Source organism: Pinus tabuliformis, chromosome 1_2 (assembly GCF_031772625.1).
Source record: "Pinus tabuliformis cultivar Carrire ecotype Pingquan chromosome 1_2, CPIR1, whole genome shotgun sequence".
In the NCBI taxonomy this organism is placed as follows: domain Eukaryota; kingdom Viridiplantae; phylum Streptophyta; class Pinopsida; order Pinales; family Pinaceae; genus Pinus; species Pinus tabuliformis.
The window spans coordinates 1224498882-1224570970 of record NC_142298.1 but is presented as its reverse complement, the minus strand read 5'-3'; positions in this window follow the sequence as shown (position 1 = coordinate 1224570970).

The window sequence follows — 72089 nt, the reverse complement described above, 5'->3', positions numbered from 1 at the left end:
CTGAATCATAGTATAAGCTTACAAAATGATGATGGCTGGTACTATCATAAATGAAGGGGTTTCCATGAGTATCATTTCCTCAACTTCTTGGAAAGCACTTGGTTCAGCATCGCTTCTACCTGAGATTCGAAATCTGTCAGGCTTCAACAAAGAAACCAGTTGACTGTTAGGGATCCTTCCAAATTTTCCTATAACTTTGAGAAGGAAAACTGCTTATCTAAACGTGATGGTAGTCCAAGGGCCATTAGATTACAATCTACTCCTTGGGCATGATTACATTTATAACATGGTAGCTATTGTTTCCTCACTCTTTCGAGTGATGTGTTTCTCGCATGAAGGCAAAGTGATCCAACTCGTAGACCAACTTTCATTCCACAGTTCAAACAGAGCTACTAGTCAAATGCCATCCCTAACTAGTCTTTTTTCACAAGGAATGTCTCATCAATCTCCAGTCTGTCCACCTGATGAGTATAGTGATTCGGTGAATGTGACTAAACCCAGGAGGCATATGCCCTGGTCTTCTTCGGCAGGAAAACCCTAGATATAAGGTAGGTTTTCGCATAGGATATGACTAGTGTGATACACCCATTTGTTTCAGAAAATGGGATTAGACTGGAATAAGATTCCCTCGTCAAAAGGTTCTGTGATTGGAACTTACACCATTCACCTTTGTCTATTTCGATGGACAGAGACAAGGAAGTGTTTTGTTTGAAATGCAGATGGAACAACCTTGCTAATGCAAGAACTTCTGTATGGTAACCTGGAAACTCTACTTCTCTTTATACCTAGGGGCATGCAAACCTTTTGCATACAAGTGAAAAGCGACCTTTTATTTTTGTAGTTTGTAAGCTTATTTTCTTAGTTTATAGGCTCTCAACCCTTTAACCTCGTAGGTAGGTCGTTCCTAGCTTGCATAAAAAAGGCTATGGAGCAAAGTTGCACATGGGGCAAGCTCCCTAAAAAATGAACCTACTGATGAGAGACATCCTTATTATACTACTAGCACGAGCAAGTTTACGTGAAGTTCAAGCTCCTTAAAAAATAAACCTAGCAATGAGCATATGTTCCCACAGAGTTTAAGCTCATTAAAAAATGAACCCACCTTTCGGTAAATAACCTTTGTGATCGCATTACTATTAGCTTTTGAGCCTTGGTCGTGTTCTTACCATCACTTCCACTTTTTAGCCGATCATACGCCTCCACTTGATTGTCTACCCCTTTTGAGGAATAGCTACGATGAGTGATTCTGTTAGCCACCTTCTTTACACTGTTGTGATTTAAAATTTCCAAACCATACCTGGATATAGCTGCTACCCGAAAATATTACTCGTTCCTCATAAACGAGTCTCCTTTAAGCTCTTTTCATCTGACTCATAAAATATGAAAATATTGCCAAGAAATTGGCCTCTCCAGCTCGTTAAAGTGATTGGAAGTGCCATCCCTCATCTAGATTTTAATCTTTTTGGACCTGAGGGATCATTACACAAAAAGATCAAGTGTTTGTCTTGTTCTGCTCGTTAAAACTATCGCAAAGTCATCCCTTTCATATTATTTTATACTTTTTGAGACTTAAGAGATTATACTACAAAAAAGGACTACTGGAGTTGCCTTTCCGTCTCTTTTTAGACTCTCTAAAATTGAAAAGGACCGAGTTATCTTTGTCGTTAAACTCGTTAAAACAATAGCGACAAACGTGTCCATTACGGACAAGAGCAAGTTTCACTGTCCCTAGGCTTGCTAAAACATAGCAATAAGTTTGCTCGAAGGGAAAATTATAGAACAAGCATATGTTATCCTCCTCAAGCTTGACAGAAATAAATAGGTACTGGTCAGCAATGACTGGGGAAAAATTGGGAAGAAAACTTGAAGAACTTCATTGGTAGTAGGTCACTCTTGAACTTGACACTTTCACTCCATCACCATGATTGAGTTGGGTTGGGTTACTCCGTTCACTAGTCATATCACCATTGGTCCTCCATACCATCCATTTTTGGGGTTAACAGTACCAATCCATTTTAGTGTCGCCGATATGTTCAAGAGAAGTCGCTCAGAGAATTCACCAACCCAGCTAAAATCTCATCCATTGCAATACCTTCACGCTTCATTCTTTCATGACCACCACCCTGAACCTTGTATGATCAGATCATTTTCACCTACACAAAATCATTTGCTCAATTTCGTGTTGTAGATGTGGGATTCATTAAGGCCCTCCTACGACAGGTCACTTCTTGTTAACATCAACTCATTATCCAAGAAGTTGACTTAGGAACAACCCTTTTAGTACTTTGAAGCTTGCATGCCTCAATGGAAATTTTCTCACTTCTGGTGACAGGTTTACATCAATGGCCTTCGACCAAAAGATTTTGCTTGACGTTTGACATCGACTCATGTATTCACACCACATGAATTGTACTGTAGTACCTCGAGGGTCATTATCATTATAGGTGATTCCTATCGCACCTGTTAACAACTTACATCATTGGCTGGTAATCAGGCGATGTCTTTCCATGTTTGACACCAAAACATATTTTCACATGGATCGACTTGTACTCCGGGCAAAGATTGAACGAGTTTAAAGACCCGAGATCTAGTTTCATCCATTTGGGCTGCGATATATTCAGGAAAACAAAGACATCAAATGTACATTATAGCTGCACAGATAATCATCCAAGCCAACGGATGATGGCCCTACCAGAATCATCAGTCTATCACATAGACAGTTGTCTGTCATATGTACATGAAAATGAATTTATAAAGATGAGCATGGGAATGCCCACCTCAGCTAGATCATGAAAATATTATGAAGATAATGTATTGTATTGTATCTTATTACAAGTCACCTTCCATTTTGAAAAACCTCAGATCCTCATGATAAAGCATTTCACCTAACATGAGAAGATTTACGACCTCATGCTTCAGGGGGCAAATGTTATAGACATATTTGGGCATTGCAACCCCAATCTCATATGTTCATAAACCAAGGGCTTCTAAGCCCCTAAGAGTGTTGTTTCATACCCTAAAGGAACAAGGTCAGCTGATTACATCATCTCCCAGAAGTTCTCCCTAAAAAACTACTCATAACTGGTCAAAATTGGACCATATAGACTGCTCAGTGCTAAGGCTATGATGCATCTCACCTGATACATGCAAAAAGTGAGATGCATACTAAAAATCCCTTCTGTAGGATGTGATGAGCGAGAGCAGACAAATGGCAGAGGCAATTTGCTAGGTGGAAACCTAGAGAATTTTCTAGAAACTGCTCATTTGACACTTGCCTCTTTTAATTTGCCTAGGGATGAGTAAGAGATCATGAAATCTCCAAGTGGAACCAAGAACTATCAGAGAAATGACACTAATCAAAATCCCAGAAGCTGACTCACCCACCTGCAAATATCTATATATGGACCCCTCATCCTAGAGATCTTGAGGTTGGAATTTTGTATTTTGTAAGGAAGTGTTGTTGGTTTCTCTGTGAAACATTGTGTTGTTGGGTGATCTAGCTTTTCATGAGGTGAAGAGGGCTTTCATGTTGGGAGGATGGCACTGGATTAGATAGCTTGGTTGTAATCCTCTCTTCTACTACTTCTATCAATAAAGCTATTTAAGTTTTCCCCCATATACTTGTATATGTATGAATCTTGTATTTGTGTATGCATTTGTATGGCTAATATACATATGATCTTATATTGTTTATGGTTATAGATCTCTATGCTTTGATGATATTTTGCTACTTTGACTCTACGAGTGTTCTTTGAAGTGAAACAAGTGAGGAAGGAGTGGTGAAAGCTTTGTCAAGGGAGAGAGGAAACAAGCAAGGAGCCAAGCGAAAGACTGAGGTTGGTACTCTCTGCTTCTCTCTCATCTATCTCTCATAAAAGAAAATACAAATGACTTTAAATTGTTTTTTTCTAAGATAGCTACCCGTCTTAGTGGGACTAGCATCTCTAAATTGGCACTAGTTTTCCCGATAACACCTCATGCAATAAGATAATTAATATGCAACTGAGTTAGAGAATAGGAAGGATATGTTTCTTCCTTGTAGACCCGGAACCATTTTTTTCTTGTAATTACTGCGAAGACTCAACTTTCCTGATGTTTTAATAATTCATAATTACATCGATACACATCAGGAGGATACGAAATGATAGGGATTCTATAGCGATATCAAATCCAAGTAGGACCCTCACTTAGGACAAGATTACCATAACGGGCGAGTCTAGTTGTAGCTACAGTGAAGTTCCTATAGCCAAAAGGTTCTCGATTTCAGACACAGTTGGGATAGGTTGTGCATCTTTTCTTTCTAGCCAAGAGAGCTTCTTCTCTAATGTCTTCAAAGTATACCAAACGTGACTTGATAATGTCTATGTGGATGGGGCCCATGGTGGAAACAACTCCTTCTTTTTCCATAAATCTCTGATTTTGTACCCAGAGTTGTAGGGGTAGTGTAGGTTCACTTCTTACCGAAAGGTCCAGTCCACTTTCTCCTCTTTGGAGAGTATCATGATCCTTAGCCCATTTGAGATGGTTTTTAGTGAAGGAGAGGAAAGCCTGGAACTAGACATCCCCGAGTAAGGGGCTCGGATTGGCATCCCTATCATCTTCCAAGAAAAACTTGTGCAAATATAATTCACATAAGAAACGTCTTACATCCTTAGTCCATGTTTGATAGAATTTAACGAAACCAAGAGTAGATTTAAACTCAAAGGGTTGACCAGCTCGTATGGCCTTAAATTTTAACAGTGAATATTGTTTGAGAAGAAAAGTTGCATATTGTGTAGCAGGAAACCTACAAGCTAGTGCATTTGAATAAACAGAACAAATAGTTTGAATTTGTTCCACAACTTTATGATATTGTCCTTGTAGTTCCTCCACTTTCTTTTGTTCTTCTCTAAGGCTAGCATAGGTTTCATCCTCTATTGTGGTCAAATCATTAAATTTTTTCAATAACTCCTGATTAATATGTTAATATAATAGCCTCTACTAACAATAGGGTATAGATAAGTACATCCTTAGTCTGAATAGTCTTACTACTAGTTGCTATTAACTCTATTTGAATGGCTACTTTTGCTATTACCACAAGAACATGGGGGTTTGTTTGAACAAATACTTTCGATGTTGACATAGGGAAACAAAGATTTGTTTTCAGATTTGTCTGAGTGGCTATTTCTATCAATTCAACAGAAGAATGAGAATTTGTTTGAGTGGTTGTTTCTATCAATTCAACAACATAGTAGAAATCAGTTTGAGTGGTTGTTTCTATCAATTCAACAACAGAGAAGAAATATGTTTGAGTTTCTATGGAACTAGTACAGATATCCTCAGTCTGAGTCCCTACTGGACAGGGGATGATGTTTTCCATTTGTGTCCTAGTGGAATTAAGAGAATTCCCCCTCGAGGTTCCAATTAATTTCGTTTCCATTTCTTTCCTATGAATTTTCTTAGAGTCCCTTAGCCATTTTCTAAGCTTCTTAATTTTTCATTTCAACTTCTTGTTTTCTTTATCCATCATTTTTAACCTATCATAATCTCCCCTCTTTACTCTTACAGTAGGTTTCTTTACTCGGAAAGAAGGGCCAGGAATAACATTCTCAAAAGTAGGGGCAGTTTCAAAATTGTCAGGCTCATGTTTGAGTAAGATTGTGTCTCCTGAATTGCCTTCTGACTCATCAACATTATCAGAGTTTTATTCAAGTGGGGTTGTATCTCCCGAATCAACTCTAGGCTCCTCAACACTATCATGGTTTTTCTCATGTGAGGCTATATCCCTTGAATTAGCCTCAGGCTCTTGGTTTTTAGCTACAGAAAAATCACACCCTTCTTATTCTTCAAATTCTTTGTCATTTTCAGAGGAGGGTAATGTCTCTGTATGGTGAGAACAATGAGGATAAGTGGAAGGAATAGGAGTATGTAAATTCTCAAATTGGCTTAACTCCTCAAAGAGAGTTCTCAGATTTTCTAAGACTTGAGCTGCCTCTTCCTCATAATCTCAGGGAAAGAAAATTTGTTGGTTATCAAGGGATCGATGGGATGGTCCCACCTATTCTATGGCTAAAATAATGCTTATTTGCTGGTTAATTCTCTCATACCATTGTCATTTAACAAGAATAGGTGTTGAAACAGGGGCTTTCCTTTTTCCTCCCCTTTTTGGGCCTTGTATCTCCATGGGTTGACATTCTTCCTGAGGCTGGGTGTTTTTAGGAATTCCTTCCAGGGGTAGTGCATTAGAGCTTATAAAATTGTCCCAGTTTAATTGTAACTGAGTTAATTCCTTGATGACCACTAATTTAATTAGACCATGATGACTGATTGTGGCCTATGGGTTCCTAGATTTCCTTACTCTACGAGCAACTTCATGCAATAGAATATTTAGTAAAAATGGTAAATTAATTACTATTTTTTGTTTTAATGCGGCTAACAATTTAAGGTGCCAATTTCTTACCACATTATGATGATCATCGCATGTGATATATTTCTGAATGAATTTTTCTAGTTCATTCCATGGTTCGCTTAGGGATGTAGGATAGCTGCCTTTTCATTTCCGCATTAACTCCTCGCTAAGATCTTTGAACAATTTTACAACTTCATGAAATACTGTGTGCTTTTCGACCAAGTTTATGCCTTATCTAGGGAGACCTATAACCTCTACCAAAATGGCTTTAGTTACTGCTATGGTCCTACCTTTGAAAATTGTTCTTTCATTCTATAAATTCTGCAGTGATTCTAGAGCAATGTCATCGTTAGACCCTCGTAGCCAAGTAAGATATTATGCCCATCCTACATGTTCTAGGATATCTTGGGCTTGCATGGTAAGCTATAATAGTGTAGGCCCACTACAAATAGACGTGCTACCCATATCTTCTATTCCCAAGGACAATCTGCAAACCTGCATGCACTATTTAATTCCACAAATCTCGTAATGCAGCAACATAAACTTCATGTAGGAGTACAAAGAATAGAAACTAAGTACATATTCTTGGTAATTAATATCCTATCATATTGACTATGGTGGTTTTTCATTAATCATGTGCCTTCATGTCATAATAATGTATGATTGTCCCCCTTTAATGAAAAAAGGGTGACCATGACCCATGAAGCATGTGGAGGGGAAAGAGAGCATGCAACATCATTATTACAGCCAAAAGTGGTTAGAATAGTCAAGTAGATATAATTGAATGCAATAAATGCATAGTCCTTCAATTGGTCAGAGAGGATCATGAGAAATAAAGCGTATGAAATTTACATCATGGAAAGAGATTTACTTTTTGCAGTATGTGCGATGAAAGCTGATGAGCCATTGTTTTAAATTTATGACTGCTGACGTCGAATTATTAGATAATGCTGACGGGTTCATGTAATATACATATGCCACTCATACTAGTTATTAAAGAGGTAATCACAAATAAAAGGTGTTTTCTCCCTTTTTATTTAGTAAAGAAGAACTAAGGATATAATAAAATTTGGCAACTTCAAAGTATACTTTGATACCATAGGCAGAGCCACTGCTATGAGTAAGTGTCTATAACCTCGACAAGGTTTCCTTTTAACCCACAAATGAGCTAGTATCCCAAACTTAAAAATGAGTTCCCTTTTAAAAAGGATATTGTTGGAGTGATAACAAGATAGTAACAATGTCACTCATGGGATCATAACAAAGTAAACAGACTACCTCGTGATGTGACCTCCTGTCCTTGGACATTTTAGTGTCATAAGGGCATTAACCTAGTGTGGTAGCCATAATGTAAATGTCACTTATGTTACTTTCCTATGATCATGGTAAGCTGGCTCGTGATGAGACCCCCTATCCCTTTTCTTAGCTTAATTTGTTATTGTTGTGTTTATTCTCTTTTTTTTTGTTTAGAAGATAGGGGAGGCTCATCAACTTCTTAAGAGTCTGGGATGGTGTAAAAAGTAAAAACAATGGCAAGGATAAATATGCCTTAGATTCTCCATCATATTATTGAGGAAATCACCATTTGAATGTGAAATAAAAGAAAAAATAGTATGGTGGGGATAGATCATGAACAGCTTATAATGTATCTGAAAAATAGACATAAGCAGGAGTATTCATAGATAGAGCATGTAAGATTTCTTAAAAAGTCTTTACCAATGGCTAAGAATCATGATGATTTATAGATTACTACTTTTAAAGATTTAGATCAAACTCATAACCAAAAGGAATAACCACCATGGAATGATAATAATGAGAATAATAATCATTAGTGGTGATGGATCAACAATTTGTTCTTTGTCGTTAAAGGGGACACCAAGTGTTTCATTCATAGAGGGGACAACAACTTCTCTTTGGAAAATGGAACAACAACTATTTCTTCGAGAAGGGAACAACATATATTTTTGCAAGAAGAGAATAACAACTATTTCCTTGGAAATGGAACAACAAATGTTTCTTCAAGAAGGGAACAATTGTTGTTTCTTTGAAAAGGGAACGGCAATTGTTTTGTTGGAAAGGGAACAACAAATGTTTATTTTAGAAGGTAACAACAATGGTTTCATTGGAAACGGAACAACAACCATTTCTTCGAGAAGGGAACAACAACTGTTTCTTTGAAAAGGGAATAGAAATTGTTTCTTCAAGAAGGGAACAAAAACCGTTTCCTTGAAAATGGCACAACAAATGCTTTTTTAGAAAGGGAACATCAATTGTTTCTTTGAGAAGGGAACAACAATTGTTTCTATGGAAAGGGAACAACAATTGTTTCTTCAAGAAGGAACAACAATTGTTTCCTTGGAAAGGGGAAAACAATTGTTTCTTAGAGAAAGTAACAACAATTTTTTCCTTGGAAAGGGGACAACAAGTGTGATTTTAAGGAAAATCAATTGATTATAAACAATGTTTGTATAGAAATTCCAGTATACTAAATAAGAAAAAAAAAGAATAAAATTTATCAACCATTTTCAAAAGAAAATATGTACATTATTTACAATATGAGAAGAAAACAATTTTTCATGCAAAGGAACATTTCAGGTTACCATCCCTTGTAGCTATGATTTGGAGAGTAGGATCATTACTTACCTACTGATAGAAAGGTTCCTTTGTGAGTGGATGGTGATAAAGTCACAACCGGTGTCCATTCACTAGAAAGGGAGCACCAAACTCGTCGATGGTGATTAATGTTATGGTGCCATTGTTATGCACTTCTTGAATCTCATAAGGCTCGAGCCACCTTGTCTGTAATTTCCCTTGGAATTTCTGAAATTTGGAATCATAGAGGAGTGCCCAGTCACCTTTCTGAAATGATTTCCTCTTAATAAGCCTATCATTCCACTTGGCCCTTTGCTATTGAATAATTATTGTACATTGTAGGGAAAGAAAGCATGCTTCATCTAGCTCGTTTAATTGCTGAAGTCATTGTGTTTGGGCTTCTGTAAGATCCAGTCCAGCCTCCTAGGCTGTCCTAAGAGTCTTTAGTTCAAACTCTATTGGGAATATTAGTTATCTTCCAAAAACAAGTTGGTAGGGGGAATATCCATTACTATTGAGCCATGTTGTGCGATAGGCCGACAAGGCTTCTAGAGGTTTAGCAGCCCAATTCCATTGATTTGACGAGACTGTCTTAGTCAAGATTGCTTCTATGACTTTGTTGGTGGTCTATACCTATCCATTTTTTTTATGAATGATACAGAGAGGTAACTCGATGTTTGACGTGATGATTTCACAGGGTGGATAAAATTTGATGTCCTGTAAATTGCACTCCCCCATCGGTTATCACCTCCCTTGGTAAGTCGTATCATATGAACAGTTCAAAAAGGAAATTAATCACTATTTATTCTGTGACCCATGGCAAGGCTACTATTTCTACCCATTTAGTTACATAGTTCATGGCAACCAGTATATAAAACTTTTGATTTGATGGCAGATTAAAGGGTCCAACAAAGTCAAGTACCCATATTTCAAAGGGTTCCACCAACCACTGCGGTTGCAGTGGCATTTCATTAGCCTGGCCAGGACATCCCATCCTTTGGAAACTATCACAGGCTTGAACATATTTCTCAGCATCTTTGAATATGGTGGGCCAATTATAGCCCATTCAAAGGATCTTATGTCTAGCTCTGTGCTCTGTGAAATGTTCACCACAAGGCTCATTGTGACATGCTTTCAGGATGTCGTAGAATTCATCTTCTTGAATGCATATTTGAATCTGTAGATTGGATCCAGTGTGGAAAACATACCCACAAATCCATGAAAATCGAACACTACGTTGGACCATCAAATTCCTTTCCTTGGGCGACAGATGGGTAGGTAATTTCCTGACTGCTAGATAATTTCCTACATCCACATACCAAAGTGCCTTAATTGTTACAATGAATAGGTGCTCGTCTAGAAACTGATCGTCTACTAATAATGAATCATTCATCTTAGGTACCCAAGATAGGGAGTCTACAACATGATTTTATTTTCCTGGCTAGTCCTTTATGGTGATGTCAAACTCCTACAATAGAAACAACCATCGAGTTACTTGCCCATTAGTGATTGGTTTGTTGGCCAAGTACCTGATGACAGAGTGGTCAGTATACAAAAAGTCTAGATAGCATGTTATATAATGTCTAAACTTATTGATACCATGTACAATAGCTAGAAACTAGTTTTATGGTACTGTGTAATTTAACTTAGTATGGGTAAGGCTTTTCTAATGTAATAGATAGCATAGGGCTTCTTGTCCTCTTCTTCTCCAAATATAGTTCCTATAGTTGTGTCTTATGCATCTGTAGAGATATGGTAAGGTAAATCCCAATTTGGTCCTTGTAATACTGGTGCAGTTGAAATCAACCTCTTCAGATCTTTGTCAAACCAATTAAATTAAACATTACCCGTTAAGACATACAAATATGCAACAATTTTTAAAATGTTTTCAATAAATTTGCAGTAGTAGCCTACATATCCAATGAAACTATGTACCTCACTTTGGGTGCTAGGTGTGGGCAGTGCAATAATTACCTCTATTTTCGTCGGATCTACCTGTATTCCTACCGCAAAGATGTAGTGTCCCAAAAGCACACCTTCAGTCATCATCATGTGACACTTTACGTTGCTCACTCATAACTTGGTGACAATGCATTGTTCAAGTACCTTCTCTAAATTTCACAAGCCCTACTCAAAATCACTTCCATATGGGGTAAAATCGTCCATATAAATTTCAAGTCCTTCGTTGATCACATCAGAAAAAATGCTCAATATTTCCCTCTGAAATGTGGCCGGGGCATTGGATAAAATAAAGGGTAAAACTCTGTATGCAAATGTACCCCAAGGGGAGGGAAACATGGTTTTTTCCTGGTCTTCAGGGGTGATCTAGATCTAATTATAGCTACTAAATCCATCAAGGAAGGAAAAACATGTTTCCATGGTAAGGTGTCGAGAACTTGATAATTGAACGGAAGAGGGAAATTGTCCTTCTAGGTGTCTTTGTTCAGTTCCCTATAGTCCACCCAAATTTTCCATTTTCCATTTTCTTGGGAATGACTACCAACGGGGAGACCCAATGTCTATCTGAGATAGGATAAATAAAATTTACATCCATCAACTTTTGTAATTCCACTTTCACAATATCTCTAAGGTGAGGATTCAACCTTCTTTGGGGCTACCGAATGGTGTGAGCATCCTTCTCGATGTAGATATGATGGGTACATAGTTGGGGATCTATACCTTTCATGTCTGAGTATTCCCAGGAAAATATTTTTTATATTTCCAAAGTACTTGAATACGCCTTTGTTGTTGATGATTGTCGAGGTTATCATTAGTGTTAAGTGTTTTACCTGGTTCAATATCAATTGGCCTACTATTATAAACAACAACCATGGGTATACGTTGATTGTCTGCGTCCGGATCTCCCTATGCTTCATTATCAAGAATGGATTTTAATACTTGGAATGTTGGATTATTCATGAAAATTGGCCTATTAATGAAGTTGTTAATCACATCATCCTCTATCTGATTCTTAAATTCAAGATCTTCTTCCAATGTGAGAGGAGAGCATATGTTTTCTTCGAGGTATCTAGGTGGGTGTAACTGAGTATTTACAAAAGGTAGACTTGGTTTATCTGCAGGATACAAAACAAGATTCTTCACAGCATTTCCTTGTGTAATATTCATGCTCCCTGCATGACATCCTATATAAGCATCTGTTGTGGCTAACTAAGGTCGACCCAATATCAAAGGATGTCCATCTAGCCTACTTCTTGGGTTGGTGACTAGAATGTCCACAAGATATTCCCAGGAATTGACAAGAACAATTACATCTTATAAGGTTCCTTTAGGTCTAACTATTGATATGTCGGCAAGTTCTAATAAGGTTGAGGTGGGTTCCAAAGCTATAATTCCCAAAACCGTGTAGGTTTCAGTAGTCAAAATATTAATGGCTACTCCAAGGTCTACTAGTGTGTTTGGAAAGGTGTAGCCTTGTATCTGAATGGTTACTACAGTATTCCTTGGATCTTCATATTTAATCGGTGCTTGTTTATCTAGAAGCAGGTCAGATAAAGTTCCTACCACATGCACTATTGTTGGGTTTTTCAATTTTCTCCCAGGCTTCTTCCCACATAATTCCTTAATTGTTTTTACATAGATCAGGATGTCTTGTATGGCTTGGGGGAGTGGAATCTCTACACAAAAATTTTTCAAATCTCCTAAGATATCAAAATGAGTATAGACAACAGGTTTAACTATTGCTAGTGTTGGGTCCCTATAATATTAGTGATTACCCCATTACTATTGTAGTTATACCCATTATTTATATTGTTGTGCCCCTATTACCCCTATGTTGTTATTTCTGTGCCCCATAGAATCCCTCTTTTGTTATTTTTGTGGCTTTATATTATTATTTTTAGGTCGGCTGGATTATATTGTGACTCCTTAGACTCCTATATATAGAAAGGAGGTTTTGTCATTTGTATCATCCAAGAATTGTTCATTTATGTAATGTAAAGGAGGTTGCCCCCTCGAAGAGGCTGAATTCTAAGGCGTTGATCTATCTCTTCTATCTTTTCTTGAGCTGGTTTCATAACATTTGGTTTCAGAGCTTTAGATTCTAGGGTTTCGCTACTCCAAACAGGTCATCGTGGAATTTTTGCTATAACTATTTTTCTGTGACGTTTAAAAAGTCGTAAAACAAACCCATTTGAGAATAAATCGCTCTGAACCTTGGCTCCAAATGTCAGATATTTTCGCACGATATTTGCGGAGATATGATCTGAGGAAGTTGGTCTTTTTGCAGACTCCTGAATTACATTCAAAACAGGTGACCTAGGGAAAATCGTCATAACTTTCTCTCTGGGGATCGGATTGAAATTTAGTAAGAAGGTACAGAAAGAGGACGGACTGTAGTTTCTTGTATGCATGTTTTAGATCCAAAGGTTGAAACAGTGACTCGCGGCACGTCGTACAAGTTCGCTCTACTGAATTAGCCTAAAAGCAAGTCACTGTGGGAGATTTCACATAACTCTTCCTTGGAGAATCCAATTTGGGTCAGACTTGTGGCATTGGAAAGAGGACGCAGAAGGCTACTACAAGTTGAAATTTCAGAACCGGATGATCTGAAATTACAGAGATACATCAGATTCAATATCAGACTTATAGAAAGTGAAAAAATGTGTGTATTTTTTTTTTTTTTAATTTTTGCTTAAGCTTGGTTTGAAGGAATTCAAAGGGCATAGTAAAGAATTATTATCAGTAATTGATGCCCCGAAGAAAGAAAATTCAAACACCTAGTAAGCAACCTGAAAGATCTAGCATGACTTATGAAGAAGAGGAAGAAATGCAACATGATATAGCGAAATTACGAGACCAAGTGCAACAAGTGTCACTTGCACAAAAAGGAACAGAAGCTAAGATGGATTGTTTAAAGAAAGGCGTAGAAGCTAAGATGGATGATTTGAAGACATAATTGAAGACAGAAATGGAGGAATTGAAGAAGTTACTACAAGAAAGGGTCACTAATGGTGAAAGGGTAGTAAAGGAAACTCATGATGAGACCAAAGAAAGGTTAATCATGATTCCATAGACTCTAATGTTGGATCGAAGACCCACCACATTCCAAAAATCGATATGAGGAAGTTTGATGGCAAGGATCCTGCAACATGGATATTATAGATGGAGCAATTATTCGATCTCAATAATGTGCAAAACACACAAAAGGTACGTATGGAAACTTTATATTTGGAACCAAATCAGTTTGTATGGTATCAATGGCTTTTCTCTCGTAAAATATTTATCACTTGGGCAATTTTTACGGAAGAATTGGTAGCACATTATGAGGATACAAAATGCAACACTTTTTTTAGCCAATTGATAAGTCTCAAACAAAAGGGTTCAATAATGGAGCACATTGAGGAGTTCCAAAAATTGAACATAAGGGTAAAAGATATTCCAGAGGAGCATAGGATTGATGTGTTCATAGGGTCTTTAAAGGATAATATCCAACATGATGTTCGCCTTTGGGAACCTGATTCATTAGAGAAGACATTCAGGTTAGCAAGAAAAATGGAAAGCAAAATTATGGCAACCAGGAAGCATACCACTCACAACTATAAAGAAGGAAGTGTTGTTGCCCATAGTCTTCCACAACCTATAAGGTTGACACCACAACAATTGGAAGAAAAAAGAGCAAAAGGGCTTTGTTACAGTTGTTATAGCAAATACACTAAAGGCCATAAGTGTGCTGAGAAGAAATTATTCTACATAGATTGTGAAGAGGAAGAAGAAAGGGAGCAAGAAAGGTCAAAAGAAGAGGATATACTCCAGGAACAAAGCCTAGATGAAGAAAAAATAAATCCAACCATATCTTGTAATGCATTAGCAGGAATTACCACTCCTCAAATGATCAAGATAAAAGGACAAATCAAGAAGAAAAAGGTAATAGTTTTGATTGATTCAGGAAGCACCCACAATTTTATTCATTGTAAGGTAGCAAAAGAATTGAATTTCTTCCTATACCCAACAACAGAGTGTCAAGTAATGATTGCAAATGGAGGAACAATAAATTGCTTTGGAAAGTGCCATAATATCAAGCTATCCATGGGAGAATATGTATTGACTAGCCCAATGGTTTCCATTCCAATGGGAGGTGATAATGTTGTATTAGGAGTCCAATGGCTACAATCCTTGGGTACAATAGCTTTTAATTTTCAAGAACTTTTCATTAGATTTTCTACGGAAGGAAAGGAAGTGGAATTAAGGGGTATTTCATGGAAACCAGGAAAGATAATCAGCTCTAATGGTATGACAAAGCTTCTAAAAAAGGAGCAAAGAGGTGTAATTGCACAATTATGTTCGCTAGATGTTTCCACAATGGAATCATCTATTTCTCCAGATCTCCAAAAGACCTGGACAATCATTCCAGGTATTTGAGACTCCCAAAGGTCTCCCACCTATGCGTGATCATGATCATGCTATTCATCTGATTGCAGGAAGTGTTCCTCCAAACATCAGGCCGTACAGATATCCCTATGTCCAAAAAAGTGAAATTGAACGTATGGTTGCAGAAATGTTAGAGGCTGGTATAATTCAACCAAGTCAAAGTTCTTTCTCTGCTCCACAAGAAGGATGGATCATGGCGCATGTGTCTGGATTATAGGGAACTCAACAAGCTCAATATTAAAGATAAGTTCCCCATTCCTGTCATTGATGAATTACTGGATGAATTGCGTGGATCAATTTACTTCACCAAGTTGGATCTTCGTTCGGGATATCATCAAATCAGAATGAAGATTGAAGACATTCCAAAAACGTCATTTAGAACTCATGAGGGTCATTATGAATTTTTGGTCATGCCTTTTGGCCTTACCAATGCACCTTCAACATTTCAAGGTTTAATGAATTCAATTTTCAAACCATTCCTTAGAAAATTTGTATTAGTATTTTTTGATGATATACTAATCTACAGCAAGTCTTGGAAGGATCATGTTGAAGATGTTGACAAGGTGCTACAACTATTGGAGGAGAAACAATTATTTGCAAAAAGACCCAAATGTTTCTTTGGAGTCCAGGAGGTGGAATATTTGGGTCATATTGTATTTCATGAAGGAGTTAAGGTAGACCCTAGCAAAATTAAAGCCATTAAGGAATGGAAAATCCCCACATCCATAAGGCATTTGTGAGGATTTCTTGGGTTGACAGGGTATTATCGCAAATTTGTTAAGAATTATGGGAGAATAGCTGCACCTCTAACAACATTATTGAAGAAAGATGCATTTTCATGGACTCCGGAAGCAACAAAGGCCTTTGAACATCTTAAAGAGGCAATGTGCCAAGCACCAGTCTTAGCTACACTGAACTTCACAAAAACCTTTATTGTGGAATGTGATGCTTCAGGAAATGGAATTGGGTGCTGTTCTAATGCAAGATGAAAGACCCATTGCTTTTGAAAGTCGTCCAATCAAGGGAAAGTTTTTAAGCAAAGCTATTTATGAGAAGGAAATGTTGGCAATACTCCATGCACTTAAGAAATGGCGACCCTACCTAATGGGAAGACACTTCAAGGTAAAAACAGATCATGATAGCCTTAAATACTTTTTAGAACAAGGATTATCCTCTGAAGAGCAACAAAAGTGGGTCACAAATATGTTCGGTTATGACTTTGAAATCATCTACAAAAAAGGGAAGCAAAATGTGGTGGCAGATGCACTCTCAAGAAAGGATGAGGATGTGGAAGCATTGTTGTGCACCATTTCTATTATCCAACCAGATTGGATAAACGAGGCAAGGGAGGAATGGAAGAATGATGAAGAAGTGTGGGCACTTATTCGAAATCTACAACAAGATTCCAGTACATCTGATACATTTAGCTAGAAAAATGATTCGTTATGGTACAAAGATCGCTTATACCTTTTTAAGAATTCCCAGCTAAAACCAGAGATTCTTATGGAATTGCACACTTCTCCCTCAGGAGGGCACTCAGGATTTTTAAAAACTTACCACAGGGTTAAGAAGGAATTTTTTTGGGATGGCCTTAAATCAAATATTCAAAAGTTTGTGGCGGAATGTTTGGTTTGCCAACAAAATAAAGCTGAAACAATTAAGACACCGAGTCTATTACAACCTTTATCCATTCCAAGCCAACGTTGGGAGGAGGTTTCAATGGATTTTATCACAGGTTTACCCAAGTCTGAGGGAAAGAGTGTAATCATGGTGGTCGTTGATATACTTACCAAGTATGCACACTTTTGTGCATTATCACATCCATTTAAAGCTAGTACAATTTCTACTGCATTTATGGAAACAATTCAAAATCTACATGGAAACCCGAAGATTATTGTAAGTGACAGAGATCCCATTTTCACTGGAAATTTTTGGACAGAATTATTTTCTTATCTTGGTACTCAGTTAGCTCATAGCTCATCTTATCACCCTCAATCTGATGGGCAAACTGAGATAGTAAAAAAATGTTTGGAAGGATATCTCCGTTACTTTGTATCTGATAAACAGACACAATGGGTCAAATGGTTGCCTCTGGCTGAATGGTGGTATAACACTTCCTTCCATACAGCAACAAAAATGACCCCATTTATGGCACTTTATGGGTATCAACCATCAGCCATCACATCATATTTAAGAGAAAATTCTAAGGTTCAGGCAGTGGAACATCACATTGAACATCAACAACAAGTCCTCCAACTCTTAAAGGATAACCTTGTGTTGGCACAAAATAGAATGAAACAACAGGCAAATCAACATCGCAGTGAAAGAAGTTTTGATGTAGGTGATTGGGTATTCCTATGGCTACAACCATATAAGCAAATGTCCTTAAAGCAAGCTAAGAAGGATAATAAATTATCACCAAAATATTATGGTCTGTACAAGGTGTTGCAGAAGATTGGTACTATGGCATACAAATTGGAGCTTCCTGCAGCTTCTCGATTGCACCAAGTTTTCCATGTTTCATGTTTAAATAAGGTTATAGGCGACAAGCTCCCAGTTCAAACAATATTGCCAGAACTTGACGAGGAAGGAAAAATTATATTGGAACCGGAAGCAGTCACAGAAACAAGAACTCGACAGCTACGAAATCGATCAATTTCAGAGTATCTTATCAAGTGGAAGAACTTATCCGCTGAAGATTCCACATGGGAGGATGAGAATTTTATGCAGAAGTATCCAAAACTACTCAAGGATTGAGGACAACACTTTTTTGAAGGAGAGGGCATGTTGGGTCCCTATAATATTAGTGAATACCCCATTACTATTGTAGTTATACCCCTTATTTATATTGTTGTGCCCCTATTACCCCCATGTTGTTATTTCTGTGCCCCATAGAATCCCTCTTTTGTTATTTTTGTGGCTTTATATTATTATTGTTAGGTCGGCTGGATTATATTGTGACTCCTTAGACTCCTATATATAGAAAGAAGGTTTTGTCATTTGTATCATCCAAGAATTGTTCATTTATGTAATGTAAAGGAGGTTGCCCCCTCGAAGAGGTTGAATTATAAGGCGTTGATCTATCTCTTCTATCTTTTCTTGAGCTGGTTTCATAACAGCTAGTCTCTCGATGAATGGGGGAGAATAAATTATAATTTTATCAGAATTTTGTTGCTCAACTATTTCTTCTCCCTATTTTATTTCTGTAGCAATCACAATCGAAGGATTTATTGTGGGTTATTTTTCATTTTCAGTTTCTTTATTTTCTTCTATGTAAATAATGTGCCCTAACCTTAGCCGAAGCTCATTGCATTCTATTGGTTCTGTTTCATTATCCGAATTCTCAAGGATTTGTACGTATTGGACTGGTCTATTATTATTAGGATCTAGATTTGGTTGAGCTGACAGTTGGGGGTGTACTGAAATATGAGAGTTCTGAAATGGACTAGGCAATGTGGGCTGAGGTTTGGAACCCGTTCCCATGGGTGAATTGTTCATTCCCACAGGGCACTACTAGTTTTGAGGCTAATTCAAGTTCTGCGAAGTGGAAGCATCCCATTGTGAAGGGTAACAACTACAAGTTGAATTTTCCCAAAAGGGGTCAGAGCATTGTGAATCTGGCTAGCCAGCTCCTAGGAAGGGTTGGTTTAGCCAGGGTGACATGGAATACTGTTGGGATTTTTAGGAAGAGAAAGGTGGTTGACCTTTCCATGTTGTTCTAGGATTTTTTTGTTGATGATATTGTGTAGGAAAGAACAAAGACTGGTCTTGTGGCATACTTGAGGGTTGTGCTTTCCATTGTCAACTTTGTGCCATTAGGTATGTCGGATTTGTTCCTTCTTTAGCTTATTTGAGCATTACTTTTAACCTGGGAAGTGATGGAAGATGATCCATGGCATGGTCCTTGGTGCATATAAATCACATCTGAATCATGTCGAAAGGACATTCTCTTTGACTATGCTTCTTTCAACAGCATGGGCAGAATATGGCTAGCACTTTTTCTGCCTCGTCTTGTCTTTATCTGGCATGTAAGATGTATAAATATGTAGTTAGCATGCCTAAGATATCTGTCTTGAAATCTTCCAATAGGTTGTCGATTTCTATTCTTGTCATGCCTCCACTAGGAGGTCTTCTTCCTCTAGTCATGGAGTCTTGGCTTCCTAGCCCGATGTGTGTGCCACCCTGTGAAAACCTGATACATAATGATAAAAAAATTTCATAGTATTCTTGAGAAATTTCACCTTTTCCCATCAAATTTAATGTTTCTACCCATTCGTTTCTCATCCCCTTTATTAAAATAGCTTTCAAGACTACTTTTCATAATGTGGAGTGGGGGGATCTCTACAAATTGTACTGAAATAGTTCGATGTATTCCTCTAAAGTTTCATTATCCTTCATAGATATTTTGAAGATTTCATATTTTAACCCCCTAGTCCTACATTAGTCTTGGTATTTAGTGAAAAAAGTAGTTTTCATGTCATGCAACGAGTTAATCGTACTTCCACTGAAACCCATAAACCATCGCAAAGTTTCTCCCTTTAAGGTGGATGCGAACAAATTCAATTTTTGAGGATAAGTGGTGTAATCATAACATCTACATAGGACATAAAACTAAAATAAAAAGTCTCTAGATCCTCTTAGGTCATCCAGTGAAAGGTTGGGATATTTTGTAAAGGAATAACTTTCATCAGGGCATTGGCTACTGGGTCGACAGTGAGATATTCCAACATCGAGGTTTGACCTTGAGGTGGTTGATTCACCATTTGGTCGAATATGTTCTAATAATCTTCAGGGATTTCCTGGTCAGGGGGTGTTATCTGAGTGGATGGAGTACTCACAATTTGAAGGGGCTTTACTGCGCTACTCAAATATGGGATATTATGTACTTATTTTTCATCCAGGATCATAGGAGATCCTAATTCAGATGGTTGTGGTTCTGCCTTAGCAGCTCCATTGGTTTCTCCCTCTAATTCTCTCAACTTACACAATTTTCCCTCTTGTGAAGGACCAGAGTATTGATTATTTGTACTTTGGAAGCTTTTCTCAGACCCTTCAGTCTTGCTATGGATCTTGACGTAAGCTATAGTTGGTGATTCTGTTGCTTTAGGGATCAAACTAGATCCCTTTCGAGATGTTGTCTGGGGTCCTACTTATGCCTGAGATTCAGTTCTATGAATGATATCATCTATAAAGGTTTCTCTCCAAGAGTCGTCGATCCTTGGGATTTGGTGGTTTTTGGTAGCGATTTTTGATCTATTGGTATCTTTTTTCTCCTAGTCATTCATTCCTGCACAACCTCTATGTATCTTCTGAGAGCAGGCACTAGAAAAATATTTTTGCTTGATGTGCACATAGGTTCTTACCTCCCATTTTCAACACCCAATTCTCTTGAGAGACAAAAATTAACTATTATCTTGACAACCTCCCCGACAACGACGCGAAAATGTTGGTGCACTAAGATGACTTTATAAATAAACCTTAATCCTACATTAATATGTCAAACTAGGATTTGTCTGTCTATTTCAAGGTTGTAAGCATTGTCTGTGTGATAAAAATCAGAGAGTGAAATGCATGTAATTAATCCTAACTAATCGTTGCAGAAATAAAAAATCACTTAACAACTCTTTAATTCTTAGAAATGAAGAATAAGAATTATTCTATAATTCGAAATCAGAAAGATAAATCACTTGCAAACTATTTCAAACCAAGATCTTAATCCAATGTCCTAATACAAGAGAGGAAATCAACCTGAATAATAAAATCCATGTGCATTAAAAGAGACTATTCAAATCATACTTAATTACGAAGAATATTCAAAGCAAGAAATAATTACAGAAAGCATATATTTAAGAAGGAACAACAATCATATACAACTTAATTTTTGTAAATAAACACGAGATTAACTGAGCTATATGATCTACTCTAATTCAACCTAGAGAAGAAATAGCAATGTAAATCTCGACAGTAAAATGTAAAAAGCATAATACAAGGAGCAATGGATATTCCAACGATCTGGCCCAAAGCCTCCAGAAGAAAATTTCTATCGAAACTCAATACATGGATTTAATGGAAGCTTCCGTGTCTTTCATTAACTGTCAAAAGAATTACATAATCACTTCGACTCCTTAAAGTTCAACCTTCATTCGCAGTCTTGCTGGAATTTTACAAATTACAAAGTTACAAGTTACTTTTCATTCTGATTTACTAGAATTATATATTCTATGAACAACTTAGCAACATCAAAGGTTATCCTGAGGATCAGAATATCCTTAGGATTGCTCAGTTGAACAATCAAATTTCCACATCAATCTTGTATTTTCCCTCTTCGTTTAGCATGGTTTGCACAACTGTAATCAATGACTTCTCCCTTTATTGGTGTTGTCATCTTATCCGAAAGGAACAACAGTTGTCCAATCCATGCCACCTACACATAAATGAGCAGAAACTTAGGTTTTTCATACCAAAAACATGCGATTTTTCCAAAACTACTTCCTATTTTCTTTTCACAGTCTTTCTTTGAGAATGTGCTCAAGATGAGAGTAAATTCATGGAAAACTATATGATTAATTAGGAAAATGAGGAGGAAAAACATACCTTTTCATGACCCAATAGTCACCATGACGTCATCCCTTACATCATTCTACATATCTCAAATCGCAAATCTTTCAAGGCTGTTGGTATTGTATTGCTTTGTTATTGTGAGATGTGATATAGCTGGACCCAACAGGGTTATACAATGAAATTCATAAATTCCAACATCCGCACAATCACAAAAGTCACAAACCTTAATCCATTCCTCTATGAATTTCGATTACAATTTGGTATTATTCGAATTTTCATCTATTTTAAATAGGGATTCTCCTTTCTTAAAATATGACAATAATTCAACACCCGATCTAAAAGCGATTGTGATTTTGCAATAAAACCATAAAAGTCCGACTTGTCTTACCACAGACCTCACTTTGCATGACTCTCCATGATGGTTGTGTACGTAATTTATTACGACTCTAAGTTTTCCTAATTTCCTACAAAAGTGATTTGTTTCAAGTAAAACTCGCATATCATTTTCATTTATTTCCAGCTTATTGATTTTTGTTTTTCTTGTTCAGGTTGATGACAAAAGAGGACGGTTGTGATGATAAGCGGTAATTCAGTTCAAACAAATAGACAAACATCTAGATAATCCAATGGAGCAAACAAAGTTGATGAAGACAACAAATCACTTACAGAACATTGCTACCAGAAAATTGTTTTCGTTTAAGTGTATTAAATGGATCTATTTAAATGCCCTCATCACTCTACACAATGGATTCAGTTGTTTTCTTTTATTTAAGTTTACTTGTTGTATGAAATAACGGTCTTGAATTTTATGAAGAAAGGCCACAAAGCTTGCACTAATGTACTTTCTTGTTTTTTCTCAATAGAACAACTAGAACATTGTTTAGGAATTTTCTTAAATAATTTTGAGAAGATGTACTTCTGTACTCCCAAAATCATCTTCATGAGAAGGAATAAACTATTGCTATTTCTTTTATGAGCTGAGCAATGTGCATCTAGTATTTTTATCTTTGTGCCTTTTTTTTATTCATAAATAAATAGTGAAATTATCTTTTCGGATTTCTTATTACATGGTATTTATACTCTTCTCTGCAATTCACGAATTTTTTATGGCACTATTGTATAAAGGATTTTGAGTTGTAGGATATAAGATAAAACTCAGATGTGAGGGATTATTGGGGATTTTTCTTTCGCACTCTGGATTATGTTTTGATGGGCAGAGTTTGTATTATTAAAGCTCCAGTTTTAAAAGAAGAATTTCATGCATTGTAAAAGACTATTAGAGACCAGAGCCAGAGAAATGCATTTTAATAAATTGGTATTTTTAATACTATTGTTTTTTAAAATAGTTTAATTTTATGATCGTAGGAATGTGTCATTTTATTCATATTTGTGCACTATTGTCACTATGAGTAATCTGTCCCAATCATATGTTATTATTTATCTCTGCTCTTATGTGTTGAATTTTGATTTCTGTGTAACTATTTACTTAGAAATTTGTCTTTTAATACCGATTTAACAAATAATGATATGTTGTGTACTATTTCTTCATATTCTTGTTTAATCATTTGAATTATTGATTTAACAATCAATATCATTTTGTGAACTACTTCCTAGATGTTATTGGTTGATTATTTCTGTTAAGATGTCTCTAAATATATTATGTTTTGGTATTCATAATGTTAGTTAAATTAACTATTTCATTATCTTGATATTCATTATAAGTCAAACATATTTAAATCCCAAATCAATTAAATATCTTTCTCTCGATTGAGTTAGATCTATATCTCCCTAATTGACATAGGATTAGGATTTAGTTCCTTTTTCTTGAATTTTAGAATTAGTTTTCATTTAGATTAATTATACATTTATAGAACTCCTCTTTTTAGGAAAAACTTTATATTGGTGTGGTTGTTCCACAAAAACAACTTAAGGATCATTCTTCTTGCATGATCATATGGAAGAATTGATTTGATGGCCCTAGCTATTAGCAATTGCAAACACACTTAAAATTGATAGTGGTTGGGATAAGGTAACTTGACCTAGTTAAACCATTCAGAGCCACTATTCCAAATGGAAAAGGATCTTCTTCAAGGTTCGGACCCAGTGGTTTTCCCCAATGTTGTTGTAATGATTTTCGAGGCCTCAACATTTTTGGCGCTAGAAGGAAGGCCTTGAATTAGTTATTTGTTTAAATTTTGTTATATCATTTTTAACTAATCATGGCTCCCATATGCATTCCTACACTTGGTCATGCATTCAGTTCACCTAAGCCTACACGAGGCATGCCCAAGAAGCATATCGAGTCCTTGTCACAGTTAAAGTTTGATGGTGAGAGTAATATTTTTGCATTAAATCATATTTATGATTTTTTTAATATATGTAAATCTTTTAATATAATCATTGATAATGAGATGTGAAAGATTTTCACTCTCACATTCAGAGGACAGACCCGCAAATGGTTCTTGGTGCTTCCCAAGAAGTCGATTCATTCATGGAAACATTTTTTCCTGGTATTTCTCAAAGCAGATCAAAATTACAGTTATAATAGTTTGTGTTTAGATTTAGATAATATTTACATGTATGATAATGAATCTTTACATGATTCTTATAATAGATTTTGGTCATTTTGTTACAGATTTCATTTAGATGATTTTCCTTCATTTGAAGATTTAATTGAACATTTCACTTCTCCTGTTTCTTCCCATACTGAAAATAATGAATCAATTAATGAAGAACAAAACACATATAATTCATTAACTAGTCTTGAATCACTAAACAATTTTATGGAACCGGAACCTAAAACTGTAATTCAATCACAATGTTCTTCTTAGAAAATTTCAATTCTCATTTTCATTTTGAAGATGTAATTGAAACAAATTTTAATAATGTATGTGATCAATCAGTAGGTCCAATAAAATCCAATCTACAAGACATGAAAAATGAACATATAAGTTTATCTTCTTTGAAGGCAACTTTAGAAAATTCAGAACGTGTAACCACAATCAAGAAATAATTTCATTAAACCTAGATTATAATATGACAAGTTCTATAAATGATTCATTTCAGTCATCATTATATTCTGGAATGCATTATTTGCTTTATCCTGATGTATTTTCAAATCAGACTATAGTTAATGATGATCATGCTCATATTTCAATTGATAAGTTTCTTGGTTCTTGTTTTAAAAATTCTACATCTAGCAATCATTTGAATGATAATCCTTTAATTGCAAAATCTTCTTCTTTTTTATTTTCTGATTTTGTTATTTTCGACCAGTCATTTTATTTTCATAAAAAGAAGGTAATTTATGATGATTATCATGAGGATGATGACAAAGAATCACATCTTGTACAAAATGCACCAATCTTGAAAACTATTTTATCTTGTAAAGATTCACATGCTTTAATTTTGTCTCCTGAACACAAACTTATTTTTAAGAGTTTTGATAAATTAATCATGCAAGGTTCTAATGTATTTCATTTTGATTCTCTTTTAAAAATTCACATTTTTAAATTTTCTAGGGAATGTCCTTTTAGTGGTAATTCTTTGACTGAAATCCATGATAGGTTCTAGAATTGATTTGTAAAATTATTTTGTAATTTTAGCTTTCATAAAAATTTAATTTTTTTTCCATCCTTTTATCTTCTTTTATTTTCTTTTTGCAAACATGTTAAATCTCTAAATATGGAATATCATCGATATTTATTAAAAGAAAATGATGAATTGGTTTCTTATAATCCTGAATATAAAAAACTATTGCAATTTAATTCAACATTCAAAAATTCATTCCAATCATTTTATCATCTGTCAAATTTAAATCTTGAGAGTATTTTTCCTTCACAACATGATTTTCCATCATCTCCTTTGGAAATTTTATAACGGCCCAAAATAAACATGTAATTAATCAAGTAATTTATATTCAACACACAATTATCAATTAATTAATATCAAGTTAAAAACTATGAGTAGAACACTTACCTGTACCTGTGATTTCGGTTGACGTCTGCTAACTGCAACAAGGTTTTGGGGACGACTCTCCACCCAACCGTAGGCTCAATTGCTCAAGGTCTTGCTACAACTTGCCACCCCAGAGTTCTCAATCAACGTACTACTGCCAGTGAATCCTCTGTCTTAGAACACTATTCTCCCAAGAAAATGAATGATAGAATCTTAGAATGATGGAATGCCTCCCATCTTCCTCACCATCTAATAAATAGAGCAAACATTGGAATGGGAACCACATGCACACACTCCATGTGTCTACATGCAACTTTATTGCTTTCTTGTTTTACTTCTATTTATTTTTATTTAGAGCTTTAGTATGGTTATTTATTATTTATTACTATATATATATATATATATATATATATATATATATATCATTCATTGTTTGTTATTTATTTTCTTGTATTTTTTTAATATTATTATTTATATATTATTTATTATTAAGGGAGGGACATTACATATTTTCCTGCTTTAAGGAACTTCATCCCGAAGTTAATTTGAATTATTATTATTATTATTATTTATTATTTTTATTATTTATTACTTCATGTTCGCCTGACACCCTCTGCTGAACTAGTATAACTAGCAGGCATCGAAAGTTTCACAACACCTAGAAAATCTCAAGGAATCTCTGTCCTTTTTCCCACTTTCGAAACTAGGCATAAGCCTCCCTGGCCTGTATCCTAGTCCAAAGCTGGCCCTAAGGCTCACGCCTGACTCAGACCTCATCTACCCCAAGGCAGGAATCCAATACGGTACTCAATGACTCTAGGCATCTTGCAAGGCTGGCATACTCCCTCCATAACTACTAAGGCGTACAACCCCAGGCATCGAATTCCTTACACCCCCACCAGACTTCGGCATCCCAATCCAATAACAGGCACCTAGCCTAGAACATCAGGCATTTGGCCTCCTCAAGATGGTCACATAGCCATTCAAGAGCTATCCATCAAGAGCTACACAAGACAAAGGAATCACTAGCATATGTAGTGTTGATTGAGTTTGTCCGCAGCCCATATGGTGTTACTTATTCTCCTTCATGCATATGGGCTCACACGAGATCATCAAATAAACCGACCCTCTCGGCCCATTTGTGGAGTCCTGTGAATCATCACACCTCAACATGAAACCAATGCATTAGCCATACCATCATCGTATCATAGAAAATAATCCACATGCAAACTCTTGCATGTCATCATGAGAACATTCATCATTGTTAATCGCAACATTATGAATAATAACAAATTGCATGTTCATACATGTCATAACTTTGTATGCAACTATCACATGCTTCACCTTATGAAATACCCTCATAAGTTATAACATCAACATATTTTCATCAAGACATATCATGACTTCACATAATAAATGAATCACATGTCAATAAACCTCATATTATAGCATCATAATTCCTATGCTACATTATGCATATCATATCCATCATGAGTATTTAACATTAAATACCTATCATCACTTAGTAAATGAATATGTCAATATACCTTGACCTAACATCATAATGCCTATGCATATCATCATCATTCTAAGGATACATCATCACTATTGTAACAACTATATAAATATGAAGCACATGTGCATGATTACCCTTATACCATCATATCATCAATATGAGAAACATCTCAATACTTATCAAATATAGAATAATACTCTATAAGCATTTTTTATCATGATTCATCAGAAAAAATCATTTTCATTTACTTTACAGACATTCAACTATGAACTAAGATTATTCAACATCCATCTAGGATCTATGTTATCTCATCAGGGTTATTAGTGTTATGATTTCATCAAGATACCAATTACTTTTCAATAATCATTTCTACTTATTTCAACTAGGAAGTTGACCATTTACACCATAGGTATAATCATCTAAATAAATTGTTAAATTTCACATGAGCCTCATCATGTTGAGTCTTAATCTCTCGTTATACAATCTTCTATCTCAAAATTAAAATCTCTTGGTTTTACATCCATTTACCCTTTGGCTTACCGATTCCAATACTACTATATGCAATTGCATATAAACACTAGGTCATCATGATTTAATTTTATACCATGCTTAATTTACTTGCATGAGGGTTTGTTGATCAATGTTGACTTATACCTACATCACTTAACAGTTATCATTTTCATCCACAAAAATATTTTCTTATCTCTTCAAGTTCCTATCTCAATACCACTTGATTGCTTTATCGTAAATTCACCCTTCATCAAGTTGGACAAAAGACTCTTTCTCATTAAATAGTATCATTATTTTAGATTTTGAAATAGTTGGAAACACTACTACCATCATTGTCCATGAAAAAATTAAATGTGTGGTGTTATGTGGAAACAACCTCTTTTAACGCTATGGGAACAAAACTTCTTCACATTTTTGAACTATGTAGATCATCACTATGACCATTACCAATCATGTTTCTCGGTCCACTCATCAATACCCTTAAAAGAACTTTCTTCTTGATAGAACATCCCTTCATTTTCTCCTACCCGATATTCATTGATATATTTTTATTTTTCTCCTAGTCTTAATTTCCTAATATTCTATGTCTACTAGCTTCAAAAATGGCAACTTCTTCACTTCATTCTATTTTATTAAATTGACTTTAATTTCTCACCTCCAGTCATTGTGGTTTCTTTTCCTCCTCTCTTAAAAACATAGCACTGATATACTTTGGAAATGTTGTTACTATTTCCCAACTTGGGTAATACTTGATAAATAAATTCATTAAGATGGCTACCAAATGTAATCCGCTTATCATTTCCTGTTTTAAGACATCAACATAATAAAATTTCTTGGTCATACATCTTGTTATCCATAATTCATTCATATAGTTAGTCATCTATGGAAAACTTTACAATGTGGCTCTCCCATTAGAGGGAAAACTATTATAGATGTTGTCATGCACACAACTTATCTTCTCCAATCATTCTATTTTATCATACCTTCCAGGTTCCTTAAAAATGACCTTCATTATTACCATGATTATTCAACTTCATTAGTTGATTGCCAATATTTTCTTCTTTATGTGCATCATCCTTAGATAGACCTTATAGTGATATCTTTACAGTACCAAATTATGATTATACCAAACTCTTCCATTATGTTCTTAAAATAGGTTGCCTCTTCTTACTGATTTCTTACCCTTATTTTGACACTTCCTCTCAACCACCATAAGTATCTATCTAGCCCCAAGTTGGCCATAATCACATGATCTATCATTAGTTATCATCATTAGAAAATTTGCAAGTTTTTCCTTTCCATTTCTCCTTAGACAACTTTATCCAATATATGCAATTAACCTTGAATCACGAAACCTCATGTAACATTATACTCAACATCATAACAGTTAATTAAACTAAACTAAAATCATAGTGTATGATTTAGATGTATCATAAAGTTTAAACAATAAAACATGATTTAGATGCTCCATAAAAAAGTATTTGTCTTAGCTAAGTAAGCACTCCTAATTAGTTCACCACATCTTAATCATCAAGGATTTGTTGTCATCGTTAGAAGATCATATTCAGAGAGTTGTGTTCTTGCAATAATAGACCAGAGAAATGCCAAGCAAACTGCTATCGCTAAAGGACAATGAGAACAACAATCCCAAATAAATAGTGAATGATCAGCATTCAAGGAATGTTATCTCTGTGTTTTTAGATCAGATTGAAACCATAAAATAATGACAATGTTTTAGAACAATATCTCATAATGCCAATAGTGTCCTTTCTCTTACTTAAAAATTTGAGATAAGCAAAGATCTTTTAGTAAAACAAAACTTGGAAAATGGTAAATGAGATGTCAACTTAGATTCACCAATAATGTCTGAATGAAATAGGACCAAGCAACAATCCTTTGGAGAATACAAATTAAAAGATATTGTCAGGCTGCTTCACTCAAACACATTTATAGCCAAGTTGTTGAATGACAGGATAACAAAAAAAAACTTCTTCCAATGATGAATCAACGAATCACAACAATACTATATACCTTTGTTGAGGATTTCACTTTGTCATATGACAGTTAGAAACCAGTGAATCTTTTGATAGTATCCAAGCACAACAGAGACTACTAACAGCGATTTGAAAATCCAGTTCAACCATAAACTAGACTTGGATAACAAGAAAGACACGGCTATGCAACTCAACTATGAAATGCATGTAGATTTTTTATTGTGCAAGCGTGGAAATGCAGTTAGTGAGGAGATCCAAAGGTTTTCCTTAACAAAAACTGAACCAATAAGAAAATGTCAATTTTATATCAATCTGCTGTCCAAAAACCAATGAATATCTTACCAAATATGCATCAGAACTTCACTGTACCATTGCCAATCAAGCTGTAGCTTGTCTTCCAATATATTTCAGCCCAGAAAATACCAATATCAAATGCAAATAGAGAAAATCCAATGCATACTAACAGACAAGAATACTTATGCTAGGCCATAAGAATTCCACTCAGCCCAGATATGAAGATTAGGCCGAGAAAAATTTACTGAAATACATTAAAGACAGATTTGAAAATGATACCTTAAAATCCAGATATGAAGATTAGGCCGAGAAAATTTTACTGAAATACATTAAGGCCAGATTTGAAAATGACACCTTAAAACCCCTATGGTCATGCTCAACTTTATTTAAAAGCTAGATTTAAATTTTATTAAATTTTAAGGGGTACTTTTGCTAGAATTCAGGATCAAAACTTCAAGATTTTTTATTTTTATTTTTTTTCGGTGATACCCTTTTCAGTCGTGTTGCACTAGAGAACAATGTTGCTAGATGCGTTTTTAGCCTTCAAAGAGAAAGGTTCCAAAAAGACTTTATTTATGCCTTCAATTTCCAATACCTTTATCATTTGTGAGAAGAATAGACCATCGCAATCTGGTCACTATTCTAAAGGTCTCTGTCCTGGGCCCTGGCATTGCAAATACATATAGAAGTTATGGAATAGGAATGAGGTTTAAGGGCATAGTTTAAAGGCCCAACATGGAAATTTTAACAAAAATAAATAAAAAATTGGTTCTCTCCCAATCCCACTTGAGGCAAGACTTACAAATCGCTTACTTCATCTCCGTTTCAGAGATTTTCCCAAATCAATTTGGTAACACTTCTGGTCAATTCATGTCAGTGGGATACTATTGCAAGAGGTGCGTTGTAATCATTGCTAGGATGTGATGAGGACCTGAGGTAAATCTCAATGGACAATTCTGGAGAGAACCGAGCTAGTTTTAATAATTTTTCTTTAGACCAGAAAGCAAGTTATGAAACCATGGCAGTTAATTACAAAACATGTCATGACTAGAGTCAAATAACAACTTCTTATAAGAGGAAAAATGAGAAAAGTTTATATAGAAATATGGGCCAAATGCCAGAAATAGGTATATTACCAAAATCAGTGCAACATATAGCATTTTTGCAAGACAAGGTCAAGCAACAGAAACACAGGCATTTCTCTACCTAATAGTGGCATTATAAAAATGAAGCTATAAATTTATGATTATTAAAACCTCACAAACAACAATATGAATATAATTTGATTCATAACATCGATACATTGCATGTTTTGGGTTACTTTTAATTCTTTTATGAATTATCAATTAATTAATATCAAGTTCAAAACTATGAGTAGAACACTTACCTGTACCTGTGATTTTAGTTGACGTCTGCTAACTACAACAAGGTTTTGGGGGTGACTCTCCACCCAACAGTAGGCTCAATTGTGCAAAGTCTTGCTACAACTGGCCACCCCCGATCCCTCAATCAACGTACTACTGCTAGTGAATCCTCTATCTTAGAACACTATTCTCCCAAGAGAATGAATGGTAGAATCTTGGAATGATGGAATGCCTCCCATCTTCCTCACCATCTAATAAATAGATCAAACATTGGAAGGGGAACCACATGCACACACTCCATGTGTCTACATGCAACAATATTGCTTTCTTGTTTTATTCCTATTTATTTTTATTTAGAGCTTTAGTATGGTTATTTATTATATATATATATATATATATATATATATATATATATATATATATATATATATATATATATATATATTCATTGTTTATTATTTATTTTCTTGTATTTTTTTAATATTATTTATTATGTATTATTATGTATTATTATTTTATTATTTATTATTTATTATTTTTATTATTATTATGTATTATTAATGGAGGGACATTACAAATTTTTCATTCTCTAACAAATATACATCCATTAGTTTATGATCCCATTAATATTTTTTAGAGCATGCTTTCCAAAAAAAAATGGTTTACTAACAGGTTAATTGTAAATAAACTTATTTTTGTACATAAATTTACATTAGATGTAAAAAATAGATTTTGTTTCATTTTGATTGTTTTTGTTATCTTGTTACTAACGTTTGACTTTTACATACATGTAGGCAATAAAATGAGATAATGGTTACATTGGAAGTATGATTATATATAATTATGTTTCCTTTATTAAGTTAGAATTAGGAGTAGATTAGTTTAGATTAGATTCAATAAATAACGATTTTGAGTTAATCAAATTGCATTGGAGAAAGTCATATCTTTCCAGTAATATTAAATGAAATTATTCAATGGTAAGTCTCTTATACTCACTTTCATTCACTTTGCTTTTTGGATTTAGTTTTGTTTTATTTTGTTCTATTGATATATAACTCTCTTTTGCAGCTCTTCACAAACAGTTTTACACCTTTAGCAGATCAAAACTTCGAGCTAAAAGAAGCAGTAACGATTTTTCATCGAATCAGCCAAAATGGGGAATTTATAAATCTTAATATTTTTCTTCAAAAGCATTACTCTAATTATAAAATGGTTAAAACACTTTTTACAAGTTCTACTTTTGAAAAAGATAAATAAATAGTGAATTTCCTCATTCAAACTGAATTATCACTAAATGCTTTTAACTTTGCAAATTCAATTTATCTAGATTTCAACATAAGAAGAAACGTTTTCTTCAATCTTTTCCTCTCTTGTTAAGAAATTTGCATAAACAATTTTGTAAAGTTTTCCTTTTAGATTTGGTTTTGAGTGATTTTGTCATCATACTTGTGAATGGTTATATCTTGAGAATTCAATTATCATATGACATACTCTTGGCCTTTCATCAACATCTCTTGAAAACCATTTTATGATTTTTCAATTTGAAAGTAGGAATTTTATAAGAAGTGGTTACCAAAATTGTAAAAACTAGATAAAAATTATATAACTATCAAAATTTTCTGTTAAGTTGTCAAATATTTAAAAAATGTTAAAAAATTATATCCTTTTACTCTAGTTTCAGTAAAAAAAGGTTATCCTTAAAAAGTAAAGACCGTCTTATGACTAAAACATTTTCAAATCAAATTTGTCATCTAAAGCTCTTAAGGAGCCAATGATCCTCCCCATCCATTAAAAATGGATTTTTTAGGAGTATAATTCTAAAATATAAAAATATAAGAGGTCTCATCATGAACATACTTACCATGTTCATAGGGAACCAATTAAATCGACATTACCACACTAAACACCAAATCAGGGTAATGGCTTACAATTTTTAATTGTAAGACAAGGGGCCTCATCAAGAGCTAACTTCTTCAGTTTGATTGTTACCAGTGAATAGTATTATCGTTATATATATATATATATATATATATATATATATATATATATATATATATATATATATATATATATATATATATATATATATATATATATATATATATATTGCACTATTAAAGGGATGGGATATTGGATTGTTGTTGGTTAAAAGGTAACCCTGTCGGGTCTATGAATGCCTGCCGGTAGCAGTGGATCTACTTGTGATGAACGAGCACATTATAAGCTAAATAGTAAAATTCCCCCTACTTTATTTTTATAACTGAATAATGACTGATACAAGTAAATAGTAGTTTTAAATTCACAAAACGTTTTTATCAAAAATGGAAATTTAAATAGTTTTAGAGTCAGAATAATTTTATTTATTTAAATATTTGAAAAAGTAGTTTCCACTTCTTACATTATTTTTGTTGAAAATGGAAACAAGAAATGCTAACAATAGAAGTGCTAAGAATAGCACTACTAAAAATAGCAGTTTGGGTACCAGTGCTGGATTGGGAAACAGGGAATGAAAAATGGAAGTGCTAAAAATAGCATTCTATTTTTATCAGTTTAGGATGGATTCCTATTTTAGTCAGTCCCTAGACTAAAAATAGGAAGTAAAATTTGAATTTGAACTTAACAACTGTTTGAAAATAAATAAATTAATTCTCCATGAGCTAATTAGTTGTGAAAAATCAAACATGAAGTCTATGGGAGGACATGCAACAATTTCTCTATTAATTGAGGAATTTATCCATCAGTTAAAGAGATAAGGATGAGTTCTAATTTGAGTTGCAATTAGTTGGCTCAGTTAACTGATTCAAGTCCAGTTAGATTGATTTAAACAGTTTGTTTAAATTAATGTGAGTTCAGTTAGTTAATGCATGCTTGCATATAACTGAAGATTCTTTCATGAATAACTCATGCATGTCAGTTCAGATAGAGACGGAGTTGAGATAAAAGAAGGGATAGTGTACTATTAGTTGGATGAAATTTTTTCCTATAATGGAAGCTCATCCATGGATGAGGATTTATCTCCTTCAGGACTGCATAGTTGGATCAGAGGTTAGTGAGTTCGTGAAGAGGCCAATTCACACAAGTGGCTGCACTAGACCCCAATCTAAATTGTGCAAAGAAATAGGAGGCTTGGAGGGCAGACCAGAGGATAGATAGATGCCTTTGACTATATATGAGCAGCAGAGGTATTGTAGAGAGAGCAAGATAGTTTTTGAGCTGATTCTTTTTGTAATACTGGCTATATTTCCACTTGTATGATAATACAGAGTCGGGGTTTTAGGCTGAGGCTTTCCCCTAGTTCTATCTTCTGTGTTATGTGTGATTGATTTCTCCATATCAGTTATATGTGTTCTTATTTATGTTGCTCATGTTCGATTAAGATTCCACTAAATTAGTTTTAGAAGTAGATCAAGTATTTTACTTTAGCATATTGCATTATTAGGTAATCTACAGTGGGAATTTCTACATGGTATCAGAGCGAGGTTTTGTAGAAAAATTTCTACATGGTATCGGAGCAAAGATGATCAAGGAAGAACAATATACAAGAAGGAGAAATTTTAAGTTTGTGATTCCTGAATATAGAAATCGAGTTTTTATCACATCTCTATTTCACCTATGGTGTTGAATGGTTTGATACTAGAATATTCCCTTGATGGCAGTTCGAATTATATAGCCTGGAAGGATCGCATGGAAACAGTACTAGAGGATAACGATCTAAAGGACTTCATTGATCAAAAAGTCTCCTAGCTGACTGGTGCTGCTGAATTGGCTGAATGGAAGAAATGTGTGGCTAGAGCAAGGAGAATCCTTCTGGAGGGAGATCAAGATCACATAGTCTCAAGTCTCCATGGGAAGGAGACACAATTTTCAATGTGGAAAACATTGAAAGATCTATATCAGAATAACAGTGACTAGAGTAAGATGGCATTGAAAGACAGGCTTCGAAAAGGGCAACATGATCTCTACATATCTAAACAAGCTCACCACATGCACGAATGAGCTTGGAAGTGTAGGGATTGTGATAGCTGATGATGACATGGTGAGTCTTGCACTCTTCGGTCTTCCTAAGAGCTGGCATAGCTACCATGACTTGGTTAATGGAAGAGAGAAACTGCCAGATTGGGAACGACACTGGTCGGATTTGATGCAGGAGGAGATAAGAAGAAGCAATAGAGATGGTTATTCATCCATGGAGGATGAAGAAAATTGTGCCTTAGTGAGTAAGGTGAAGAAGGGGAAGGAGAAGGTTTCTCATTCTAAATCTAGTTCTTCCCATGGTGGGAAGAAGTTTGACAAATTGAAAGTGCGATGCTTTCGTTGTCATAAGGTGGGCTATTTTGCTACAAATTGTCCACTGAGGAAATCCAAGAAGGGATCCGTGGAAGGATCAGAAGGTGAGGCATTGGCCTCACAGTTCGAGTTGGATTTCACATTGTTCACATGCATGGTTTCATCCATGGTGGGAAGTGGTTGGTTTCTTGACAGTGGAGCTTCTTTCCACATGATCGACGACAAGATTTTTTTTAGTACTTTGGAGGAGAAAGATCTCCAAATACTCATAGTGATGGGTAATGATGAAAATTATAGTTTCTCAGGTGTAGGCATGATTATTTTTCAAAGGGAGCATGGAGCTCACCTTACCTTGACCGATGTCAAGTATGTACCAGGACTGAAGAGAAACTTGGTATCGATCACGATGCTGGAAGACAGAGGCTATGATGTAGTATTTAGTAAGGGAAAGGTTTTCCTTAGGCACATCATCACTAGATAGGTGAAGCAGATCAGTTCACTAGTCAAGAACCTGTATGCTCTTAAGGTTCAAGATGCATGAAAAGCCTTGAAGAGCAAGGAAACTGATGGAGACTTGGTGGTTGAGAGGGAGAGTACATTACCTCTCAACATGTAGTGCCAGAAGAAGTCTAAGACGATTGTGGAGGAGCCACAATTGGTGAAGCAGCTTTAGGAGGTTGTGGAGCAGCCACAACTAGAGAAGCTGAGAGAAGATCAAGTAGAGACATCTACTCATGCAAAGACCTACAGTAGGTGGAAACCTCGAGCTAGGTGGGCAAAGGAATCACATGCAGACATACCTCCACGTAGGAGGTGGGGTGATGTGGAGTGATCGTCCCAAGGAGGAGGGGAAGGATCCTTAAGGTACCCAACCTCTTTGATTCGACTTTTCTACAGGAGCCCCGACGAAGAGTAATAGGACTAACTAATTGGGTAGAGAAAGATACGGATGGAGCGGCAGAGAGAGCTACAGTGTAGGAGTCCCAGGACTATGTAGAGCTAGCAGGCTGCAAAAATGCGAGAGGCACATGAGTGTTGTATTAGTGCAGGATGGCACAAAGAGGTGTGCAATAGTGCGAGATGCATGGAGTGTTGCAGTAGCTCAGAGATCAGAAATTGAGCACTTGTCAGCAGCAGGTAGAGCTTCAGCATCAGAGTATGTTTCTAGCCCAATAAAGAGGTCAGTTGGGAGTTTTTTTGTTTCGAGAGTTGCTGGAGCAACCACACTTGGTAGGAGTGTTGCATGCAAAACATTCCATAGGTACAGGATCAGTTTCGAGTTGAAGCCTTTCTTGTTGAGAGGGAGTGTTGAAAATGGCAACAAGAAATGCTAAAAATAGAAGTGCTAAAAATAAAACTCTTAAAAATAGCAATTTGGGTACCAGTGCTGGATTGGGCAACAGTGAATGAAAAATGAAAGTGATTGTTGCACAGTAATTTGTCACTGCCTTTCTTTTAGTCTCCCTGCTGTGTCATGGGTCCAAAATCATGCATGCTCTTGACCCCCTGATTGCCAATGACCCACTTTGCCAAAGTTTCCTGTATCAGCGCGACTGTGTAAAAAATAAACGCGCTTATGAGCACACCCAAATAGAAAGGGCGCGATGTCATCGCGGAAGTACATGTGATTCCCGCGATGATCGAATTTCACAAGGAAGCGCGGCAATTGCTTGTTTTACCGTGCTGATTTGACTTCCTTCGTATGGAGAAGTGATGACAGCGCTCAAATTCAGTTGTAGACCCGCGCTGATCCAGTTTGGGCGAGTTTGTTCTAACAGTCGGCCTTCCAGATGATTCTAGGCCTGGTTGTTGGTCTTGGTTATGTCGCCCTCCCTTCTCTGGCATACCTGTTTCGTCATTTGAGCCACCTTCCATGGAGATAAGCTCATCTTACCACCATTCATGGAGACTCCTTCTCCTATTTAAGCCTCCACCATTACTATCAGCTACTAGTCTTAGAACTCTTGGTGTTGGGAGTGCCGTTGATGGTGTTGTGAGCCTAATAGATAGCTGGTGTGCTGAGTGTGGGTTTACTATAGAGCTTGAGGAAGGTTGTAAAGTGTTTTTGATCTTGTGTGAGGCTTGTGAGTGAGAGAGGCTTTGTGTTGGGAGATCAATCTTCAAGGGTGAATGCTAAAGGAGCTTGCTGGTTGGACCCTCTTGAGAAGGCTTGTGACGTCAAGACCTGGGTTGTAAGCTTACTCTATTTTACATTTAATACAATCAATGGTTTTCTCCTATATATTATATGCGATGTATTGGATAGCTCATGATTTCTTGACCTTGTGAGTAAATAGTTCTTTGTTATTATCCGGTTATGTGCTTTGTTGTATTTCCTTGCCTTGTTTCAGGTTGATTACTCATTTGGAGAAGGAAACTGAAGCTGAAATGACGTAAAGGATCTTCACCGACCATCGGTTGAGGTAGGCCTCTAATTCGAACTATTTAAGGAGAATTGTTGTTGATTTGTCTTGTTTGTGACTAGACCCACTCTACGACTAGAGGGGTTGCCTTTGTTCGCAGAGGGAACACTTTCCGGTTTCACAAATTGGCGACTCTGTTGGGGAGTAACTTGTTGTTTGCTTTGTAAACTTTGGACGGAGCCTGAAGTGTGGCCAGATAGCCTTCGAAACGCTCTTGCTTTGCATCAGCGAAGTAGATCAAAGCCTCTTCAGTCCATCTTCGGTTTGGTTTACAAACTGAACAGCTTGGAGCTGGCCTTCATCCTTTTTGCCCATTTTTTCGTTGAGTTTTGTTTTTGGTCTCTTTTTAAAGTTTTGGGGGATAGTTCTCTGTTCCTTAGGTTCTTGGTTTGTTCTGGGGGATGTCTGATTTGTTTAAAAAGTTGATTGTCTTGTTTGGGAGTTTTTGGCTCGATTGTGGGTGTTTTTGAACATCATCGTGTTTTTTAATTAAACAGTCGCGCTGTCATCGGGCAGACCCTTTTGTTAGTTGTTGTTCATTGCGTCTTTCCGCTTAACGGTCGTGCCGGTTCTGTGTTTTCAATCATCGCGCAATAGGTGTGTACTTCCGCGCTAACATTGCATTGTTGCTACGCATAGTTCCTTATCAGCACTTTGTTGCTGAGTATCACTCGCGCTGATTCCTGTAGGGTTGATTTTTTGCAATTCTACCTCCTGGACTTGTTGGTCTTGCTATCCCTTGCTGTTCTCACTTGGTTTATGACTTGCTTCACACTGTCAAAAGGTTGAAGCGCTTTCTTGTGAGTTTCATTGGACGAACCTCGCTCGTTTGATTTTGTGACCTAGTTTCGTTGTTCCAAGTCTCTTGGGTCAGCTTTGCTTGGTTGCTTGCTCACTCAGATTTGTTTGTTGCTTGCTGTTGGTTCGGTTGAAGCCTTCCTCTTGGCTTGCTCTTGGTTGATTATTTAGCGATCGTTGTTGAACCAATCTTTACATTGTTTCTATTTTCCTTCGCTACCCGGACATAGATTACAACTGTTTGGGGTCAACCGGTTTCCCACTTTTTGTTTGTTCTCATCTCTCAAAAATTCATTTAGTACATTGTGTCATTGAAAACGAAATCGAACAAATATCTTTTGGATTCAATAGTTAATGGAAAAAGAGCTTTTCATTGATTTGTATTCTCAAAATAAAAAGTTTCATTTATTCGCCATTAGCTGCATTAGGGTGTTCGATTGATTGTGTTCATTTTGTTTGATTTAATTCTTAACCCTCTTGTAGTTAGTATTCATTGAACGAAGTGGTATTCTTTGGCATATAGATTGCATCTAGGCAATTGTGAGAGATCACATATGGTAGGCCCTGAAACCGAAACTTAATTGAAGATCAACCATAAAACGAACTGAATAAACCTAAAAATGCATTGGAACTTAACGCAAATATCTAGAGGTCTAGGCTAGAGACGTGTTCCGACGTCTTTAAACATAGTCACTGTTGTTTCACATTACGGTTGGGTGATTCCTCCTTTTGTGACTCGATAGTGGTCTAACACGGATTGTGCTCCCACGTACCGTCGTGTATATGGGGAGACCCCACTAGGTTCTCATCCTTGATCCCTAGGAATCCGTGTCTGCCGCCTTACAAGCCGTAACACACCGAACACAACATTCGGGAAGATTGACTGCAGTACGGGAAGTCCTTGGTTCTCATATGATTGCCAAGGTGTATAAGCAGTTTTACGGATTGTCTGGTAAACCCTTTGCCTAGAGTCTCCAGAGTAGTCACTTTTGGCCCTTTTCGGACTCCTTAAAAGAAAAGGTTCACTTGACCAGTTTGTCACTTCGGGCTCATAAAACATTCGAAGGTGACTAGAGTCACCTTTTGGTCCTTTTCTTGACTCTTAAAACATGAAAAGGTCAAGTTTAGTTCCTGTGTCCTAAAAGTTATTCGGCCACGTTCACATATACCCGGTTAGATCTCGTCGACGTTAGCTTGAGTAGGTTTCGTTTTTGTTCCCGATGGCAACTTTTCCGGGGTTCACCAACCCAATTTCCCCGCCTGATGGGAATCCTGGTCATTTACCTCCCCTCAGGAATGTTGGTGCTCCGTATATGGCGACGTTGTCCCTACCAGGGTTAACTGTTGGGTTGCCTGTCTGGTTGTTTTCAACCTCTTTGGTCCCTACCGTATCGGTTGTTAGTTCATCAGTCCCTCCACCTAAACAACATTATGTTGATCCTAAGGTGGATCTCTCCCCTTCGACGCCTACTTCTACGTCTACCTCTTCTACTTCGCTTGGTGAAAGTCTCGACTCGAGTACCCAGGTGGCTAAGAAGAAGAAGAAGTATTCTAAGGGAGAGGATAAAAGTCCATTTACCGCCCCAAGTACTCCTTTGAGTCCCCCTGAAGTCGGGCCACCTTCTGCTCCTCCGTGGAAGGTTAAGTTTCCTTGTCGATTATGCAAGGAGGACCATCTTCTTCACGATTGTCCTGGCATTCCCAGGATCCTAGACGTATGGTCTCATGACCCGGCTCGTCCCTCATCATCTCACGATGATGCTGCCTTATCAGTTGGAAAAGGTTAGGGAAAAGGGAAGATTCGATTCCCCTGCCGACTTTGTGAAGGCCATCATTCCCTTCACCTGTGTCCGCTCATGGGCAAAGCCTCTAGTGTTTTGGAAAGTCTCACAGTTCCCTCACCCCAACTCCCCGTTGGATATCAACGTCTTTCTGCAGCTGCAGATCATCCGCCTCCTGACCAAGAGATTAATTCACATTCTTCTCTTGTCCAGGCCCCTCTTCCCGAACCTGGCTGTGCCCCGCCTGTTCCAGACCAGTCATTGGTCGGAAAGGGTGTCGACTCGCATTCACCACCCATCGATCACCCTGTTTCGAAAAAGCATCATTCTCATGTTCTTCTCGTCTCCTCAGATTCTCCTGCGTCCAGAAATGACTCTCCAGTCGCTCCAGAGAACTCTGCTTCGGTTCTGTTCGAGCAAGAGGGTGATCATATGACTCCCCCCCCAAGTAGTTTCGTCATTTCCTTTGATTGGAGTCGTTTGACTACCTCCCCCCTTCCATCCCACGTGCCTTTCTGGGTCACCGTACATACCTATACTACGACGCTCCCCGGCACTGTGTTGGATGAAGGCGCCTTGGTTAGTCTTATGCCTGCCAAAACTTGGCAAGCTTTGGGTTCCCCACCGCTTGTGCCCGTCGCACCGAATCTGACGGCTTTCAACGGAGGAACTAGTCAACCATTAGGGATCCTTCCAAAGTTTCCTATCACTTTGGGAGGTAAGACTGTCTATATAGACGTCTCGGTTACCCAAGGTTCTTTAGACTTCAGTCTTCTCCTTGGTCATGACTATGTGTATGCCATGGGGGCTCTTGTTTCTTCACTTTTTGGTGTGGTTTTCTTTCCACACGATGGAAGAATAGTGACGATAGATCAATTATTGTTCGTTTGTCAACAATCCCCCCCTGTGCAACTGTCATTCCCTCCTGGTTTTCATCCACCAGTTGCATCTGTCCCACCACATATCAACTACATGGCCACCTCCCCCATGTCTGGATCCAGTGATGCCGCCTTCGTGCATAGCGTCCTGGGGGCATTGGGCCCTAACTTCCAAGATGTCGGCCTTCCATTCGGCGTGACACTCTTGAGAGCCTCCACTTCCCATTCATTATGATGAAGTTTTATGGAGCACAGTTCCTTGTCTTGTGTCAAGCTCGTTAAAAAATGAAACAAGGAGTCCTGAGGATGTTTTTGTTTGTGTCCACCTCGTTAAAACAATGAAACATGAGCTCGGGCAATTCGAGCGTAATAACCATATTGTCAACTTTCACTCCATTTTCAATGGACTGAAGCTTGGGGGGCATGTACCTCGAATTGAGACACCATGCTGGGGGCATGCCCACTTCCCTTACCTTCAAGCATAGTTTGCATGTGTACCATGTGCTTTTAAGCTTGCATAAAAATAAAATTCACCATCAAGCATAGTTTGCATGTATGTGATGTGCCTTTAAGCTTACATAAAAATAAAATTCATCTCCAAGCATAGTTTACATATGTGATTCCTCATGTGTGTTTTTAAGCTTGTGTAAAAAATAAAATATGTGGGTGATTAAATACTTTTCATAATGGGTCGTTTGTTATGCAGTAGATACATTAGATTACACGTGTATCGAATATTTGCATAGCATATAAGAGTACATGTCAAAAATAAGTGTACATGTCAAAAATAGGAGTCTGTAGTCTCTATATATCTGAGACACACGTCTCTCACAAAATCACCAGCAGGAAACATAAACCTAGGTATCTACTGCGGCGGGTGACGCTCCCTATACTCCCCGGCCACCCGTGCCACCCGCCTCAATAGGCGGTGCAACCTAGGCTCCACTCCCACTGTGTGGATCTGAGATGCTAGAGGGACCTCCTCTATCCCCAGGTAGTCTGGAACCCCAGTCAGTAGTCGCTCAAGGTTCTGGATCATCGTCTCCACGGCATCATCTGGAGGAGCCAGAGCTAAGGCTCCGTCACCCTGCGCATTCTTCTGCGCCTCTAGAGCTAGACTAAGGGGTCTCGCCGGTCCTACATCTGCATATCATAGCATTCAGCATCAACATGTACATGAAAAATTAAGAAAAATATATATCATAAAATAAGAAAAAATCAAGTGCCTTACCACCATCATCCCACTGCTCTCCAGCAGGAAGTAGCATGTCAGGGTCTCCACGGAAGTCCAAGCCGGCATATGGCCAGTCTTCCACAAAGACTGTTTGCCTCTCCAACCACTCTCGGAAATAAATTCCCCATGATACTGGCTGACTGCCACCTCCTTGCGGCATGACATGAGCCCATCACGTGGCTCTGGTCTGACGTGGTACAGGAGGGTCCAACTCCATATCCTGCAGCTGCAATATCGGCACTTGCTCGAACATGAGCGGAAGCAAGATAGACCCATAGCCAAACTGTTTGGTCCTCCCTCGGCGACAGTTGGTTAGTTGTCGTTTCATGCTCGCCGTCACTGCCTCTGCCCAGTTGAATATGGTTGGATTTAGGCAGTCAAGAGCTAGTCGGAGATGGTTCTTTGAAGCCTCATGTTGGGCTTGGGAGCCCGCTGCTCGTGTGATCATGAAAAGCACTGCCCGGAGAATTAAATCCGGCACGGTTGGAATTGACACTTTCCCGCTGTGTGATCTACGTGCCTGTGGGCACACCTGCGCCATGAGCATTTCCAAGGTATCGCCACCAGGCCGCTGCCCCTCTAGGATGGGTCTCTCTCCTCGGCGAGATAGCCCGGTCAAAAAATAGATATCTTGAGAATCAAACTCAATATCTCGGCCCCGGATAATGAATTTCCCGTCCTCAGGATTCCAGGCCCTGATAAGGAATTCTAGCAAGTCAGGTTGTGCCCGTAGGCGCGGAGTTAGGAAAAATTTAAGTAAGCCGCACCCCCGCAATGCATTCCGGCACCCAGCATCGGAAAATGCCTCTATATCGTGGTTATCATGTGCACGTTCTTGCCAAACAAATGCCATTGTACCCTGCAAGATCAAAGGAAATTGTTAGCTCCTTGCTTTGTACGTAATTTTTGTTAAAAATTGTTGCGCGGCGCCAGCGCGGCTGTTTTAAAAACAGTCGTGCTGATGATGGCTGCCTTTGATATTTTTCCCCGGACTAGCACAGAAGTACACCACTTATCTACGCTGATCCGAGCGCGGGCTGTGTAATTTCCATCGGTCATCGCAGACTCGATAAGGATTTCCGCAATGACCGAGAGCGGAATGAGTTTCCAAAAAACCGCTCAAATTACCACTTCCCACCGTTCAAAAATGAAAAGAAAGGCTTCAAACAAGGCGCAAGGCAAAATGTACTTACTTGGGGTTCGCTTCCGGACGATTGGTGGACGTAGGCAGCCGAATTTTGCTTGTCAACTTTCACGTTCCAAGCCGCTCTCCAAAGGTGCAATAGTAACAATGGTAAAAATGTGTGCTTTACCCCCTATTTATGGTAAATTCTATCATTATTTTACATAAATGTGGGTTTTTAACTATATGCTTGGTCCTAATGTCGTTTTCACTATGTTTTATATGCATTGCTTATATTATTTCGAACGGGTTTACGCGTGCAGTGTTCTGTGCAGGGTCTCAGCTGGTGGAATTATGATGATGTTATACGCGCTTGGTCCCAAATGTCGTCTTTAAGCTCTTTTCCGATGAGGAACAAGAAAAGATGGCCGAGTTTTCCTCTCAACTCGTTAAAGGTAATGAGGGGCGGTCGCCTTTAAAACTCTTTTTACGACCGTACAAACTTAAAAAGATCATCGGGCCCTTGTCGTTTCGGGTTCATTAATGGTCACGAAACAACGTGATATCGATCTCTTTTCTACCTTTTCAGGTCGATGTCACTACACATGAAAAGTACTCCTCAACCGTAATGGTCGGGCGGTTCTTTCGAGTATTGTTTTATACTTTTTCGGGCTTGAGAGACACAACTTTACGAAAAAGGACCCCCTTGGAGTTTTCTTTTCCGCTGTCTTTTCAAACTCTCTAAATATGAAAAGACGCCAAGTTCGTCCTTTGTCAGACTCGTTAAACTCTGATGACATCGGATCTTCACAAGCATATGCTATCCCCATCAAGCTTGTTGAAAATAACTGGGGTACTCGCCAGAAATGGTGGGGAACATGGAGTCACAATCATTGTCAAGTCGGCAGTATGTCGCTCTTGACATGGCACAACTCTGCTTTCGTGTCTGGGTGGGAACGTCTCATCTCGTTTTTCACTTGCCTCCATGGGTTTGGGTGATCCTATTTTGACCTCTCATCTGCTCATTGCCTCGTCATCATGACCTCTGATCCGTTGATGTCAAATACTGCCAAATCCACTGTCGTGCCGCCGATATGTTCAAGAGAAGTTGACCTCTGCTACATAATTTTGATTCACCACAACAGTTTTCCCTCTGTCTCGTGTCGATGATGTGGGAAACATTATAGCCCACCTTCGATCAAGGTCACTTCCTGTCGACTCCAGCTCATTATCTAGGAAGCTGATCTAGAGACTCCCTTTCGGTGCCTTGGAGCTTGCATGCCTCAATGGCAGGTTCTTCGTGTTCGACGAGAGGTTTTCATTATTGGCCTCTGATCGAATGATTCTACGGGTGCTCGATGCCAGCTCATTCATTCGCACGCCGTAGATTGTACCTATAGTACCTTGAGGGCCATTGTCATTATTGGTGGTACCTCTCGCGTCTGTTAACAGTTTTCATTATTGACTGGTAATCAGACGATGTTTATGCATGTTCGACTTCAGCTCATATATTCACATGCTTGAGCCTGTACTCCGTTCGGGTCGAGATGGAGCGCAAGACCCTGGATTTAGTTTGTTGTGATCCAGGTTGCGGTTTGTGGATTATTATGATCATTACATGACTCATTCACTGGATGGCTGCGACCATGCCTGAGTCTCTTTATCGATCCTCGCTGGATGGCTGCGTCCATACTTTGGATCTAGATCATTGTATACTCTATCATGGATGGCTGTGCCCATACCACTTATATCATGTATCAAAGATGCTAGTTGTACTTGCGTGCAGGTTCTTCCCGGTGGTGCTCCAGTTTCAGTCAGTTTCGTAAAGCATTTCACCCCTCCCACTCTGTCGCGCTTCATACTTTAGGGGGCATCTGTTGCACAGTAATTTGTCACTGCCTTTCTTTCAGTCTCCCTACTATTTCATGGGTCCAAAATCATGCATGTTCTTGACCCCCTGATTGCCAATGACCCACTTTGGCAAAGTTTCCTGTATCAGCGCGACTGTGGAAAAAATAAACGCGCTTATGAGCGCACCCAAATAGAAAGGGCGCGATGTCATCGCGGAAGTACATGTTATTCCCGCAATGGTCGAATTTCACAAGGAAGTGCGGCAGTCGCTTGTTTTACCGCGCTGATTTGACTTCCTTCATATGGAGAAGCGATGACAGCGCTCAAATTTAGTTGTACACCCGCACTGATCCAGTTTGGGCGAGTTTGTTCTAACAGTCGACCTTCCAGATGATTCTAGGCCTAGTTGTTGGTCTTGGTTATGTCGCCCTCCCTTCTCTGGCATACCTGTTTCGTCATTTGAGCCACCTTCCATGGAGATAAGCTCATCTTCCCACCATTCATGGAGACTCCTTCTCCTATTTAAGCCTCCACCATTGCTATCAGCTGCTAGTCTTGGAACTCTTGGTGTTTGGAGTGCTGTTGATGGTGCTGTGAGCCTAATAGATAGCTGGTGTGCTAAGTGTGGGTTTGCTATAGAGCTTGAGGAAGGTTGTAAAGTGTTTTTGATCTTGTGTGAGGCTTGTGAGTGAGAGAGGCTTTGTGTTGGGAGATCTATCTTCAAGGGTGAATGCTTAAGGAGCTTGCTGGCTGGACCCTCTTGAGAAGGCTTGTGACGTCAAGACCTGGGTTGTAAGCTTACTCTATTTTACATTTAATACAATCAATGATTTTCTCCTATATCTTATATGCAATGTATTGGATAGCTCATGATTTCTTGACCTTGTGAGTAAATAGTTCTTTGTTATTATCCGGTTGCGTGCTTTGTTATATTTCCTTGCCTTGTTTCGGGTTGATTACTCATTTGGAGAAGGAAACTGAAGCTGAAACGACGTAAAGGATCTTCACCGACCACCGATTGAGGTAGGTCTCTAATTCGAACTATTTAAGGAGAATTGTTGTTGATTTGTCTTGTTTGTGACTAGACCCACTCTAGGGCTAGAGGGGTTGCCTCTGTCCATAGAGGGAACACTTTCCGGTTTCACCGTGATAAACATAGCATTTTATTTTTAGCAGCTCAGGATGGATTCCTATTTTAATCAGTCCCTGGACTAAAAATAGGAAGTAAAATTTGAATTCGAATTTAACAGTTGTTTGAAAATAAATTAATTAATTCTTCATGAGTTAATTAGTTGTGAAAAATCAAACATGAAGAGTATGTGAGGACATGCAACAATTTTTCTATTAATTGAGGAATTTATCCATTAGTTAAAGAGATAAGGATGAGTTCTAATTTGAGTTATAATTAGTTGGCTCAGTTAATTGAGTCAAGTCTACTTAGATTGATTTAAACAAGTTTTTTTAAATTAATGTGAGTTCAATTAGTTAATGCATGCTTGCATATAACTGCTGCACTTTAGATAATTGAAGATTCTCTCATGAATAACTCATGCATGTTAGTTCAGACAGAGACCGAGTTGAGATCAAATAATGGACAGTGTACTGTCAGTTGGATGAAATGTTTTCCTATAAAGGAAGCTCATCCATGGATGAGGATTTATCTCCTTCAGGACTGTGTAGTTGGATCAGAGGTTAGTGAGTGTGTGAAGAGGCCAATTCACACAAGTGGCTGCACTAGACCCCAATCTAAATTGCGCAAAGAGATAGGAGGCTTGGAGGGTAGACCAAAGGTTACATAGAGGCCTTTGGCCGTCTATGAGCAGCAGAGGTATTGTAGAGAGAGAAGGATAGCTTTTGAGTTGATTCTTTTTGTAATACTGGCTATATTTCCACTTGTATGATAATACAGAGTTGGGGTTTTAGGCTAGCGCTTTCCCCTGGTTATATCAGTTATATGTGTTCTTATTGATGTTGCTCATGTTTGATTAAGCTTCAGCTAAATTGGCTGTAGAAGTAGATCAAGTATTTTGCTTTAGTATATTGCATTATTAGGTGATCTATAGCGGGAGTTTCTACAATTTTTATTGAATTTTTGGAAAATTTCATTTATCAGAGATAACTTGTTCTTCTAGTGAATCACCAATTATTGTACTGTTCAACAACCCCCATTTTAATATAATATAAATTTCCTATGAAATTTATTATATTAAAATACGAACCTTTCAAATTTAGAAAAGTCTTTGATTATCCAAAAAACCAAATTAAATAGCCCCTCAGATACAAACTCTACTTAGGCTTAAGTATTAAACATTATCAGTTATTTGATTGAAAAACAAAATAAAACAAAATTTTTAAGGTGCCCGAAGGTTGAAGTCTTTACAAACTGCAACACTCCTCCATACACTACATCGCATCCATACCCTGCATCGCATTTCCCATAATAATTCAACATAGCGCAAAAACTCCTCTACACCACGTATTGTGATACATGATAAAGCCCGGACCCGATGAGAAAATACATGAAAATACATATTAATATCATGTCTGCAAGCTATTGCAAAAAAAGAAACTTAACTCCATATCCCACTCCCTTTGCCATTTGGGATATGTCATAAGGCCTGGACCCGACTAGATTATTCATTACAATTTATATTAATATCATGTCCAAGGCTTATACCACAATCACAAAGTTCTAATATCATGCCTTATGCTAATGCCGATTATGATATGATCCCAATTGCCAATTGTGATATGACGTCAGTTACCATGTCATCTGCCACGTCATCACTCCATGTCATCCGTTACGTCATAGTGATGTCACCCTAACATCATTCTGCATATCAAAAATCACAACTCTTTCGACACTTAAACCATATATCATGTTTGCCTCCTTTCTAAAACCTTGATTGTGATAAAACTAAATCTAGACTTATCTTATAAAAAAATGGCCCAGATCTATCTTCTCAAATCAATGACAAATAATGGTTTCGGGCCCCACTGTGCTCAAATTTAAGTTTCTCATAGGGGGTGTCCAAAAAGTGGTTTTCTTGTCTAATCCCTATCTCTACATGTCATTCCTCCATTCTTTAGGACTTCCCCCCTTCACAAACCACTTACCACTTCGAAACCCTTTTGAAAAAACCACTAAGCCTCCCGCCTGTTTTGTGATATGCTATAACACATCATTCCACCACATCATCTACCACAGGGATCCTCCACATCACCATGATTTCATATCTTCCCACATATCACAAATCAAAAATCGCCCATCCAACTCTTATCATCTACCCCTACATAATTGTGATTTCGATAAAGCCTCGAGCCTAAAGGGATTATAAAATCCATACCATAAAACCCTGCATCCAAAGCTATCCTAGTTACCAAAAAGTCTTGCCTCATGCCGATTGTGATTGCAATAAAGCCCTTGACCCAACAGGATTATTCACTCCAATTTATAAATCCCTTGCATCTGCGCAATCACAAGAAACATAGGCTAAAAATTTCCGCATGCTGATTGTGATTTGTGATAATCATTGGACTCGATAAAATTTATATTTCAATTCATAAAAATATCACTTCCATGACTATCACAATTCTTTCAGCCATACTGCTTGTTCCAAACACTCATGCTAAAAGCAATTTTGATATGCAATTAGGCCCAAGCCATCTGCCACATCATCCCTATCGTCATCTATGACGTCATTCTCCACGTCAGATACCACATCATAGTGATGTCACCATGACATCATCTCTTACGCCATCCCACATATTGAAAATTTCAAATCTTTCAAGGCTATTGGTATTCTACCAATTTGTTATTGTGATATGTGATATAGCCAGACCTAGTGGGATTATACAATGCAATCCATAAATTCTTGCATTCACACAATCGAAAAAGTCATGAACCTTAAGCCATTCCTCCTCCACCCATTCTGATTGTGATTTGGTCTTATTCAAATTTTCATCTATTTCAAATAGGGATTCTCCTTGCTTGAAATATGATGATAATTCAACCCTCGGTCCAAAATTCATTGTGATTTTGAGATAAAACTGTAAAATTCTGACTTGTGTTACCAAAGGACTCACTCTGCATGACTCTCCATGATAGTTGTGTTCGTAATTTATTATGACTCTAAGTTTTTCCTGATTTCCTGCAAAAGAGATTTGTTTCAAATAAAAATTGCTTATTGGTTTCATTTATTTCTAGCTTATCAATTCATGTGTTTCTTATTTAGGTTCATGACAGAAGAGGACAGTTGTGCTGATAAGCAACAATTTAGTTCAAATAGACAGACAAACATCAGGAGAATAGAATGGAACAAACAAATTTGATGAAGACCAAAAATCACTTCCAAAAAATTTCTACCAAAAAATTGTTTTTCTTTAAGCGTATTAAAGGAATCTGTTTAAATGCCCTCATTGCTCTACACAATGTATTAAGCTGTTTTCTGTTATTTAAGCTTACTTGTTGTATGAAATAAAGGTATAATTGTACTTTTATGTTTTTTCTCAGTAAAACGACTAGAACATTATTTAGGAATTTTCATAAATAATTTCGAGAAGTTGCACTTCTGTACTCCCGAAATCATCTCCGTGAGAAGGAATAAACTGTTTCTATTTCCTTTATGAGCTGAGAAACGTGCATATGGTATTTCTATCATTGCACCTCTATTTTTCTCATAAATAAATAGTGAAATTATCTTTTCATATTGCTTCTTACATGGTATTTCTACTCTTCTCTGCAATTCACGATTTCTTGAAGGCACTATTGTATAAAGGATTTTGAGTTGTAAGTTAGAGGAGAAAACTTAGATATGAGGGATTATTGAGGAATTTCCTTTTGCACTCTAAATTATGTTTTGATGGGCAGAGTTTGTACTATTACAACTCTAGTTTTGAAAGCAGAAGTTCATACATTGTAAAAGACTATTGGAGACGAAAGGCAAAGAAATGCCTTCAATAAGTTGGTATTTTTAATGCTATTGTTTTAAATACTAGTTTAATTTTATAGCTGCAAGAATGTGTCATTTTATTGATATTTGTGCACTATTGCCGGTATGAGTAATTTGTCTCAATCATATGTTGTTATTTATCTCTGCTCTTATGTGTTGAACTCTGATTTTTGAGTAACTATTTACTCATAAATCTGTCTTTTAATACCGATTTAACAAATAATGATATGCTGTGAACTATTTCCTCATATTCTTGTTTAATCATTCTAATTATTGATTTAACAATCAATATCATTTTGTGAACTACTTCCTAAATGTTATTGGTTGATTATTTCAATTAAGAGGTCTCTACATAGATTATGCTTTGGTATTCATAATGTCAGTTAATTGAACTATTTCGTTAGCTTGATATTCATTATAAGACAAACAAATTTAAATCCAAAGTTAATTAAATATATTTATCTCAGTTGGGTTAGATCTACATCTTCCTAATTGAGATAGGATTAGGATTTGGTTCCTTTTTCATGCATTTTAGATTTAGTTTTCATTTAGATTAATTTTACATTTGTAGAAGTCTTCTTTTGAGGAAAAAATTTAATTTGGTTTGGTTGTTCCACAAAACAACTTAAGGATCATTCTTCTTGCTTGATTAGCTCGAAGAATTGATCTGATGGCCCTAGGTATTAGCAACTAGAGACATTTTAAAGTTGATAGTGGTTAGGAGAAGGTAACTAGACCTAGTTAAACCAGTCAGAGCCATTATTCCAAATGGAAAAGGAATTGCTTAAAGGTCTGGAGTGAGAGGCTTTCCCCAAAGTTGTTGTAGCGATTTTCACATCAACAGGAGTGGGAGGCTAGTTTTGAGGAGCTTAAGTTGTTGACACATTCACTACAGATTGCAGATCTAGAAAAAGAGTTTGTAGTATGAAGAGAGTTCGTGGAGTCGTTATGCAGGATGGATAGTTGGTGTGCTAGGATTCACAAAAACTAAACGAGCATGAGCAGAACTACCCAATACATGATCTTGAGTTAGCAGCAATCATAAATGCATTGAAAATGTGGAGGAACTATCTCGTTGGTAGAGGTTTATACTAATGAGTTATCATATTGGGTTGAGGTATTTGTTTGACCAACCAAATCTGAATGCCAAGAAAGCTAGATGGTTGGCCATAATAAATGAGTTTTATTCTGAGATCAGGTACATCAAAGGTAAAGAGAATAGCAGGGCATGTGTTATCACCATGTAGGTACCGGTAAATCACTTGGTGGATATGAGCTCTTATGGGATAGACTTACAAGATAGGATTTTGCAGGCAAGTCCATAGGATGTTAGGTATATGGAGATCATGCATAGCTTGCAACAGATTATAGGTATAGGTACATGTGTTGGTATAGGTGATGGTATAGGTACAAGTGACAACACATGTACAGGTACAGGTAAAACTACAGGTGTGGGTTCATATGGTGTGGATTATGATCTCACAGTAGATGGATTGGTCAGATTCAAAGACATGATAGATGTGCAAAATAGCAACGAGCTCAAGAAGGTGAGCTTGAGAGAGTTTCATACGAAACCTTATTTAGGTCACCTAGTTTATAATAAGGCATTGACTATAGTAAATAAGTGTTATTATCAGTGGAATCTGAAGAGGGATGTAATACAATTTGTGGCTAGTTGTTTTGATTTTCAGCAAGTAAAGGCAGAGTGTGAACATTCGGGTATATTGCTACAATTGATCCCTATTCTAGAGTGGAAATGGGAGGTAATTTCCATGGACTTCATCATAGGGTTTCTAAAAATAGTGAGACATCATGATTCCACCATGGTTGTTGTGGATAGGTTGACAAAGGTTGCACACTTCATTCCAGTGAAGTTTACATTCTCACCTAGATGTGGCACAGGGATTCATCAGAGATGTGGTCAGCTTGCATGGCGTTCCAAAGAATATTGTGTTATATAGGGATGCAAAGTTCACTTCTAAGTTTTGGAAGAAGTTGTTTGCAGGTTTGGGTGCAGATTTGGCCTTCAATACAGCTTATCATTTGCAGAAAGATGGATAGACGAAGATGGTCATCAGGATATTGGAGGACATGTTGAGGATGTATATGATGCATCAGCAACAGAAGTGGGAGGAGTATATTCCCATGGTTGAGTTTGCATAGAAAAATTACTATTAGGAGTCCTTGAGGATGATTCTGCTTGAGGAATTGTAAGGGAAAAGTTTAAATACTCCTATCAGTTGGAGTGATCCGTTTAACAGGGTGCTGATCACACCAAATATGTTGGCATTGATCGAACAAGAAATGTAGGTGATTATGAAGAATCTAAAGGCAACAGAGATAGGCATAAGAGCTATGCATATTGGAATAAGTTTTTCATGGAGTTCCAAGTTGGGGAATAGGTGTACTTGCACATCAAACCGAAAAAGAGATCCTTGCGAATTGGATCATGTGCCAAGATGGCACCATAGTTTTCTAGACCCTTCAGTATCATTGAGAGGATTGGGCTAGTGGCATATCGACTTGTACTACCTTCAATAGTGAAATTTCATAATATTTTCCATGTATCATTGTTTAAGAAGTATGTTAAGGATGTTGATCATGTGATTAACTAGTCTGTATTGTAGGTGGAACTAGATGGAGAATTCCAGATGGAGCCTCAATGTATATTGTAGAAAAATGTGCTCATGCTCTAGAAATGAGGAATCAATCAAGTTAACGTGTAGTGGAAGAACTTTGGGCTTGAAAAAGTTACATGGAAGATGGCAGATCAAATGCAAGCTATGTATCCTTTCTTATATGCTAGTTGAGGCAAAGCAATTTTGATATGGTGTTTTGCTAGATGTTTTGATGTATGTTCTGGTCATATTGCTATATGTACATATGTACATGGATGTAAATACCACCATGAGCTATGTTATAAAGATCCAATAAGTAGTATGGGTGTCATGGCATTATGATTTTCATGTTATTATGTTATCATTTTACTACGCTATCATGTTGTTATGCTATCACGTGGTTATGTTTCCATGTGGGTTGGCACTCATCAGGGTGATCATTGTAAATACTGCATTAGTTGTGTTATAAATCTCCATGAGCAGTATGTATTATTTCCAATTGTTTGGTTATGTATATGTGTGATTGAACACCGAGGATGGTGTCCCCCCAAGGGGGAGGGTTCTGTAACAACCCAGGTGAAAATTCCAGGTAATAAAAGATAAAAATAATAACCATGGTTGATGGGACACTTATTCCAAGCAGAATATTTCGTAAGACATCCTAGGGGGTGTTCATTTGGTTGTTTATGGATAAGGAAATTGTCAAAAGAAATGGATAAGGATTTGGAAAGGAAAAATGGAATTGTTGGCACATTTATTTATGAAAATAATGGAAATTAGGAGAAAAAGGAAGTGAAAGGTAACAGGTTGCATGTGACGACAAAATTGAAGGAAAATAATGGAAAATGTAGAAAATAGAGGCCTCATTCATAAAAAGGATTTCAAGGATCAGTTGGTAACATTTTTTTAATTCAGTTTTGAAGCTCTCTCATTACTCTCTCTGTCACTCTTGCACACTTAGAGTTTTCTTGGAGCACTTTGGCATAGGAGCAAGAAAGAAGAAGAAGGCAATAGGAAGAAAAGATCAAGCAACTACAATAGGATTCCTTGCACGTATCGATTTGCATGTGTATTTTCCTTGCTACATTTTGCATGCATGGTTTTGCATGTGGTTTGTTTCTATCATGGCAGGGGTTTTCCAAGGTGTGACAATGTTCTTCAGCCTAGCCTTTCCATTTTGTGATAGCCTTGATGAGATGAATTCTCATACTTTGGTTGAGCTGGATTGCCAAATAGATTCGAATCTGAGTGGGGTGGATCTCTAAAATGAAAAACACGTGGCCTAGTGGTCCCTGAACCAGAATGTGGATCATGGTAGAGTCACTATCCTAGTAACCCCTGAGCCAATCTATGGGTTGTAGTAAAGACAAGATTGTCTACCTCAGTATGCCTAGGAATTGTTTCTGGTCAATAACGGGTTATACAGTAAAGCCAAGAGGTGAATTTCTCTTCGTTGGGCCTAGTATTCCTAGGATGGGATGTACGTTAAAGAATGGAGAGTGGGTCTCAGAGTAGGTCCTAGTAATGCCTGGATCAGACTGTGGATTATGGTAAAGCCTGAGAGGCTAGGGGGCATTCAAATTCCTCAAGGTGTAGGTGGAGAACTCTGGTGGCATCCATGTTTTTTTTATTCCTTTTATGTGTTTTATGAGGTCCCACATTCATGCTTAGAATATGGCACAGGGGGGTGATTGACTGAAGAGAGACTTGGCTCAGCTAAGGTATGGTCAGGTGGAATGTGGTTGTCCCATCTCTGGTTAGTTTTTGCATTCATTAATGAGAGATTCATTCCCTTGGTTTTCATGTGTAAAAGTACTGGTTTATATGTGTATTGTATGGCTGATATATTTATGGTATTTCTATTTTTACCATGTTGGTTATATGTGTGTTTTATGACAATAGCTATGTATGGCTCTCAACATGTTGTTACCTTTAAATGAATGGATAATTTATCTATGACCTAATAGATGATAATGTAGCAAAAATACATGAGGTAACAATGCTTCTTAGTAATTCTCAGATAAGTATGAGATCCCTATTCTTAATTGTATTGTTTACACTTGTAGATTACATGCTTGCGATAAGTTTGATGGAATAGCTATCATGGCTAGTAAGGGCTTAGTTAAGGGCTCATTTAATTAATTTCTTCTACTTCAATGCTTCCTTGTTATTTTATGGTTCTGAATATGTCATGTAATTCTCGGGAGAAACCTTGGCTCTAGGCCTGAAAAAGTGGCTTAATTCCTGAGGTTGTTAGCACAGAATTGACAAGAAAAGTTCCTCAATGTTGGCAGGTAGGCTTGTGAGAGCGTACAGAGGTCCCTGGACACTATCGTGCCCCTAACATGAGAGTGACTAGGGGTTAAGTTGACCAAACATTCCTTGGAAACCAACGGAAAGCTGCCCGAACTATTGGAATGGTTCTCAGGGTTCCTATAGCTAATATGGAAGGTTTGTGTGTTATGTTTCCATCGATTCCATTTCTTTAGGTCACATAGGAGGTCAAATCCTACCATAGTAGCATCTCGTCATTTGTTTACCCGAGTTGGCCAGTTACTTGGGTAGATGTGGGAGAAGGGTGTTACAATTAAAGTTCAGACTCAAATAATAATTGGGATGTTTTTCCTCTGTGTCATACTCTTGGACCAATATGATAGCGATAGTAGTAACTGTAGTAGCAAGGTACATGAAGTAATCATATTTATAATTTGCGGGATATAACAACTATGCCCAAACTAGAACATATTTCAAAGCATCAAAATCCTTTTGGGATGTTAGGTACCTATAATACTGGTGATTCCCCCATTACTATCGTCATTGTATCCCTTATTGTTATTTTTTCCCCATATTGTTATTATTGTGCCCCATAGAAGCCCACAATAATTGTTATTTTTGTGCCCTTATATTATTATTGTTAGGTGGGATTTGATTATATTGTGACCTCTTAGACTCCTATATATAGAAAGGATGTTTTATCATTTGTGTCATCCAAGAATTATTCATTTGTTTAATCTCAAGGAGGTTTCCCCCTCGAAGAGGTTGAATTCTAAGGCGTTGATCTTTCTTTTCTATCTTTTTGTGAGCCGGTTTCATAACATTTGGTAACAAAAAGGTCATTGTGGAATTTTCACTATAACTTTTTGGTTACGAAGTTTCAGAAGCTAGAAAAAAAAAACCCATTTGAGAAGCAATCTCTATGAACTTGGGGTCCAAATTTTAGATCTTGTCTCTCTATATTTTCAGAGCTATGATCTGATGAAGTTAGAGTTTTTGAAAACTCCAGAATCTCATCTCAAACAGGTCTTCTTGGAAGTTTCACTATAATTTTTTTCTACAAAGGTTCAGACTCTGAAATTAAAAACCATTTGAGTTGAAAGCTTAGTGAAGCTAGGGTTTGAATTTCAAATCTTGTCTCTCTATATGCTCAGAGATATAATCTGGGGAATTTAGGTTTTTTGCAGACTCTCGAATTACATTCTAAACAAGTGACCTTGGGAAAATCATCATAACATTCTCTCTGAGCATCCTATTGAAATGTCATAAGATGCTATAGAGATAGGATGAACTGTACTTTTTTTTATATTTATTTTAGGTCCGAAGGTCGAAACAGTAACACGTGGCACTTTGTACAATTTCTCTCTACTGAAAAATATATATGCAGGTCATCTTGGGAGGTGGGGCATAATGATTTCTTGGAGAATCCAATTTTGATTAGACTGATGGCATTGGAAAGAGGGAACATAGGGCTACTTCAGATAACAATTTCAGACCTTGCAGATTCGAAATTATAGAGTTACAGTTGTTTCAATATCGAGCTCCTACAAAGTGAAAAACAGTGTGTAGTTTTTTTTAAATTTTTGCATAAGTTTGGTTTGAAAATTTAGTTTGAAAGAATTAAAGGGCATAGAGAAGCATTATTATCAGTAATTGATGCCCCGAAGAAAGAAAATAGAAACACTTATTAAGAAACCTAAAATCTCTAGCATGACTCATGAAGAAGAATAAGAAATGCAACATGATATATCAAAATTACGAAACCAAGTGCAACAAATTTCACTCACACAAAAAGTAACAGAAGCTAAGCTGGATGGTTTAAAAAAAGATGTAGAAGCTAAGATGTATGGCATGGAAACTAAGATAGATGGTTTAAAGAAAGGCATGGAAACTAATATGGATGTTTTAAAAAAAGGCATAGAAGATGTTAGGGTCCCACCCTAACCCCCTTATTTATGTCATGGGATCACGTCATAGTCAAGAGTCAATAAAGCCCATATTAATATTTGTAAGTGGTTAACCCGCAATTAATGACGGGACCACAGTTAGTTGCAAATGGGCGGTAGTATTAGATAGATGGTAAATGGGCGGTAGTATTAGATAGATGGTATTAATAAAACCCACGGTATTGGCCCGTGGTATTGCATGTATGAGTCATATATAAAGGATAGAGACTCCCTGCGAGGAGTATCGTGTCTTGTTTTGTAATCGAGCTCTGCTCTATTAGAGGTTGCCCCCTCGAAGAGGCCTGTGAACAATTCTCTCTGAGTAATAAAATCATTGCTATTCTGTGTTCTGGGTATATTTTCTTTGCATATTCTGTGTTCTGGGTATCTTTTCTTCGCATATTCTCTGTTCGGTATTACTTTGCAGGTTAAGAGCATAACAAGTGGTATCAGAGCACTTTCCAGGGCTCGGTGGGATCTCCAAATTTTAGCAAATTTTTTTTTGGCTAGAGACGTGTTTCGGCGTCTTTAAACCACGGGATCTGTCGTTAAGCGCATAAAACTGCGGATTTGGGGAGGCCTGCACACAGGAAATACAAGAGGTGGTCACGCCTGTTTGACTCCCTTGTAACCCCTGTGGGTACCCCTTCGAGTAGTAGCGCATTAGACAGAACCGCGCACGGACTGTCTTCCACGTACCCTCTGGGTATATAGGAAGCCCCCTAGCTCCCTTGAAACCTCGCCATAGATAAACCTTTGGCCGTCTTGTGGCTATAGTACACCGAGAACAGCACTCGGAGAGATTACTCGCCCGTACGATAGGGTAGTCGGGTTGTACAGCTAAGGGTACGGTCGATCCTCCTTAGTTAGAGCCCTGAAACATTGGGCCGAGTACTACTGTCAGACCCTTATGTATATTGCGATCTGTAGCACCTGACACTCCTCAAGACCATAGTTCCCTTTCTATCGGGGGATCACACATCACCTATTCCAGATCAGCAAGTGCAGCAGCAGCCGACATCAGTCCCGCAGCTCCATCAGATCAGCAGCAGCAGTTGTTCCACCATTCAGATCTCTCAGATCCACCAGATCGGAGTAGTTGTGAAGGGTTCCTGTCCCTGGATATAATTTTCGCAGGACTTTTGGCGGCATTGACATTCTGAGGATTTGGCGACTGCAGTATTGATCAGGAGAAAAAAAAAAAAAAGTCTGAGATCTTTCGGGGCGCTTATTGGTGACCTAGCCCATCAGAATCAGGACGACGAGCTGAGCAAGGTGGTACCATTCAATTCTTAGTAAAAAAATTTTAGGCGGTCCCAATTTTTCATCAGGTTGGTGTATGGTAGAAACTCGCGCTCAAGCGATGGCCAATGAAAGGATAGACAAAATTGAAGACCATGTGAACTCCCTCCAAACTGCGGTGAAGAATATTGAACTTGAGCTTAAAGGAATAAGTCATCAGATACATGAGGCACTCCCAAAGGGCAAGGAGCCAGCCCACGAGGAGGCGTATAATGGCCATGAATACCATGAGGGTGAGTCTAGCCACTCTCATCACGTCTGGCACACCCATCCACCACCCAGTCAGCGACCTCCCAAGTTGGATATGCATAAATTTGACGGTTCTCACACGTCCGCATGGCTAGCACAAATGGAGCAGTATTTCCAATTGAATCATATCATAGATGAGGGGACTAAGATTATGGTGGGCACCATGTACTTGGACAATGAACGATGGCAATGGAAGGAATGGCATCAATGTTGCAATGGACATTTTCAGAATTGGGCCCAATTTGCCAAAACTCTTCGAAGTCGCTTTGAACAGGAAGACTCTTTTTTGGGGCGTCTCACTAAGCTCCGACAGACGGGTACAGTGGAGGAATATATTACTGCTTTTGAAGCCTTAGCCTTCCGCACTAGGGGTCTCACAGATGAGTTCTACATGGAATGCTTTATCAGCGGTCTTAAAGAAGCCATCAAAGCTCAGGTTCTACTCCACCACCCTCCCACATGGACAGAGGCTTGCCAGGTAGCTCGTAAGGTCGAACGTGCATTAACAACCCAATCCAGCCGCCCCAACTTCACCGCTAAAGGCCGTCCCTCACAGGCTCCCAATACGACTCAGACACTTAAGATTCAAAAGGTGTCACCTGCGGAAATGGCCGAAAGAAGGAAGAAAGGACTATGTTACTACTGTGATGAAAAATATTCCCCGGGTCATAAATGCAAAGAGCCCAAGTTTTTTCAAATAGATGCCACTGACTACAGCTCCACCGAGGAAGATCCACCACTTGAGGAACCGGAGGCGATCGAAGAATATAACCAAAAGGAGATTGTGTCTGATGAACCAATTATTTCGCTAAATGCATTGGCAGGAATTTCTTCTCCTCAAACTCTCAAAATCAGGGGTTTTCTTAAACATCGCCCAGTAGTAGTCTTGATTGATAGTGGAAGTACCCATAATTTCATCCATCAAAAGATCGCTGAAGCAGCACATTGTTTCGTCCGGGCAGTTTCTAACTTCCAAGTCCAGATTGCAGATGGGGGCACAATGAAATGTGAAGGTCGCTATGAAAATGTCAAACTTCAAATGGGGGATTATCAATTGAAAACCCACATGTTTTCAATACACATGGGGGGGTGCGACATTGTCCTAGGCGCGGAATGGCTCCGCACTCTTGGGCCAATCACAATGGATTTCCAGGAGTTATATATGAGTTTTAAGCAGAACAACTCCACACATACCCTCCGTGGACTACAGGCGGGCGCCCCCTCTATCATCAGCTCGCATAGGATGGAAAAGTTGTTAAAAAAGGGCCATCATGGAGTGGTAGCTCAATTTAATGCCATCCAGGTAGTCGACACCATGTCTCTGCCAATTCATCCTGAGATGCAACATATTTTAAATAAACATCGAACGGTCTTTGACAAGCCTCATAAGCTTCCACCCTCGCGAGGGGAACATGATCATAGCATCACATTAGTTCCAGGGGCCCAACCCCCAAATGTGCGGCCATACAGATATCCATTCACCCAAAAGAATGAAATAGAAAAAATCATCAAGGAATTGTTGGAAGCAGGTGTCATTCGTCCCAACATTAGTCCTTATTCATCCCCATTGGTCATGGTCCTCAAGAAAGATGGGGAGTGGCGGATGTGTCCCGACTTCAGGGCCCTCATAAGTTAACAGTCAAAGATAAATTTCCCATCCCGGTGGTTGACGATTTGCTGGACGAACTCAATGGGGCTCAATTCTTCACTAAGTTGGATCTTCGTTCAGGCTACCACCAAATTCGCATGAAGGAAGTTGACATTCCCAAGACGACTTTCAGAACTCATGAAGGCCATTATGAGTTCCTGGTCATGCCATTTGGTCTCTGTAATGCCCCCTCTACTTTTCAGAGCCTTATGAATCACCTCCTCAAACCATATCTCAGAAAATTTGTCCTTGTCTTCTTCGATGACATCCTCATCTATAGTGGCACTTGGGCGGCACATCTTCAGCATGTAGATCTACTCTTGCAACTGCTCCGCACGCATAAATTATTTGTCAAGATGTCTAAGTGTTCGTTTGGCATGGCAGAAGTTGAGTATTTGGGCCACATTGTGGGGCGTGAAGGTGTCAAGGTGGACCCCAAAAAGATCCAGGCAATGCAAGAATGGCCTCAACCTAAGACCTTGAAAAGATTGAGAGGATTTTTGGGTCTCACAGGCTATTATCGTAAATTTGTCCGCAACTATGGCCGCATAGCGAATCCCCTAACGCAACTCCTAAAGAAAAATTCCTTCTTCTGGAACGAGGAAGCACAACAGGCATTTACCGCTCTCAAAACCGCGATGTGTTCCACTCCCGTCTTAGCACTACCGGACTTCACCAAATCATTTGTCATTGAATGTGATGCTTCAGGAATAGGTATTGGAGCGGTCTTAATGCAGGAAGGGCGACCATTGGCCTTCACCAGCCAACAACTAAGTGGGAGGAATCTGGGCCAATCTACCGATGAGAAGGAAATGATGGCCATCTTACATGCAGTCGAGACCTGGCGACCTTACTTGTTGGGGCGACGTTTCCAAATCCGCACAGATCATCACAGTCTTAAATATTTTTTGGAGCAACGCCTATCTTCCCCACAACAAAACAAATGGTTAGCCAAAATGCTGGGATATGATTATGAGATCATTTACAAGAAAGGGAAAGACAACCGTGTAGCAGATGCATTGTCGTGCCAATTTGAGGAGGAAAGTACTCTGCTCGCAATTTCCCTCCCCATTCCAGACTGGATTGAAGAGGCTCGCAGGGAATGGTTTTCACATCCCGGGCTCTCCCAACTCATTTCTCAATTGCAGGTAGATCCTAATTCCAGCAAGGGCTACTCGTGGCAGAATGATATTCTTTGCTACAAGGACAGAGTCGTAATATCACCAACATCCACCCTCAAAAGTCGCATTTTGGCAGAATAGCACTCATCTCCCATTGCAGGACATTCGGGCTTTCAGAAGATGTATGCTCGCACCAGAAGATCATTTTTTTGGACCGGCATGAAACAGGACATCCTTACTTTCATAGCAGAATGTGACGTCTGTCAACGCCACAAAGGGGAAACCGTCAACACACCAGGCACATTACAACCATTGCCCATTCTGGCGTCAATTTGGACGGAGGTCTCCATGGATTTCATTACAGGTCTTCCAAAGTCTGGGAACAAGTCAGTCATCATGGTGGTTGTGGACCGACTGTCGAAGTATGCTCATTTCTGCGCCCTACCCCAACCATTTACACCAACTTTGGTTGCTCAAACTTTCATGGATCAGATCTTCAAATTGCATGGCATGCCCACTTCTATTGTGTCCGACCACGACCCAATATTCACCAGTAATTTTTGGCAGGAGCTCTTCAGAATACAAGGCACTCAACTCAAACTTAGTACTTCATATCATCCGCAAACAGATGGTCAAACCGAAGCCGTCAACAAATGTCTAGAAACCTACCTTAGGTGTTTCACTTCAGAAAAGCAACACCTTTGGGTACAGTGGTTACCTCTGGCGGAATGGTGGTATAACACCAACTATCATGCCACCACCAAAATGACTCCCTATGAAGCAGTCTATGGTCAACTTCCGCCTTCCCCTACTTCTTATCTCACGGGGTGCTCCAAAGTACAAGCCGTGGATCAACTCCTACAACACCGCGCAACCATGCTCACCCATCTGCGCGAGAATCTTCATCAAGCTCAGAACCGTATGAAGCAACAGGCTGACCAACATCGCTCAGAGCGCCAATTTCAAGAAGGGGATCAGGTCTTTTTGAGGCTGCAACCATATAAGCAAACATCACTCAAAGAAAAGGGTTGTCAAAAGCTCTCTCGAAAATTCTACGGACCATACCAAGTACTTCAGCGCATTGGAGAAGTGGCTTAAAAGTTGGCTTTGCCACCTACAACAAAAATCCACCCAGTTTTCCATGTATCGTGCCTCAAGAAAGTGATTGGGAACAATTGCCGAGTTCAAACCAATCTACCTGAATTGGACGAAGAAGGGTCAATCTGGCTTCAACCTGAACAGGTTCTAGACACACGAGACAAGCACCTGCGCAGCCGCATGATTAAGGAGGTCCTCGTCAAATGGAAAGACACCTCTCCGAAAGATGCAACTTGGGAACCAGCCACTATTCTTCAGCAGTTTCCGCAGCTTCAGCCTTGAGGACAAGGCTAGTCTTAAGGGGGAGGGCATATTAGGGTCCCACCCTAACCCCCTTATTTATGTCATGGGATCACGTCATAGTCAAGAGTCAATAAAGCCCATATTAATATTTGTAAGTGGTTAACCCGCAATTAATGACGGGACCACAGTTAGTTGCAAATGGGCGGTAGTATTAGATAGATGGTATTAATAAAACCCACGGTATTGGCCCATGGTATTGCATGTATGAGTCATATATAAAGGATAGAGACTCCCTGCGAGGAGTATCATGTCTTGTTTTGTAATCGAGCTCTGCTCTATTGGAGGTTGCCCCCTCGAAGAGGCCTGTGAACAATTCTCTCTGAGTAATAAAATCATTGCTATTCTGTGTTCTGGGTATATTTTCTTCGCATATTCTGTGTTCTGGGTATCTTTTCTTCGCATATTCTCTGTTCGGTATTACTTTGCAGGTTAAGAGCATAACAGAAGATAAGATGAATGACGTGGAAGCTAAGATGAATGACATGGAAGCTAAGATGGATGGTGTGGAAGCTCAAATGAATGATTTAAAGAAAGGCACGAAAGCTAAGATGGAAGATTTGATAAAATTTCTACAAGAAATGCTTACTAATGGCGAAATGGTAGTAAAGGAAAAACATGATGAGAATAATATAAATGTTAATCATTATTTCATAGACTAACATTGGATTGCAGAACCACCATGTTCCAAAGATCGATATGAGGAAGCTTGATGGCAAGGATCCCACAACATGGATACTACAGATGGAACAATTTTTCGATCTCCATAATGTCCAAAACACACAAAAGGTATGCATTACAACTTTATATTTGGAACCAGATCAGTTTTTATGGTATCGATGGCTTTGCTCTCGTAAACAAATTGTCACTTGGGCTATTTTTACAGATGAAATGATAGCACATTATGAGGATACAAAACATAACACTTTTTTTAGCTAATTAATAAATCTCAAACAAAAGGGTTCAATGATGGAGCACATTGAGGACTTCAAAAAATTGAATATAAGGGTAAAATATATTCCAAAGTAGTATAGGATTGATGTGTTCATAGGGACTTTAAAGGATAACATCCAACATGAGGTTAACCTTTGGGAACCTGATTCCTTGGAGAAGGCATTCAAGTTGGCAAGAAAAATGGAAAGCAAGATTATGGCAACAACGAATCCTACCACTCACAATCATAAAGATGGAAGTGTTTTTGCCCCTATCCATCCACAAACTACAAGGTTGACACCACAACAATTGGAAGAAAAAAGAGAAAAGGGGCTTTGTTACAGCTGTGATAGAAAATATAGTAAAGGTCATAAGTGTGCTGAGAAGAAATTATTTTACATAGATTGTGAAAAGGAGGAAGAAAAGGAATAGCAAATGTCAAAAGAAGAGGATATACATCAGGAACAAACCCTAGAGAAAGAAGAAATGAATCCAACCATATCTTGTAATGCATTGGCTGGGATTACTACTCAAACTATCAAGATAGAAGGGAATATCAACAAGAAAAAGGTAATAGTGTTGATTGATTTAGGTAGTACCCATAATTTTATTCTTTCTAAGATAGCCAAGGAATTGAATTTCTTCCTATATCTAGCACCATAGTTTTAAGTGATGGTTGCAAGTGGAGGAACACAAAATCTCTCAGGAAAGTGCCATAATATCAAGCTATCCATGGGAGAATATGTATTGAATAGCCCAATGCTTTCCATTCCAATGAGTGGTGTTGATGTTGTACTAGGACTCTAATGGATACAATACTTGGGTACAATAGCTTTCAATTTTCAAGAAATTTTCATGAAATTTTCTTCAGAAGGAAAGGAATTTAAATAAAGGGTTATTTCAGGGAAATCAAGAAGGATAATCAGCTCTAACGGAATGAAAAAACTTCTAAAGAAAGAAAAACGAGGCATAATTGCACACTCATGTTCGCTATAGGTTCCCACATTGAAATCATCTATTTCTCCAGATCTCCAAAATGTCTTGGACAATAACTCCAAGGTAGTTGAGACTCCCAAAGGCCTCCCACATCTCGTGATCATGATCATGCTATTCATTTTATTCCAGGAAGTGTTCCTCCAAACATCAAGCCTTACAGATATCTCTTCTCCAATATTATTGGTTCACAAGAAGGATGGATCATGGCGCATGTGTCCAGATTATAGGGAGCTCAACAAGCTCACTATTAAAGATAAATTTCGAATTCCTGTCATTGATGAATTATTGGATGAATTGCATGGATCAATTTACTTCACCAATTTCAATCTTCATTCAGGATATCATCAAATCAGAATGAGGACTGAAGACATTCCAAAAACAACATTTATAACTCATGAGGGTCATTATGAATTTTTGGTCATGCATTTCGGCCTTACCAGTGCACCTTGTACATTGTTGGCATTATGATACATATGTTGTACTTGATGGCAACCCACTCATCTCAGATAATAAATTATAGTGTAGAGAAAAGTTCACGCACTTGTATGCAGAGAAAAGTTTATTTCATGTAGAGAAAAGTTCACGCACTTTTATGCAGAGAAAAGTTTATTTCATGTAGAGAAAAGGTTCACGCACTTTCATGCAAGGAAAAGCGTGTATATGTTGGAGAACTTACCTTTGGTCCATGGTAGTTAGTCCTTGGTATTTGAACCTATGGTTTTGGACCATGATACCTCGTCAAAAGTGTGTATATGTTGGAGAACTTACCTTTGGTCCATGATAGTTAGTCCTTGGTATTTGAACCTATGGTTTTGGACCATGGTACCTCGCCAAAAGTGTGTATATGTTGGAGAACTTACCTTTGGTCCATGGTAGTTAGTCCTTGGTATTTGAACCTATGGTTTTGGACCATGGTACCTCGTCAGAAGTATTGATCTCACGCACTTTCATGCAAGGAAAAGCGTGTATATGTTGGAGAACTTACCTTTGGTCCATGGTAGTTAGTCCTTGGTATTTGAACCTATGTTTTTGGACCATGGTATCTCGACAGACGTGTTGATCCCTAGTATTGAGTTGATGGTATTGTGTTACTATGGTTTTGGACCGTGGTATTGTGAAGGGGCTAAGGCTATAAATGAGGAAGGAGATCATTTGGCAAAGCATCTTCTGAATGATTGAATATCTGATAAAGTGCTAGATCTGGAATATTGTGATTCGGTTATGGTGCAGATCTGGATCTGAATGAAGAAGGAACCTGAGCGTAAGGAGAAGGATAAGTTCTATTGATGGGACAAAATCTTAAGGCTGGAATAGTGGGATTTTTGGGTGGTGAAATTGCAGATCAGATCTGTACATCTTTGTGCTAGATCTACAGAATCTAATTGCCGATCTGTATTCCTTGTGCAAAAATAGCCGAGTTCAAAAAAAAAATCGGTCGAATCAGAGTCCGGATGAGGGAGATATCGCTGGCTTAAAAATCAGTGGGGTTGCAGACAGTTTTTAGGGCAGCGAGTTTGCGGCGCAGATCTAGAAGTCCTGGTGCCAGATCTGCAAGATCTAATTGTAGATCTGGAATCTTTGTGAAAAAAACACATGATTTCAAAAAAAAAATCAGTCGAATCGGAGTCCGGATGAGGGAGCTATCGCTGATTTAAAATCAGCTCTTTTTGCAGAAGAAGGTGCGGATGTACGCAAGTGTTCTACTGGTGAAGCTGCGAACTTTTCATGAAATCTATTTAGCTGCCCTTGTTTATTATTTTTGTGTTCTGGGTTTTGAAGTGATTTCTGTTTTCTGATATCAAGTTCTGATAACAGTATTGTGAGAAGTAATAGATTATGTTTCAGTTTTGATAGATGAATGGATCGGTTTCATAATGACTTATCCTTATATGATCTGATGAACTAGATCTGATTGTTGACACACATACTATCCTTATATTGATCTGGTGATTGGGTGATTCAGAAGAGTGATTGATTATGTACTTCAATGATATTTATGGGTCTAGTATGAAAATTGGATGAAACGTGGCCTTTCAGATTATGTGTTGTGCTTTAGGTGTATCCAATCTGAAAATGTATGAAACGTGGTACCCGGAGGAGAGAAGATTGTAGGCCGACGCCTACGTACTATTATCTTAGCTAGTACAAGAGCTAAGGGGGTGGTAGCTCCCTTCTAGTAGCAGTTGTGATCTTTGATGCATTATAGCAGGTAGCAGCCTGCGTACTAGTACATCGGCTAGTACAAGAGCAAAGGGGGTTGTAGCTCCCTTCCAGGAGAGTCTGGAGAACGAGAGGATGGTTTTATCTCTCTGCAGGTAGAAGCCTGCGTATTGGTATAAGACTACACCAGTACATAAATATTGTAAAAGGATTTTCTTATTAAGAAGAAGATTGAGATGACTTGCAGCGGGTGGTTTTCTCCCGCATTGGGTTTCCACCTTATATCATGGTGTTCATGTGTGTGACTTATGTGTGATGATCTATTCTATTTTACTGCACCTGTTTATTGTTAGTATGGCTGATAATGTTATAAAGCACTCATTGAAGATCAATTAACTAAATCATAAGAAGTTTTGGAAGTAGCATAGATGAATCAGAGTTTGGAAATGAAAAAGTTTTATTAACTTGATAATACTGATTCACCCCCCCCCCCCTCTCAGTATTATTTCCAACAATTGGTATCAGAGCCGGTCGTTTGCTAGAAGCTTGATCGCTTGAAGGAGATCCTTGGAACAATGGGAAAGAAGCTTAAGAAGAAAGCATCTAAGAAGAAGAAGTCATCTTAGAAGAACTATGACAGTGGGAGAATCGATTGGGGATTAGGTATAAGAAGCTCTTCAGATTCAGAATCAGATTCAGAATCATTATCAGGTATGAATGTGTTATCCTCTGATATTCCAGCTGTCTATCCTTTTGGAAAAGATGAAGATGAAAGTGATAGTGAAGCTATTGAATTTGCTCTTATGGGTGAGCAAGAAAGATATCAAATTGAGGCAGAATTTAAAAGGCTTACAGACAAAATTAGAGATCAACAAGATCAATTGAACAAAAGGGAATGTGACTTCAAAGCAGAGGCTACCAATCTAAAAGCTCAACTAGAGGAAGGAAACAAGGTAAGGAAGCTACTCAAGGACAAGGAAAATCAATGTCAAAAATTGCAGCATGAAGTGACATCACTAAGAAAAGAAGTCAACGAAAGGAGCACAACCATCAAGAAACTCAGAGATAGATCTAGCTACTATGAAAGTCTTGAAGCTACAATCCTCTCATTAAAAGGAGATCTTGAAGAATCAAAGAAGCATAATATAGATCTACTCCAAGCTATTGCAAAACAAGAAAACAAAGTCACCAGCTTAAAATCTCAGCTGGAATGTGCCTTCAGAATTCTTCAAATGCAGCAGGATCTGAATGAAGAACAAGAAAAGGAGATTTTCAAACTAAGGCATCAGTTGGATGAAGGAAGGAAAGCTGAAGAAGACATGAAGAAGCAATGCCTTGAAAAGGAGGAACAACTTCAGGTTGAGATAAATATCTTGAAAGGTAAATTAGAAGATAAGGATAAGCTTTTATGATTTCAAGATAGTACTAAGGTCTTGGATGATATTCTTAATATTCAAAGGTCTCCTGCTATCAAAACTGGTCTTGGTTTTCATGAATCGGTCGAAGGAGAATCTGGTTCACAAGGTGAGGCAAGGAACTCTAAAGAGAAATCTAAAATGATCATCAAGGAGATAGGTCAACCCCATCAACAATCAAGGAAAGAAACTTCTCAAAGAAAATCTTTTACTCCTCCTATGAATAATGTTGAATGTTATGTATGTCATAATCTTGGACATGTTGCAGCTAGATGCAGAAGAAGAAGGGTTCAAGACCATCATGCAGAAAGATCATCACATTCAAGGTACTTTAATGGATATTGCTTTGCTTGCAATATGTATGGTCACAAAGCTGCTGATTGCTACAGGAAACATGTAAGATGTTATGCATGTAACAAGCTTAGACATATAGAAAGGGAATGCAGGAACAAAGCACATACATCACACCAAAAGGAGAAAACAACATCACACTTGAAGATATGGAAGAAGAAGGAAATACAGTCAGAAAGATGTGGCACAGCACAAAGTACTCAGATACAGCACAACACAGACTCAAAGGGAGCTGAAAGTATAAAAATTCAGTGTCCTGAATCTCATATGCAAGTTCCATAAAGGGAAGTCGCATATATACACGAATTGGATACTGCACAGTCACGTATATGATTGTTTGAAGAAAGGCAGTAGGGACAGGTTCAAGGATCAGTTTTGCTCTAGTTAATAATGGTTGCACTTTGCTGATGATGTGTGGATATGATGGTTAGAAGTGTTTTGGTTCTAACTTGATATTGATGATGTCTTGATACTTCTTATTGATATGCATGATCAGATCTGACAGATGGCACAGGTTTAGGGGGAGCATATGCCTTTAATGCATTGTTGGCATTATGGTTATTAGTCCTTGGTGATGATACTTATATGGATAAATGATTCATCTTGCTATGATATGGTTATGAGTTGTTTAGATGATTCCTGGGGTTACATAGTTGATATTTAGATCAAATTTGTGGTTGATTCTCTAATGGTGCTTGCATGGTGATCTTCATAAGGATAAGGAGAAGTACTTAGCTTGAATTCACATCTTCTTGATGATGAGTCACTCATATGTTGTTATGATCATATGCATAAAGATCATATATTACAGTTATGATGCAGGATTCCTATTATTCTTGGCACATATGGATGAGGATTGTTGGTTGGATACATGGATGATTATTCAAAGTTGCATTATTGGAGACATGATGATAATGAACTCTTATCTATATGATGATAAGATTGGTTCATACATATGTTGATTGATGCAGATATTCCCAATTGATGATACTTAGTTCATGCAGATCTGGATGACTATGGTGTTTTTCACATATATGATCTCATGATGATGTTTTAAAAGGATGAGTTGACATCTATGTTCAGACATACCTGTTACAGGATTCTTTTCAGGTTTCTGATATGGAAATGGTTGTACGCAAGGTTCATCTGAAGTATATGTGTACATGTGCTGGGTTGCGGATTGGTCAAAGATCGAATGGCACAGGTTCAGGGGGAGCATATCATGCATTGTTGGCATTATGCAGAGGGAGAACAGAAAGAGAATATAATTGTTGGTCTAGATGCTTATGGAACAGATCATACATTGTGTATGATAGTTGCTGATGACTATTGTGGTCTTACTTAGATGTCTGGTCTCATGACTCATGATGTAATTGAGTGTCTCTATCTATTGTAGTCATTTGATGAAATCTCTTCTGGTCATATCATGAATGTTGAAATATTTTAGTCATGTATTTTATTATCAAGGTCATGTAACGGCCTATGTTGGTTTCCCCACTATGCCTGGGATGAATGATGTAATGTTCATGTAAACCCTTGATGTATCTCCACATGGTTGGGTGGATGAGTCAATATTGGTATATCCCCACTAGGCTGGGTGATGGATGTATGTATTGAGTCTTTTGGTGATAGGAAAGTCTTTTATGATGTATAAGTCTTGGTTCTTCTTGAAGAACATCTGTTGCAGATCTTGCCTTCAGTCAGGGGGAGCATGAACAACATAATTTAGCAAGAGCAGAGATTTCAGCATGTTCTCAGAAAAAGCATGGACAGATTGGTGCACCATGGCATATACAAAGGGGGAGCTCATTCAGAGATTTCAACAAGTACTCAGGGGGAGTATAAACAGCAGAATTCCTTTCTAGGAAAGAGAATATCTTGGTTCACCCTTTGCCGTTGATGTCAAAGGGGGAGAGTGATTTGGTTGTTGTTGCCATCAAGTCCAAAGGGGGAGATTGTTGGCATTATGATACATATGTTGTACTTGATGGAAACCCACTCATCTCAGATAATAAATTATAGTGTAGAGAAAAGTTCACGCACTTATATGCAGAGAAAAGTTTATTTCATGTAGAGAAAAGTTCACGCACTTTTATGCAAAGAAAAGTTTATTTCATGTAGAGAAAAGTTCATGCACTTTTATGCAGAGAAAAGTTTATTTCATGTAGAGAAAAAGTTCACGCACTTTCATGCAAGGAAAAGCGCGTATATGTTGGAGAACTTACCTTTGGTCCATGGTAGTTAGTCCTTGGTATTTGAACCTATGGTTTTGGACCATGATACCTCGTCAAAAGTGTGTATATGTTGGAGAACTTACCTTTGGTCCATGATAGTTAGTCCTTGGTATTTGAACCTATGGTTTTGGACCATGGTACCTCGCCAAAAGTGTGTATATGTTGGAGAACTTACCTTTGGTCCATGGTAGTTAGTCCTTGGTATTTGAACCTATGGTTTTGGACCATGGTACCTCGTCAGAAGTATTGATCTCACGCACTTTCATGCAAGGAAAAGCATGTATATGTTGGAGAACTTACCTTTGGTCCATGGTAGTTAGTCCTTGGTATTTGAACCTATGTTTTTGGACCATGGTATCTCGACAGACGTGTTGATCCCTAGTATTGAGTTGATGGTATTGTGTTACTATGGTTTTGGACCGTGGTATTGTGAAGGGGCTAAGGCTATAAATGAGGAAGGAGATCATTTGGCAAAGCATCTTTTGAATGATTGAATATCTGATAAAGTGCTAGATCTGGAATATTGTGATTGGGTTATGGTGCAGATCTGGATC